Here is a 70,599-nt window from a genome sequence, read left to right on the forward strand (position 1 = left end):
AAAAAAAACAGAAGGAACTAGAGCTTCAGACAGATCTAGTCGCAGATACCACAGCAGCCATACAGCAGATCCGCCAGAGGATAGAGACAGCTCAGAGCCGCCAGAAGAGCTATGCTGATACGCGGCGCAGACCCTTAGAGTTTTCAGTTGGGGATTCAGTGTTCCTCAGAGTGGCTCCCATGAAGGGAGTAATGCGTTTTGGGAAAAAGGGCAAGCTAAGTCCCAGATATGTGGGACCATATCTTATTAGCAGAAGAGTGGGCAAGGTAGCATATGAGCTAGAGCTACCCCAGGAAATGTCAGCTGTCCACAACGTATTTCATGTCCCTATGCTGAAGAAGCATACCCCAGATGCCACCCAGGTGATTGAGCCCCAGTCGGTACAGATCCGTGAGGACCTAAGCTATGATAGTCGGCCTATTCAGATAATAGACCGAGGAGTTAAGAAATTGCGGAATAAGGAAGTACCATTAGTCAAAGTCATTTGGCACAGTCACACAGCAGAAGAGGCAACTTGGGAGACAGAAGTCAGCATGAGACAGAAGTACCCAGAATTGTTCTAAGTTCGAGGACGAACTTTTTATAAGGTATGGGGGATTATAACGCCCGAAAATTCTCAAACTTGCATTAGAATTATTCTATGATTTTTCTGAAATTTTTAGATATTTTTCCGGAATTTTCCGAGTAGCGGAAGTAGCAAAAATAATTAAAAGAATAAAATAGCTTAGGAGGGAATCGAACCCGAGACCTATGGTGTAAGGGATAATGCTAGGAACCGGTGAACCCAGCAAGGCCGTGCTGAAAGGAAAGGGAGACGATTTAATTTATATTGGAGTTGGGCTAGAATTACCACTTAATATAAATAGAAGGTTTAAGTGGGGTTTGGGTTATTTCTTTTATTGGTTCGGCAAAACCCTTCCTCTCCAAAGCCTCACGCCGACACCTTCCTCTCCCTCCTCTCTCGGCGCCCAAGCCCCAAGGGCTCTCGGATCATCTTCCGGCGACGACTCCAACACGAAAGAGGTTCTTCTCCGCGAGAGGAACGCAAAGACGTGAGCGGATCGTCGAGAAGGTCATCTCCACCGGAATTCTAGCGAATAGAATCGTAAGAAATTACGAACAGGAGGTAAGAAACCCCTCACCTGCAGTATAATAGCTACCGTTTGATTTTCTGTGCATTAGTTTAGTTATATGCGTATGTTTCGACATATAGGGTGTATTTAACCTTCCTCGCAGGTTTAGGGATTTAGTGAGTACCTTTAGATGGGCCGGACACGTCTTTTCTCCTTCAGTTGGAGGTTTAGATGCTGTTGGGTGCCTAAAGGTAGTCTCCCAAATAGAGAGGGGAGTTAAAGCACACTAGGTGGTCGATTAAATAACTAGCTTAGGAAAAAAATGCAACCTAGGTATTTTTATTAGCACAGTTGAATGCATTAGAAGCATCTAAATCAATAAATCAGTTATCCTAGCTTATATGGGACTACGGTCCAATGGGTGGGCTCCCACAGTCGCCTCTAGGTTCAGACAACCTAGCTCTAGGTTCAGATAACCTAGAAATAGCTATTTAGAACAGTTTAGCTATACTCAGTATTTTACTTTTCAGTTGGCACTGTACTGGATTAGATATCCATTAGGTTGGGCTCCCATAGTTGGTCCCTAGGTTTAGATAACCTAGTAGCCCTACTAAATTCGGGATTTGCAACCCCGGGTCTAGTTAGATATGCGCGCATAGCAAGTACAGTTGCCAGGCCCAAACAGCAGCATGATTACTATTTTCACTTATTATGATATTAGCTTTCAAACTCTTAATCTAATCCAGTGAATGTAGTTTAAGATCAGTTTTAGCTTAGTTCAGTTTCAGTTTCAGTATCACGCTCCAGCTTAGTTTTTCCGTGTGAATATGCATGATAACTTTATGTGCAGTTGTTATACATGTTTATATGATCAGCTTTAGATATGCCATGATTGTATGCTTATATGCCATGCCATGCTTAGGTTATTCAGTATATCCAGCATAGGTTTTTAAACAGCATGATTTAAAATCATATTTGCATCATTGCATGTTTTTGTGAGGTAGATGGTTTCTTACTAAGCTTTTTAGCTTATAGATACTACTTTTCTTATACTGCAGATAAAGGTAAAGGAAAAGTGGACCAGTAGCGGAGGCTGGAGGTCAATGCAGATCAAGATGTGTGTGGAAGGAACTGGAATAAAAGATCCTCAGGGGTTTTAGCAAGCTTAAATAGTAGAAGTCTTAGTATTTCTTCTTTTATGCAATTTTGAACCTTAGAGTGTTTAAATCATGGGAGATTCATTTAGTTCGTTAGTAATTATGTTAGAATGCTGGTTAATAGTTGTTAGAATGTATTTCCATTGATTTTAGAATTGTTGTGTGAGATTTTGGCACGCCAAAGTGCTGAAATCAGAGTTCCTGGGCGAAATCAGAACTCTGATCGGTCTCCTGACCGATCAGAGCCTGGGCAGTGCCACTGGATCGGTCATGCTACTGTATCCTCCTGGATCGGTCAGCCGACCGATCCAGCGCGATACAGTAGCGATTGCAGGTGTTTCGGGTGCCTGGATCGGTCAGTCGACCGATCCAGACATACCTGGATCGGTCTGACCGACCGATCCAGCCACACCTGGATCAGTCAGCCGACCGATCCAGTTGGGAACAGAAACTTCCCCAGCTTCGATCGATCTGTAGATCGATTAGCAGGCCGGTAGGTAGTTGGGAAGTTAGTTTCTAGTCCCTAGCTCAGATGGGATGTTCAGTTTCCCCTCCTTAGCATATGTACACCACCAAAGAAGGTCTTTAGACCTTTCTTATCAGTTGTATCGGTCATTAGTAGAGTAAAATTTTAATTAGCCCAGCTTTCCGCACAGTATAGTTTAGCATTATTGTGACGATCGGCCTTACAGCCAGTGCCCAGAAGGTAGGTCGTTACAGGCATACACGCCACCTCCTCCGCCGCCTCTGGAGGAGATCGAGATGCACGTCTTCATGCATTGTGAGGGGTGCGCGAGGAAGGTAAAGAGGAGCTTGAAGGGATTTGCAGGTAATGAGTGTTGTAGGTGAATTTTAAACTATTTTTTGATTATTTTTTTTTCATTTCCTTTTGTGTGAGATTTGAATACAAAATGTTTTTTTTAGGGGTGGAGGATGTAAAGACGGACAGTAGGATGCACAAGGTGGTGGTGAAGGGGAAAAAGGCGGTTGAGGATCCGATGAAGGTGGTGGAGCGGGTCCAAAAGAAGACCAGGAGGAAGGTCGAGCTGCTGACACCGTTGCCGCCGATGAAGCCGGAGAAGAAAGAGGAGGAGAAGAAGGAAGATGAGAAGCCCAAGGTGGAGGAGAAAAAGGAAGAGGCCAGCCATTTACTCTTGTAATATTTCTCAATCTATGTTTTTTCTTGGATCAACACTTCGAATCTCGAATAATTTCTCCTCCCTATTTCGTCTTCTTCGTCCACAGCCAAAAATGATCACGGTGGTGCTGATAGTCCACATGCATTGCGAGGCCTACACACAACAGATCAAGAAGTGAATACTAAAGATGAAAGGTTCCTATGTTCCAATTACATATAAGAAATAAAGTTTACTTTTTTGCTAGCTTCTCTTTTGTGGAATTTTGATCGATCCTATGTTCTTCGCCTTGTCAGGTTGAATTATATTATTAGCAATCTATACCGCTATACCGTAGCTATATTAGGACAATAAGACGGAAAGGTTTTGTAGGATCGAAAAGCGCTAGGAGGGGGGGTGAATAACGCTCATGGCTAATTCATTTGTTTTAAAAGAATCGATCAAAGATACGTAGCAGAATAGTAAACATCAAAAGCAAACACCAAGATTTTACTTGGTTCGGAGCATGTGGCAACTCCTACTCCAAGGCTCACACTCGTTGAATGTTTATTTTGGATAATTCACTATCAATCCGAAATATTACAAATGAGTACAATAATTAAAGTGCTATCAAATATTATACCGACAACAATGATGTTTGAAATTGAGAGCTTTTGGTCATTGGAGAGTGTTATGACTTCGCAAGATCGTCTTTTTAGCAGCACACGAAAGAAATATTACGAGTTTTAGATTTGTATTATACATCAATTCATGACCTGCTTATATAGGGTCATTGAAGGAGCCTTCAAGCTCATTGGAAGTTGCCTTCAACGAACTCTTATCCCCCCAATCTTGGTCGTCGATAAGCTCCACTGCGGTTGCTGATTATCCACCCGAAGGCGCCTCCAAGCTCCACGGAAGGTGCCCTCCATCCAACATCTAAGGCGCCTTCAACATCCTTGGAAGGCGCCTTCTGCCCTGCTTCCTGTGCAGCTGCAGCCAAGGCGCTCGAGGCACCTCTAACAGCCCTAGAGGCGCATTGGACACTGTTCATCCAAGCATTTTATTGTGATTCACCTTTCCTGCAAGGTATGTTGGTCTAAACACAACATATACCCTACAAAAAAAAGTTAGCACAATAAAATATAAATAATATAAGTATTTGACAGTCATCAAACTGTCCAATTCTGACTTTGAGTTTCCTACTCCGGAAACCCTAGGTCGAACCAACGCATATTGTTCTCTTTTCGGGGAATGCATCCTCACCTACTCCTCTCAGGAGAAGTTACCTATAGGCAGATTAGTCCTCCAGACCGACTGGACTTTTGCTCAATGCTCGAGGCTTCTGGTCTTCATGCTGGACGTCTGCTCCATGACCCGTCTAGACTTCTACCTGATTCGTGGCCACCAAGATTTCAACCTAGAGTCCCCAACTCTAGGATTTTGCCCGAAGTGCTTGACCCGCCAAGACTTTCCACCTAGGGTTACCACCCCCTAGGGTTTTCCACCTACCTAACCATAGATAGGACTTTTGCCTAAGAAGACTTAGGACTTTCTTGCAATCTCATTCAAACTTGTCAGACAACAAATAACCTTAACTTTGAACCCTTTGACATAATCAAAACATAGGTTCAATCGTCTGATGCTCCTCACACCAACAATCTCCCCCTTTTTGATTATGACAACCTGGTTCAAAGTTAAGTAAAATATAACAATAATTAAAGAATTTTAGCATGAGCATAAATACAATAATTTGTAAAAAACTTCCTTATGCTCCCCCTTTCACAAAAATTATGATTCACTTAACTTTAACCTCTCACTCCCCCATTGACATATATCAAAAAGAAAATAAGTAGAGAGAAGGTTATTTAACATGTAAAGATAGGAAAATGTTTAACTTTAAGCTCCCCCTGAAAGGTAGCAAAAAAACTTGGCTAATTTTTAAGAGTTGAAAATAACTTAGCTTTTGAAAAAAAACTTAGTTAAACTTAGCTTTTAAAAATAATTACTTTGAAAAACACCTAGCTAAATTAGAAATGCTTTGAAAATACTTAGCCTTTACAGGATTTTGATAAACACTTAGGTTTGAAAAAAATTTTGATAAAACATTTAACTTTAAAAAGAATTCCTTTGTAAAAAAAACTTATCTAAGAAGATGAATTCTTTTAAAAAGAAACTTTATTAAATACTTAACTTTATCAAAACTTAGTTAAGTACTTAGCTTTTAAAAAAAAAATTGATAAAAAGCTTAGTTAAGTACTTTAACTAAAAAAAATTTTAATTTTTCAAAGAGCAAAAAGAAAAGTTTAACTTTGAAATTTTGAAAAAGAATACTTTAACTTTAAAAAAAAAATTAACTTAACTTAACTCCCTTCACTCCCCCTTGATTAATGCCTTAAAAATATTTTGAGGATTCTAGAGTCCAAGCATGTATAAGATAAAAGGAATTATCTATTTTTCTAATTATCCAAGGTAATTTTCTATTTTCCTGATTTTCCATCTCATCCTTTCTAAGTTATTAAACATGTAAAATTTATGAGTTTGTGTGAGATGGAGTTAAGTTAAGTTGATTTTATCTTTAACTTTGAATTAATATTTATGATATAGAAGTATATTTTAAAAAATAATTTAAGTTAAATTTGGATTTAAAAACATACTTACTTTGAGATTTTAAAATATAAGTTATGAATTTGAAGATTTCTGGACCTTGTATTTCTATTATAAAATCTGCCAAGGTCTGGGCCTTGATGGTCGTTTGAGGTTGATACTGTATATCATATTTACTGAGTTCTGTGGTTCACTTGATCAACCTTCTAGAAGCTTTAGGGTTAATAAGTATCCGACCCAAAGTACTATTAGTTAATACGATTATCAAATGAGATAAAAAGTATGAACACAATCTTTGGGTAGTTAGAACCAATACATAAGCTAATTTTTCGAGTGTGGTGTAACGGCACTCGACTCCTTTTAATAGATAACTAAAGAAATATATAGGTTGTTGCTCTTTCTCCCCCTGCCTTAATAATACTACACCAACAACTCACTCATTAGCTGACAGATAAACCCACAAGGCCTCCCCTACTATTAGTTTAGCTAATACAGATAGTGATATGCGTAGATTATATATGTTATTTTGTAGGATTTAATGCACATCTTCTTGCATTCATTGTCTATGATCTATGCTTTTGCACCCTGTATCATATTAATTTTAACATAATTACTATCTTGTGTTCAGAGATCTGCTCAAAGTCTATTTTCATTTCAGGAGTAGTCTGGAGTGGAAAAGGATTCTAAAGGCACAAAGAAAGACCATTTGATGAAGACCGGGACTTAGCCTTGTCTACCCATAGAGAGAAAATCCAAGGAATGGAGTGCCCAAGGCAAAGGAGTAAGCAACAACTATTATGGAACCAAATTTGACCTAGTCATGCCTTGAGGCATGGCCCGGAGGGGATGGCCGTGCCATTGGGCATGACTAAGGAATAAGAAAGGAAGGCAGTTGTACCAAATGGCATGGCCAAGGAAGAGATCCAGAGTAGGAATAGCTCTGGCAGTGCCAAAAGGCACGACCAAAGAGCTTGCTCGTGCCACATTCCAAAGCCAGAATGGATTTGGTCGTTCCTTGAAGCATGGCCATGTCTCCAGATTTCCAGTTTTGAAGAATAGGTTGTGCCAAATGGTATGACCATGAAGGCAAAATAGGGCAACTTCTGCCCGACCCATGCCAAAAAGCACGACTAAGTAGCCAAAGGAGAGCTTTGGCCATGCCTCTCGGCACAGCCAAGCTATTTGAGCCAGAGCCAACTTGGCTCTGGTCGTGCCTTTAGGCACGACCAGGTAGCCAAGAGACGGTTTGGTCGTGCCTAGAGGCACGACCACCCCATGCCTCATCCTTATACAAGGGGCACTTCATCTCCTTCCTAAGGGGGCTTGGTGGACGGGAGGAGACCATCTAGGTCAAATTCTTGCATCTAAAGTCATCATTTGGACAATTCGAGACCATTTTGCTGCTCCATCCTCATCGGAATTCCAAGATCTGCATTGAAAGGTGTCACTCGACATCAAGGATAAGTTTCTACTCCCTTTCTTTAGGGATTTGGAAATTTTTATGTATTTGAGTTTTTGGATTGCATTTCTATCTGCTATGGAGTAGATCTTTACTGTTCTATGACGTAGGTAGAAATTGTAATGTGTGAATATTATAAACTTTATTGAATTGCCAATTCCCTAGTTTGATGAAGCTTGTATGTACTTGTTCTATTTGATGAGTTTCTACTCCCTTTCTTTAGGGATTTGAAAATTTTTATGTATTTGAGTATTTGGATTGCATTTCTATCTGTTATGGAGTAGATCTTTATTGTTCTAGGACGTAGGTAGAAATTGTAATGTGTGAATATTATAAACTTTATTGAATTGCCAATTCCCTAGTTTGATGAAGCTTGTATGTACTTGTTCTATTTGATGAAATGCTTGTAAGAAGACTACCTTTTATGGACTTAAATTTGTATATCTAGATCGCATTTCTGTATACTAGATACATTGCTATGTGTCTAAAGTTGAGCATGAACCTGAACTTTCATTCAATAGATGCATAAATTGTTGTCCCGTTTGAGTGTGTGATCCGATATAGCTCGACATGACTTTAGGATGCTTGTTTCAAAGTTGAGTATCTAAAGTAACTATCCTTCTATATGGGTCATAACCTCCTAGGGGAGAATAATTCTATGTATAGATTAGTCTTTTACTTGACCTAATGAGCTTTCCCTAATCATACGCTATGCAAGTGACTTATGTAATCTAGAGACATATACCTGGGAGAGAACTTGTGACAGGAGGTACTCTACTGAAAATTCAAACTCTCTAAGTTACTTCTTCACTTGATAGTATACCTGGTTACTGGCAGGAAGAGTACTCCGATACATCATCACGGGGTGGGTTCCGGTAGTGACTTAGACTGTACTACAAACATATAAGTAGAGAACTAGGGAAGGGTGAATTCATAGCATAACATCCACCATTACAACAAAACCAACAACCTAGAACACTTTCTAAAGTAAAGACTTCCTTGATTTTCTTCCTTTTACTTTAGGTATTAGTTGAAAATCTCCAGATAAACATTTATCGATCTTGTCTAGTCAAACTTGAAGTACATAACCAACTAGCACTTAATCCTCAGTTCTTGTGGAATCGACATTTATAAATGTTATTACTTGACGATAACCGTGGGTTTGCGGTCATGACATCAGGTAGAGAGGACAAATAATTCTTTAGCTTCTCAAATGCTTTATCACAATCAGCATTAAAATTTGGTCACTCGGTGAAGTATCTTAAAGAAGGGTAAACTTCGATCAACCGATCGAGAGATAAAACGAGACAGAGCGATGATTCATCCGGTTAGTCATTGTACCTCCTTCATATTGCAAGGAGGAGCCATATTCTCTAGAGCTTGTACCTTACCATGATTAGCTTCAATTCCACGTTCAGTAACTACATATCCCAAAAAAAATTTCACTTCTGGCCTTGAATAGGCACTTGCAAGGGTTGAGCTTGAGCCCATATTGTCTCAAAGTTCTGCAGGTTTCTTCTATGTCTTCAATCAAATCTACCGCCCGAAGAGATTTAATGAGGATATCGTCCATATAAACCTCCATATTTTGCCCGATTTATTTTTTAAAGACCTTGTTCATGAGCCTTTGATAGGTTGCTCCTGTATTCTTTAAACTGAACGACATAACATTGTAATAATAAGTTCCTTCAGCAGTTGTAAAACTAACTTTTTCTTGATCCTCCTTGACAAGCGATATTTGATGATACCATTGATAGGCATCCAACATACAGATAAATTTGTAGCTAGAGATGGAATCAACAACTTGATCAATGTGGGGTAAAGGATAATAATCGAACAAGCCTTGTTATGATCCCTGAAATTAATACAAATCCGTCATTTATTTCCTAGTTTAGACACCAGAACGGCATTGGCTAGCCAACTAAGGAATTAAACCTCCCGAATGTAGTCTGCCTCCATAACTTATCCACCTCTTCTTTAATAATTTTATTTTACTCATCCCCGAAATCTCACTTTCTTTGTTTGACAGGGCGAGTGTCACGATAGACATGAAGCACATGCTCCATAACTGTAAAAGATACACCCTTCACTTCTTTAGACGTCCGGACAAATACATCGTTGTTGTGGGTCAGACACTCCACCAACTCAGCCTTAAGTTCAGGAGCTAGGTCAGCCGCTATATGAGTAGTGGCTTCTAGCCGACCAACCTGAATTTGTACTTATTCTTTTTCTTCATACACTAGGACGGGCGGCTTTTCTTGAATAGCATTAATCTCCATCCGTTGCATTTTTCGGGCAACATTAGCCTCAGTCTTCACTATCTCCACGTAGCACTTGCGTACTACTAATTGATCGCCCTTGACCTCCCCCACTTGATTATCCATGGAAAATTTTATCTTTTAGCAGAAGATTAAAACGATCGCCCATAATTCATTAAGGGCTAGCCGACCCAAGATGACATTATAGGCTGAGAGTGCGTCCACCACTATGAAAATTAATTGGTGTGTCCTCATCAGGGGCTCCTCCCCTAAGGATATGACCAATTTTATCTGGCCGAGTGACCGGACTTCATTGTCCGTAAACCCATACAAAGGAGTTAACATGGGCTAAAGCTCGCTCGGATCAATTTGCAGCTGGTCAAAAGCTTGTTTGAAGATAATGTTAACGGAGCTACCTGTGTCAATAAAAGTGTGAGAGATATTGTAATTGGCTATAACAACCTTAATTATTAACACATCATCATGGGATATTTCTACTCTCTCTAGATCTCTGGGCCCAAAGCTGATTTCAGACTCATTCACCTGCTTTGCACAGCATCTGACTTCATGAATGGCCAAATGCCGAGCGTATGACTTCCTCACTCAGTTGGAGTCACCGTCAGTTAACCCTTCGACTATCATGCTGATATTACCCGGAGCAGCATTACTGCGATTTTCTTCCTGTCGAGCGGATGGCTCCTAGCTATGGCTCGGTCGCCCGATACTTAATCTTGAGCGAGCTATTTCGTCATGGATACGATCAGCGATTTGGAGCTGGGGAATGTCGACGATATCTGGGATTACTTTCTCGCTGATTTCGCAAAGTGTAACAATGCTCCGTATTGTGAGTGGTTGTCTGATGATACGTGCACCATTTTCGTGGGGCTCCTCAAAGGACCCCCACATGTTGCACGACTTGAGGCCGCGACTCTAGATGATGATACTGAGGACCTGCATGAGGTCCTTTGGGTGGTGGGGTAGGTAACGTTAGGCGCTCAATAGTTGAAGCAGGAGTGGGTGTGATAGCCTCCTTCTTCTGAGCAGCTTGTGCCTCCTCCACATTGATGAACTCAGTGGCGCGATCAAGTAGCAGATCGAAGTCCTTGGGAGGCTTCCTTGCTAGATCGCGGAAGAAATTGTTATCAGTGAATCCTTAGGAAAAATCACTCACCAGAATATCCGAGGTAGCGGTGGGGGCATCCATAGCCACCTAATGGAACCTCTTAATGTAGGCTCGAAGCGTCTCCTTAGGTCCTTGTTTGAGAGAAAAAAAGGCTCCAAGGAGTTTTATGGTAACGTCGATTGTTAGAAAAATGATCAAGAAATATCTTGCACAAGTCTTTGAAATGATGAATAGAATTATCCGACAACCTCTTAAACCATCGCTGGGCCGCTCCACCTAATGTGGTGAGAAACATTCAACATTTTACATCGTCCGTAAATTGCTGAAGAAGGACAGTGTTCTCAAATTTAAGGAGATGCTCCTCCGGATCAGTTATTCCCGAATATTCTCCTATGTTAAGGTTCTGATAACATTTGGGCAATGGATCATTCAACTCCCTTTGAGAGAATGGAGTAACAATTCGCTCAAAAGAGCTATCATTGGCTACAACTTTTCCTTTGAGAGAATGGAGTAGCAATTCTCCAAAAGATTCTTGGGGTATTATTCCTTTGCCCAATTGTTCTAATGGCATACGAAAAAGTGCTCGGGGATGCCAGGTTAGTGAGAGAGGCACAAGGAGCAAGCGAGTAGGGCCCTCCTCTTGAACCCCTCTTTCCCTTTGATGAGCGATTATTGATGCTGTCGGATTTGGTGGTGGCAATATACCACCAGTGTTGGCTTGTTATTGTTGTTGTTGAAGTAATTTTTGCGCTCTAGCATTGATGAGCAACTCCAGATTTTCCTGCGTTAAGATGACGGTGTTGAGTTTTCCAGCCTCCTCCATCTCGTAGCTTCAGATTCAAGCGAAAATTTCCACAAACGGTGTCAAACTTTATCATGTCTGAAGGCTATGAGATAGCGTGCTAGCTCCGATGGATGGTTGGTCGAAGAGTAGTAAACTTCTCGAGATATGAAGAAACTCCTCAACGATCCTACACATAATCAGACGAGCCAACAAAGCGTTAGTAACCTAAGATCGGGGTGGAAATCCCTGGCTAGGCCCTCCGATGCTTAAGTCAATCTCCTCTCTCGAAGGTGAAAGAAGAACAGTAAAGAAAGTGCCGAAAAAGTCAGGCTCAAATGCAAATATTTGCGTACCTCGCCAGTAGAGAAGATCCTCCTTTTTATACCACCTCACATAACCTCCGCAATCGTGAGGTGGCCCCCAGTTTATTAGATTTTATTAGGTGATGGAAGAAAGTACAACCTGGATGTTTCATGATAGTCCGAGAAATCTATTTTCTACCCACATATATACATCTTTTGTCGTTTACACTTCGCATCATTACTGAGATTGTTGAAGGAGAACGCTGTTATAACTGACTCATCAATGGGAAACCAAATAGTTTTCAACGGTGATTTCAAGGGAATATTCCCCGACAATTATGACAGATTGTCAAAATGTTGTCTATTTTTTTCCTTGTAAATGCATCTCAGCCGCTCCACAAGGTCAGTCGCATTATTTGCTATTGTTTTAATATACTTGATCATACATTAAATACCGTAAAAATCTGCTCATAAACTAATATAATACTCATATTATACCATAAGTTCACTTGAGGAGTCATATAATAAAGCACGTATGTTAGAACTATATTTTAGGGGTACTATATCTTCAGGTAATTTAAATCCGTCCGACCTTTACCAGGTCAAGTATATACAGAGAGCTATATGTTCAATCTATCCTCATCCGAACGATAGTGTGTGTATAAAGAGTTTTATGAGACAAAATGTTATTAAGTACGCATGGCCCGTATTCGATCGAGTGTTTACCGAAAACCTTATGCTCTTTCGGCCTTACCCGGCCGAACGTATATCAAGAGATATATAAGATTAAATATCTCTGGGTCCATCCCGGTGTTTACAAAGAACCTTATATCCATTCGACCTTTACCTGACCGCACGTATATTAAGAGCTATATATAGGATTAAGTATCTCAGGGTACACTCGGACTTTGCCTGACCAGGTATTCTCAAAGAACCTTATGCTCGTTTGACCTTTACTCGGCCGAACGTGTATCAAGAGCTATATATAAAATTAAAAATCTCTGGGTCCGTCTGGACTTTGCTTGACCAAGTGTTCACAGAAAATCTTATACTTGTTCGGCCTTTACTCGACCGAACGTATATCAAGAACTATATATTAGATTAAGCACCTTTGGGCCCGTCCAAGCTTTACTCAACCGGGTGTTCTCAAGAAACTTAACATTCATTCAGGTTGACTCTATCTAATATTTTACGTTAGTCATCTGAGTAAGACCTAAAAGTTAGATGATCAACAGAATTAGATGAGAATTATTTTCCTATTTCAACTTTAACCATCACATCATCTTCAGCAGAATGTGCATGTCATCATCGGAACCGTCCGATTCAACCCGTATCAATATTACATTTTTTACTTGGAGTTTAAAATAGCACATGGGTCAGGAAAAATCAAAATCCCCCTATCATTAGATCTTCCAATTAGCACATTCAACAGAACTAACAACTCAACCTCTCACTTCCAACCCAAATGTTGGATCAACGTTCTTTGTTGTTTGTGGTTCATGCGCTGGTGTCCTTGTGCATGTGGTTGCCTACGTGGATGTCTTCGTCGGCGATGAATTTGCCCCAGAACCAGTGCCTTTTCCAGACCAAGATGATCTCTTCGATGGGGACGTTCTTGGTTTCGGGGAGGAAGAAGTAGATGAAGGCGGTCATGATGACCACCCAGCCGGCGAAGAAGTAGAAGAGGCCGAACTTCAAGTGGCACAGAGCGAGGAGGAAGACCTGCGCGATTACGAAGGTGAAGAACATGTTGACCGACACCGTGATGCTCTGCCCGGCCGATCGGATTTCCAGGGGGAAGATCTCGCTCGGCACCAGCCACCCGAGAGGGCCCCATGACCACGCGAAGGCCGCCACGTAAACGCAGATGAACAGCACGATGAAGCTCGCGTAGCCCTTCGACAGCTCCGCGGCCTCGCCGGAGACACCGAACTTGAGCGCGATCAGAGTGCCGACCACAATCTGAGCAATGAGACAGGTCTCGATTCATGGGAATTTTGTGAATTGATTGATTGAATATGATCGATCGATCGATGGATCGTACCTGAGAGATGAACATCTGCGCGCCTCCCTGTAAGAAGAGGGCCCGGCGTCCGAGCCTGTCGACGGTGGCGATGGACACGCAGGTGGCGAACACGTTGACGATGCCGGTGATGACTGCGGAAGCCAGGGAGGCTTCGCCGCCGAAGCCGATGGTCTTGAAGAGCACCGGAGCGTAGAACATGATGACGTTGATGCCAGTGAGCTGCTGGAAGAAGGGGATGAGGATGGCCATGGTGAGCTGGGGTCGGTACTTGCTCTGCAGTATGTTGGCCCAGGGGCTTTTGATGGTCTTCGCCTCTTCGCTGGCGGCGACCAAGTCCTCGTACTCCTCCTGCACGTCGTCAGTGCCGCGGATCTTCTGGAGCATTTGCCTGGCCTCCTCGCCGTAGCCGCGCTCGATGAGCGAGTTGGGCGTGTCCGGCAAGATGAACGCCCCGACGCTCATGATGATGGCCGGGACCGCTGCGAGCCCGAGGCTGACGCGCCACCCCCACCCGCCTTTGATCGACGCGGTCCCGTAGTTGATGAGGTTGGCGCCGAAGATTCCGATGGTGATCATGAACTGGAAGCCGATGTTGAGCGTGCCGCGGAGGTTGGCCGGCGCCATCTCAGAGAGGTAGACCGGAACAGACTGCGCGCAGGCCGGCCGGCCGGGAACGTATCAATCAAACGGTTATGGATGAACGTAACAGAGGGAGAAAAAAAAAACAGAGGCCTCGCCTGATTTGCGAACCCGATTCCGATGCCGAGGAGAACGCGGCCGAGAATAAGCATGAGAACATTCACCGCGGCACCGTTGAGTGCGGAGCCTGCCAGAAACGTTACCCCTCCGATGAGCATGGACCACTTCCTCCCGCTGACCCTCGTCACCGACGACGCCACGAACGACGCGATGAGCGCCGCGACGTAGAGCGACGAGGTGAAGAGAGTCAGCAGCTCGCTGTCGAACTTGCAGTACTGGCTGGTGCTCGAGTCGGCTTGCTGCTTAGCGTAGACGGAGGGGAAGAAGCGCTCGAGGAACGAGTCCATGGAGGTCACACCGCCTGATCGCAATTACACAAAGGTGAGGGAGGAGGCACCATCATCAATTCATCATCATCATCATCATCATTGAATGATTTACCGGAGATTCCAATGTCGTAGCCGAAAATGAGACCGCCGGAGGAAGCCATGATGCATGCCAAGAGGACGAAGCTGGTCATCTTGCCTCCGTATTGCTTGTTGCTCGTGCTGACAATTGCTCCTCCTGCCATTTTGCACTTCCTTCTCTTATTGATTTTTTTTCTATTTTTATTGTAGAAAGAAAGGGAAGCGATAGAGCGAGGAGGGCCTCCGTGCTTGGTTTAGAGGATGAGCAAGAGCTAATTTATAGGCGTTCAGCACAGGAGTGTTTCCTAAACTTAAGGTCCAACGGAGGGCTCCCCTCTCTAGAGGATGAAGGGCAATATATGCTTGGACGCCCTCGCTATTCGGCCATCACTGCTAATATTGTGATCGTTTGTATAGTCTATGTATTTATTTACTCATATATTCTGTCGAATATGGATTCTATAAACAGATATTCTTTTCTTTTTAAATTTAATTTCTTTGACAAATTTGCATGGTCGTTACTTATACGTTGCTTTAGTCATTTTGGATTGTTGCTATACTAACTGCCATGGTCTTCGGGCAGCAACTAAAGGAGGTTCTAGACAAACAGGCAGAGATGGGCATTGCAGTCGCTGAGATACTTCCAGGATAGATATCTATCTGAACTGGAGAACCAAGCTTTGAAGGAGGGGATTGATCCAAGAGCCAGCCAGCAGTATGCTCGACCATTCGCCCAACAAGGCATTGGATCGGACTTGGACTTGCACGAGCCTGATGAAGTTCGACGAGGGTTGGTAGAGGAAGTCGAAGGTCCAGATGAATAATGCAATGTTGATGATGCAGGATTGCTAAAGACATGCTAAAGTAACTGGTGCAGATTCACGATGGATTTCAATCAGACTGTTAAAAGTAATTTGGATTGCTTTTTGGTTTTAGTTTCCCTACTGAGTTTTTTATCACACAATGCTTCTTGTCCTGATCTAACTAACGATAGTCCATGATACGCAAAGCTGATGCAAAATTATGCTATGTGCGCTCCTTCAGTCACCTAATGCAGTCAAGACCAAATCTTGGTCGTGGACGATAAATTAATAGAGTGATACCACTTTTTAGTATCTGCTGAAAGATTAACTTAAGATTGGCACAAGTACGACGGATATTGCAAGAAGCAACCAAGAAGGATTAACTTAAGATCCATCCAATCCACATACAGTTGGAATACGTGATACAGGTGACCTTAAGTTATCAAGTGCACAAAGCTGAATAATACAGTTCATGCGGTAAAATTTGATCAATGGCATAACAACTCAACTAATGAAGATATGTACAGGGACTTCACTTGACCGGTAACAGGAATTTCTCGCTACAAGGAAAACATACTAAGCAAAAAAGCCTTGAGGTTTATAGTATTATCACCATGAAGCAATTGATGCCTCCGTCATTGCCGAAGCATAAGGTACTTTATGCGTGAACTATTGTCATGTTGGAACTGACCAAATCTGTCAGTTCAGAATTTCAGAAACAAATGGTTTGATCATAATGTTCAATTGGAGAAAACATAACTTACATTGCTGAGCTTGTTGTGAAATAGTATGAGCACTTCTTTACGAAGGCTTTCGATTTCGTCAGAATAATCTTTCAGATCCTCTTCTACATTTGAATTGTCAAGACCTTCCCTCATACTTTCCAGTACCTGATCCAAACGGCAAAAATCCCTGAGGTCTGAAGCAATTGTAGAGGTAAGCTGCAGCAGACTTCTAACTGCCAATAACGCCTGCATGATTATTGATAAACATTATAGACTGGAGAAAAGAAAACAAATTAGGAGAGAAGCTGGAGGGGTACTATTGAAGACATATATTAACAATTACAAGTCCTAACAAGAAAGACCAAAAAGAGAGAATAGTCATTCGCCAAAGTCAATTCAATTCTAGACATCACTGGGAATTTGATGGAATAAGCATTAGGCATGAGAGATTTACCACTAGGGGAGGAAAGGAAAGATTCACACAAACTCTGACTACCATTTTTGGTGAGGCAAGTAATCTTCAAAAAACTTCAAAAAGAGTGCAAGGATCATTAAAATACCTTCTCCTGAAGATCAAGGTCTGGGGTTAATAATAGATCCACTACAGCCTTCAAAAAGAAGCGGTCACCTAGGAAATGCAGCATTGAATTATCTGCATATTGTTGTTGATAGTCTGATAAATCTGCAACCAGAAAAGCTGCCTTTTTGCGAAGTCGGATGTCAACGCTAGAGTTACTCATTATGTCCTACAAACACGTAAGATAGATCTTTAGTGTGAATGGAGGAAGATTGCAGATCTTGCACACCATTATCTACCTGCAGCATTATATTGCCTTCCTCTGCATAAAACATCTTCTGACCAATCTCATTATTACGGACCAAAGCTGAAACAGCATACAATGCTTTTATGGCTTCTTCTTTAGAACTGGAGCCAACCATCTTCATTAGTTTTACTAGTCCTCCATATGTAAGGATCTAGACATTAAAAATAAGAATAGTTCTTAACTTGAAAATTCAAAGCAGAGAAAAAAAAAAAAGACATAAATCAGTTCAGACATATAAATCAGTTCAGCCTCCAATTATGGTTATAAAAGTTGTTGATTAAACCAGTTAAAGAAAATTATGTTCAATAATTGCACGTGCACACACAAGCACACACACATATCAAATTTTGGTGAAGATAACCTACATATGAGACAAGTCTCTTCTTGATATGGTTAGACCACACAAGCAAACCATTTTATTGGCTCAATCAATTGATAATCAATCAAAAGAAAAGAAAAAAAAAATGAGCGAGAGAGAGAGAGATGGTGCATCCCTCAAGAGATGGATTTTATATCAAATGATTTCGAAGACAAGGTATGATAATAGCAGATTCCCCCTCAATTTCGAGTTGAAAGATAAAGCATACACAGTTCAAATTTCAGTATGAAAAGAATTCTCTGGTTGGAGCAATTTCAAATAAACGAAACTATAAATAAACAGATGATAAATTATTATTTAATTGAAAGCTAGAGTAATTCGATAATTGCCTGATTTTGAACAAGTGCATTATTTTGACTGGCTTTCCCAAGAATCCATGCAGAGGTGGTTCGGATGTCTGCCTCAGAATTATCAAGTTCTCGAATCACCACCACAAGTCCACCTAGTTTGTCAAGGTCTGAAAAAATGTAACAGAATAACAGTTACCTATAAACCACATGCACAGTTGTTTTGTGGAGGTGTATCACTATCTAAGGAGCATTTATATACCATTTCTGTAAAATTCACAATTATACAAAAGTAGCTTTCTTCAATTTTTCAGCTATAGAGAGGGAGAGAATTGGCCCTTTTTTTTGCTGGAATTTAGGGCCTTCAAGATTATCGGCCTAGTTGATGTGTTAAAAATAGCCAACCTTATTGGTGCTGCTACCTTCTCAAAGAATGATCCTACTTGTATAATTTGCATTAAACCAGACTCATTTAAGACATTCTCATATTTTCTCCACTTATAATTTGTTAATGCAATGGGTTCTAATTAGAACAATATGGCCTAAAACCAAGGATTGAAATATCGTGTCGAGCTGATCGAAACGAACGAAACATTTTGTTCTACCCGTTAACTGACACAACCTAGCACCAGCCTAGCGACAGTCACAGGCGAGAGTCGTGCAACCCCTCGACGTGGCCGCGGACTGCGGGTCACGCGACCCCTTTGGCGCAGCCAGTTGGGTTGCAATGTCACGATGTGTCAAGTTTTTTTAATTAAAATTGAAACTAAAAGTTAATATCTCAATCAACTCCTAGCTATGATAGAGATAATAACTCTAATTAATTATATATTTTATTTATTTAAATTTTAAAAATATATAATATTATTTATTTATTTATTTATCTATCTCTTAGCTATATTATTATTATTTTTAATATATCCCATCAACTCGCAACTTAAATAGATAACCAAACATATTTCTTAAAATCCTAATCGAATTATCATATTAAAATATATAAAAATTTATTTAAAATTTTAATAAAATTTTATATATTCGTAAAATCCTCCGTAAGTCACCACAATTTATTTTTATTTTTTAATTTAATTAATATTTTGTTTTTTAAATATGAATATTTTTTATAAATAAACTATTATTAACAACAATAATAATAAGTCTTATTCACTAAATGGGGTCGGATATATGGATTCTACTACGTTATTGCACTCTATCCTCTACTACATCATTATCAATATTTAAATAAATTTTATCTTATTTTATTGTTACTAACCAAGTCTTTTTTAGTCTTCTTCCTCGTTTAATATGCATGTCTGTCATAGTTTTACATCGCAGGTATTTATTAGTCATCGAAGAACATGTCCATACCATCTTAAACATGCCTTCAAGGTTTTTCCTCAATAGATATTACTCTGACTTTCTCTCTAATGCTTTCATTTCTTATTTTGTCCATCCTTATATGTTCACACATTCATCTTAACATTCTCATCTCTGCAACTTTCATCTTCTATTCATGTGCTCAAATCATAACCCCACATTCAACATCTTATAATATAGCAAGTCTAAAAGTCATTTTGTAAAACTTCCCTTTAAATTTTAAAGGTACTTTACGATCACATAAAACACCCGACACTAACCTCCATTTCAATCATCTTCTGGTATTCTATATAAGACATCTCTCTCAATCCCTCCATCATTTTGCAAAAATGATCATAAATAGTTTAGTGAGTTCGTCCATGATTAGTATAAAAAAATAAGGATGTAGAGCTAATCTCTGATGTAACCCTATCTTTATTAGAAATGCTTTAATTAATCTGCCTAAATTGTTACATTCTCATATATATCCTTAATTAGTTCAATATATGCTACGCCAACACCTCTCTTTTCTAGAATTCTATATAACTTCTATTGTCAATCTTTTAGGCATAAAACCACACGGATATTTTTATCACTGTGATCTCTTTCTGTAATATTTTTTATTACTCTTTCTCAAAGTTTCATAGTATGACTCATTAGTTAAATATGTTTGTATTTTGTACATCTTTCTTGTTCTTATATAAGAGAACTAGAGTATTAATTCTCCATTGATTAGACTTTTTTTTTTGTTTTCAATATTATGCTAAATAATTTTGTAAGTCATTCAATACCTTGTTTCCCTAGACACTTCCAAACCTCTATCGGAATATCATCTGGTCCAACGATTTTTTCAATTTGCATCCCGTTTAAAACTTGCGCTACTTCTAAAGTTTGAATTCTACGATAAAAATTTAAATTTCTATAATTATTTGACCTACTTAAATTACCTAAGTTAAGTTTGTCACCTGTACCTTCATTAAAAAATTGATGAAAATATATCTTCCACTACTCTTTTATTTCTCTATCATCTAGTAGTACCATATTGCATTCATCTTTAATACATCTTATTTGAATAAGATCTCTTATCTTCCTCTCTCTCTCACTTTAATTATTCTATAAATTTCACTTTCCCCTTCTTTTGTATCTAATTTTCGATGTAATCATTCAAAAGTTTTATTTTTTTTACTTCATTCACTGCTTTCTCGGCCTCTTTCTTGGCTATTGTATATTTTTTTAAGTTTTCCTCATTCTTACAAATATATAATTCCTCACGCTGTTCGTTTTTTTTTCACTTTCTCTTGTACTTTTTCATTCCACCACCAAAGTTCCTTACTTGGTGGTGCATGCCTCTTTGCCTCACCGAGTACACTCTTGACTTTTATTTTAAACTTTGATATCAATACCATCTTATCCCATGTATTATTAAAGTCGCCGCATATTTCACCTAATGTTTATACTTCTACCTTTTCCTTGACTAATTTTGCTTCTCACCCTTTAACTTTCACCACTGGAATCTAGAAGTCGTGTATATTTTCCTTCTATTGATATTGTGATTGAGGTTGGATAGTTAAGCTTACTCAAGGAATAACATTGCACTCTTTATAAATCTTTCTATCCCTCTTCCTAACCATAAAAAGCCAATTTGCGATTTATTATTCCCACTTTTGAACGTGAGCAAGTGTTCTTTTTTCTTAAAAACGTATTAGCTAGTATAAGGTCATATAATATCGCAAAATCAAATATAGTTTTCTCTTCTTCATTTCTTGTTCCAAACTCATAACCCCCATATATCCTCTCATATTCCTCATTTTTCACTTCGACATGCTCATTTAGATCGGTTCCTATTAAAATCATTTCATTTGGTGGAGTATCTTGTAAAACTTCATCTAGGTCATCTCAAAACTTTGATTATCTTCATCTAATCCTACTTGAAGTGCATATATGCTAATTATGTTCATAGTTTCATTCGTCACTACTATCTTGAGAGCTATAATTCTATCCCTTTTCTAACTACTCATACAACTTCATCCTTTTTAACAAGCTATCTATAATAATACCTATCCCATTTCTTGTTTTATTCTTTTGTGTGTACCATAACTTAAAAACCTGAGTTCTCTATCATCTTTGTCTTCTCGTCTATCCTTTTTTTTCTCTTGTACACACAAAATACTAATTTTTCTCCTAATCATTATATCTACTATCATTATTGCTTTACCAGTGAAGATTCTTATAATATTTGTTTTTATCCAAACTATGGTATGAAAACTCTTGCTTATTTAATACTACACCCAAGTGCTCATAGAAATGTAGCAGCCCTTGCCAATACATTACAGTCGAGCTCTGCAATGCGAACTCTTGCTAATTTATCACTACACCCGAGTTCTGAAGATATAGCGGTCTTTGCCAAAACGTTAGACCTTGCAATGCATTCCTGCTGAGGAACAACCTAATATTATCACAATAGTTTAATGAATTCATTTATTGAACATTTACCATAGTTTAACAGACTTCTTTATCCAGACTTGGAACTAGCCATGACGGGTTAATTCATCATAAGTGGAGTTTAAACTATTATTAATAATAGTTATAAAATATTAAAAATAATTTTAAAAATTAATAAATACTTTATAAAAGAATTTAAAATTTTTAAATAATTTTAAAATTAAATAAAAATTTAAAATAATATAATTCTTGAACATTTCAAATAATTTTTTAAATTAAAAATTTACAAATACATTAAAAAACACTTTAAAATTTTCAAATAATTTTATAATTATTTAAAGTTTTTTAAATGATTTTATAATTTTAATTTTAGTTTTGAATTTTGAGAATTCCTTATTTTTTAAAATAATTTTTATAAAAATTTAATAGACATTATCTTATGAGATAACATTGAAATATAAATTCAATGTCCCAAAATATGAAAAATATTTAATAATCAAATATTAATAAAATTAATATATATTTATATTTAAAATTTAAATAAATATCAAAATTATATCGGCACAGCACGGTACGACATAATACGATACTAAAACCGTCGATCTAGTCGAGGACAAAAACCAGGTCGAGATTTTAAACATTGTCTAAAACACAGATCTACAAAGCAGAGAATGTTTTTAATTATCCATTCGACAACAGATCATCTATTTCCCACTAATGCCTCTATCTCTTGGTCATGACTATGTATTTCCACCAAAGAAAATGATTCTTAAAAAGAATAGTCTCTGTATCAAACATCATTAAATGATCTTGCATTAGGCAAGACGATATATCAAGAATCATTTAGTTAAACCTGCATCTCATGTTTATCCAAGGCACCACCAATGCATACTTCATTTATGAACTCACATGATTCGGAATAACAAATAGAAAAACTTGAATATCCCTGATTCTGCACAAATGTATAGGGAAAGAAATATGGATCACTATGTTTGAATATATGTGCAATCAGATTCTGTTTTTTTTTAACTTGGATTTAAATCATGTCAAACTTTGTCAGACAACAATGCAAATGAAATAATAACATCAATTAAGGAAACTATAAGCTCAACGAAGCCTAGTAAGAGATCTTAATCTTTAAATTAATATCACAACTGAAAAAAACTTCTGGATGCTAAAGTTACCATTTGCATTATCAATTGGGTCAACAAGAAAAAGGAGTTCATCCAGAGAACGCTGTCGGTCTTCCAATGTGATAGAAGAATTATTCAAGTCAGCAATTGCTATTTTCATCAATTCTGCATCTGACGGCACTTTTAATTTCTCCATCAGATCCTATAACATCATAAGCTAATCAAGAAATTTACAAGTAGAATGATATAGGGCCAACTTCCAAGCATATGTATACAACATTCTGCAGCATCCTAGAAAATGAAGGATATTAAGAATAATGGGCAAACATATGCATACAGAGACATTAATTTTAACCAGAATGATTAACAAGATATAAAATGTAACAACAATTGCTCAGACCTCTGAAAAGGAGGCCTATCAATGTATTCCTAAAGAAGCCACAATTAGTGTAAGTGTTTTGCCAACCAATAAAAATTTGAAATACTAGTGTTAATTACTCCAAGTAGTTATATAGCAAACATAGAGACATTCAGTACCCGTCCAAATTTAAATATCCTGCAAAAACATAATAATTCGTTTAGAAAATTGAGTTTGGGTAAAAAACAATTTGAAAAAAAATATTTATTGTGTTAGGATGTTTTTATTTCTTTGATGTTATTTGACTAATCTTTCTTTTAGTCCCCATTCTGCAAATTATACCCATTAAACTTATATATTAGACTGATTATTAGCTCAGTGCTCAAGTTTGATGTCCCACTCTTGCAAACTGAGGCCGATTCGCTGAAACAAATTTGCAGGCAATATTTCCAATGTTGAAAAACTTCATTATCTTGGTTTGGTAACAAGTAGAAAAAGAGGCCAAGAAATAGCTATACATTAGCCACCTCCATTTGGAAATAGGCTTGTGGGCTTTCACAATGTTTAATATAACATAATTTACTTCAGATATTAGCGAGACTAACTTGCATCACTGTGGAACTGGAGGTAACCATCTTGTTTGCTTTGGCCAGTTTATTAGAATCTAAGATCAAACAATTTAAATTTGTAACTATTGCACTAAATATTAGGTTCCAATGTGTCATCTTACATGGTAAAAGAGTTGGGCATTTGTGCACAATTTCATCTTCCAATCGGTTCGAACATTAAAAAAATCAAGAATTAATATGGATCAAGCAATAAAACCTGTGGCTAACAAAAGAAATTATAAAAAGCAATTCTTACTAGATCATTAGATGACTCCATGATGTAAAGTCAACGTGAAAAGAAATTATGAGTAGAAGATGACATATAAATCAAATTCATTGAGGAAAATTAAAGAAATAGTGGAGTAGTTGAATTAGGTCCATTTTCTTGGATACTCAATGAAAAATAGTGTACATAGAAACTTATTCATACCTTTATTTCTAATTGCCTCTTTTTCAGTTCATCTCCAGATAATCCTTGAACATCCTTGGCTTTTTCTTTCAATTTTTCAGGATCAGAATGACCTGTTCATTGCAGAATGAATTAGAGATGGATCAAAAGTGCATAATTCAAGTAAAATATAGCAAATTCATCAGTATAACATGGAAAGGTTCATGTTCTATCACGCTATTATTAGTGAGGCCCTAGTTTCTAGCATTCTTTCACAATCCAAATCTTATAGAGGATTTTTCCTAATAGTTCAAAATTATGAAGCCTAATATTTAGTGAACATGCCTTTTACAGCTTCTGAGCACTATCTAAACCTATAAGTGTTATTCTTCTCAGTTCCACCAACAGAGACTGTCAACAAGTCAATTAACACTTCCCAAAATCAGAAGTGAATGTGTCAGTTACAAATATGTTCAACCCTAGTAATCTTATAACCTCTTCCAATCCACCATTTAGCCAAACAATTATTTATGATCACCCTTAGAAAACACTCCATGCGAAATGACTATCATATCAAACCATCCACAGGCAACAAAAACCTGTTGGTTCCACCTACTGATGTATTTTAAAAATATAAAATAAACAATACTCCGACTGAACGCTAAACTGTCATGAGTTCTAATTTCGTAATATAACATTTGGCTGCTCATTGTCTTGCCTTCTCATTCTCATTTTTGAATAATTTCAAAGTGGCATGCTTGATCACAGAAATCATTAATTTTTATTCATATTTTTCAACATTTTCATTTCATGTAGTTAACTAGTCAAATTCATAAACATGATAAAGTGCTCAAATCTTGGAATATCTTTGCAAGTGAGAGCTCGTTCAAACAAAAGTAATCGCGAAGATTATTTCCCGAGCAATAGTGACTAATTGAACAAGAAAGGTACATGAATTGAATGAGATAATTAAGTTTCAGAACACCAAAGAAACTACAATAATCAAGATGGTCAAAGATTTACCTATCGCCCACTGCAACATGCCTTCCAAGGAGGAGAAACCTCCGGAAATCTCGTCTTCCACCGGAAAGGATTCCTCCGGAGATTCTACCATGGCAATAAGGTCACCCTCGCCCTTTCCAGTGGCCCAGACGAATCCACCGAGCGACGACGATTTGTTCGGCAGCGCCCCCTCAGCCGCCACCGCCGCAGCTTCCGTCGCCAGAAGCAGCATCGATGAGAGTAGCAGCAGAAGCAGGGATGCGCCCTTCGCCATCGCGCGAGAGATCGGGATCTGCTGCGGAAGCGCGTCTACAGAACCTAAAGAACGGAAGACGAACCAAGAGGGCGAGTTCGAGAACGTTCCACCGCTGCTTTTAAAGCGTCGCAAGAAGCCAGTGATTTGTTGTTTCGGCACTTCCTGTTGGTCGCGATGCCGAATGACACGTTATCGTGCTGTACCGTGTCTCGGCTTCCTTCACACGTCATTGCGGCAAATGCAGTCGGGGACTGACGATAATTTCCAACATGCTCCGACACTTATCAGTTATTTCAAAACAAAAACAAGAAATTAAAATTTTTTAGTTCACATCCCGTAATTCTGAATATAATCAGCCTAACCTTATCGAGTTGACCATGAAAATAAATTAAAAAATAATCACAATCAACAATCCGATCCTCAGATATCTAGAAAATTCAGAACAGATGTCTTCCATTTCACCATCATCCATAGATAAAATATCAAAAGGCATCCCATTTTGATTTTAATTCCCCCACCCCCCACACAAATATATGAATAGAATTAAAATTTTAATAACTACTACAACTATAATTATCTATAATTATAATAGCTACCAAATCAAAGCTCATATAACTATAATAGTCAAGCTACGAAATCATAGTTACTAATTATTATAACAGATATGATTTCATACCTGTTATAACGTGAATATTTTTAAATATCAAGTATATCAAACACGATGTAACAACTACGAAATCATAATTTTTATAACTATGAAATCATAATTTTTATAACATGTGTAACAGTTATGATTTAGTAGCTACTATAATACGTCCAATTAATTTATAATTGTTACAACACATTTGACCAATTCAAAAATTGTAAAACGCGTTTGACCAATTCAGAAATTAAAGGACATTTGAATAAATAACTTTTTACTAAACTGCGTAATTAAGTTTGTAAAATACTCATTTCACGTACATAACTTTTAAAATAACCAAATAACGTAGGGGATATCAATTTTACCCCTTGTCTACGTCGTTGCTCGTTCACATCATCGTCCACCTCAGGTGTTCATCGAAACAAAAAAATATATCCCAACCCACTTTAATTTCACGAACTCCTGCTTCTGCTAAAACCCAATCCTGAACCCTAACTCCTCCCCTCCTGACATCGCTTGCTCTGTGCTTTCACTTATTTTTGAAAACACAATCCCAAACCCCTCCCGAACTTGGTCACCTGCTCATTCCCGTCGTTCAACATTTCACCGACGAAGTCCTGTATCACCGATCCTCCTCATATCTAGCTTCTTCACCTCCATAGGTGTTGTCATTTGCTTCCGTATTCTCCGAAAGTTGTGAAGTCCAAATCATATCATCACCGCCTACTATATTCCCGAAGCTTCACGACCTACGTCAAAGTTTGGCTTCACCACCTTTTTCACCGCATTAGCTTGTTATTGTCCCGAGCTTCACCACCTTCTTCATTGCATCAACTCCTTATTGTCCCATCACACCACATTAGTACATCTATGAGAATGTTGAAGTAAACATCATCATCTCCAAAGGTAAAAATATTAAGAGTAAAAGTATTTTTTTAATTGTTCATTTATTTCTCATTATAGCTTTATTTATGAAAACATATTTTTCATATTTAAGCTTGTTAATACTATCATGATGAATTGGCTAACACATAATTTATCTAAATAAGTTAATACTATCAAGATGAATTGTTAGTTATGTGTATTTCAACTCATACTTTGTATCTTTGAGTCGATTCAGATTTGGATATTTTGTTATTTTATAAATTTTATATTTTGTATCGTTTTTCTAGCTTCTATTTTATTTTCTTCTAGTACATATAAGTTACCTTTAAGAATTGTAAATATTGTTGATGATTTTGACAATCTAGAAAGTTATAAATGGGTTGAAGCTATATATAATTATATGGCTCCTCAACTCCTAAATTTGGGAATACTTTTGCATCAAAGACTCCTAGGCATACCCTCTCACTGCCTTATATGAAGGGATTTGCTGGTTTACTTGATATAAATTTTTATTGGTTAGTTAATATATTTTATAAATATTTTAATAGTATCTAATCGTTGAACTATGACACAGGCTTGATTTCTTGAGCATGTTCCTATTCAAGTGGCAAATAACATTGTAATACCAAAGATAAGTAAGTGGAGGTCTACTTATTCTCATAGAAACAAAATAAAGGCTAAGTTAGCAAAAGTCTTACCTAGCCAAGTAATCATTATGTGTATTTCAACTCATGCTAAATTCATCTTATATAATTAATAGTTTTTAATTAATTATGTATCATTATTGATTTTGTAGATTATTGTTGATATTGTCCCTATCCCGAGAAAGTAAATTTACTTGGCACTACTCTCCTTATTAAATTTGAGTCTACACTACAAAAGGGTGAGACATCGGCTTCACAATTTCACTTAGACTCAGAGGAAGAAATTGGATGTGCTCATTGTATTGAAAAGGAAAAACTAATCCTAAAGCTTATCCTTGATAACGAAATCTTAGTGAAAGTTAATCGAGAATTAGTTGTCACTCTAGAAAGGGAAGGTTTTTCTTATCCAACTAGTCATCTTGCTAAAGATCCTCATCCTGACCTTATTTCAACCAATCTGAAGAGTAGAGGATGTGAAAGAAGTCACTATAACCTTAGGCCAACCCCTAAAGATATACCTAATTGGCTATCATTGGTCCTAGATAGGAAGAGGACCCGGAGAAAAATAAAGGAGGGTGAAGGGGATAACTTGGAGATAAAGTCTAGGGAGATTGATTTTGAAATGAAAGAAGAAGATAAAACTATATTAGTTGGCGACGAAATTGATGATGAAGAAGAGGCTGATAAAATAAAAGCAAAGGAGAAGAAAATGAAGACTATGAGATTGAGTTCTATTAAAATAAGTTGACATTTATGCAGATATATTTAAGTTTGTTTAAAGTAATTGTATTATCTTTAATTTGTATTTTGCTTATGTTAAATACATTGAGTTTAATTTATTTACAATATTTGAAAGGAAAATTCAAATAAACAAAAAAAAAAGAACATGTGACCTACTTGATAGAATTCCTTCAAAATACGAGATGGCCTACTTCTGATTTCTTATAGGAAGAAGGCTACTACTCATTGACTATAAATGACTTCTTTATATATGTCTTAGGCAACATATTTACATATGGAGAAGTAATTGATGCATATATTTCATTACTTTTCAAGGAAGCTTCCTTGTCTGAAACTTCCTCGTCTAATAGGTTATATAATAAATCCATATATTGCTCAACTGGATTCATGCATGGTAAATATTTGACTTCATATTATAATTTTTATTATATTTGTGATATAATTACACTAATTTATGATTATATATTGAATCTTGCAATCATCATATGAACATTTATAAGAAACAATTTTATGTCTAATGATCGAGAAGTTAGGTATATTTTTATAGCTATAAATATTGATCATGCACATTATCATTTAATGGTCATGGAAACCAAGGCAAAAACGTTCTACCATTATAATTTGTTGTCCTCCAACTATAAATATGATCAATATTTTGCAGAGCTGGTTTGTAACGTCACTAGTTTTATATATATATATATATATCCCGAATCTCAATTTAGCTAAGGTACATAAATAACTCTTAAAATATTAACTACTAGCAATCTTGTGTATTGGTCATACAGTTCCAGAATTTATTCTTCAAAGGGAAACATATAGATATGTGGAAACTAAACTAGAAGGTCTTCAGATTGTACTACCATTGTCCTAAGCTTGCTCACCCGTCAATGCTTCCTACCTCATTTGTCTCAATTCCTAAAATAGTTAAAATCTATGAGTCAAGAGACTCGGCACATTCGAACCATATTATGCATTAATTAGTTCATATATCCATGTGTCCTAATGGGAGACGTGCCAAACTAAATCTTCATTCATATTAAAGTAATTTCTTCATATAAGCATACTAAGCATGAATGTAAACATATTACGTGCAAGGGCATACACCTGATCATGAACATAAAAGCATAGACATGACCATGGGCATACTTAGTCATAGATATAAACATATATGAACATAAACGAGAACAGGAGCATAGGAGCATATGCATAAGCATGAACATACATAACATAAACATACATGTGAACATAAGTATGAATATAAGCCTTCACGGTTTGGCGTTCTCCCCGGGCGTGAGTCCCCGAATCATACCACCGCCCCATATATGAAATTAACTAATTTCGCAGGTAAGCTTCCCCGGCTTGCCTGGGATATATCTTACTCGTCCCCCTGCTCCTACCATAATTAGTAGGGATCCGAGCCTTGGAATAACACCCCTATCCATACATACTTGAATTGATATTATGGTGTCCCCAGGGCGTAGCACAGATAGAGAGTGCATGGTTCTGTGGTTGAAAGGTCCAGGGGTCGATCCCCGGGGTGTCACTGCCTGGGGTTAACGTCTCCGCCATGCACTTTCCACCTGTGTACCTGCATTTACCTCCCTCCATATCCGTGGGACCGACTCTAGGGGGCCGCTAATGTGGCGGTTCCACATTTTTTTTTTTTTGAATTGATACTATGGTATAAGCTCCCCGAGCTCGCCTGAAGCATATCTTACCCATTGTGTGAGCTACTCGGGAGGGGATCCCTGGATCAATGCTCGAAACTCCCCGGATAAAAGGTATCCGCACACGAACCTTGGAACGGGAGGGATACACGGTACTCGGATCGCAGCTTGGTAAAATCCCCGAGACATAGGATTTCCTCGAATCAACACTTCTCAGGCTTAGATCCCCGGAACATATCCTCCCCATACATACATAACTAATTCTATGGTAAGTTTTTCCTGTTTAAATCCCAGGAACATATCTTACCCATTCATACATAACTAATTCAACTGATAAGCTTTCCAGGCGTAGGCCCACAAAACTTAAATAGGGAAGTGGCTCGAGCGTGGGTCCCCAGGTCACACTAATTATACTTGAACATATACATATGCATAACCATGATCACCACTCAAGAATGGAACATAAATATAAACATGTGCATAAATGTAAACAAGATCATTACATGAGCATGGACATAACCAAAAACATGCGCCTAACATAAACTTGACCACTTCGTAAGTATGAACATAAACATAAATTCGTACATAAACATAAACAAGATCCCTACATAAACATGTACATAACCATAAACATGATCACTACACAAGAATGGAACATAAATATAAACATGTGCATAAATGTAAGCAGGTTCATTTCTTGAGCATTTACATTTATCACGATGAGGAACAAGAAGCAACATAAGCTTGCCTAATTATAAATCCGAAGTTTAGATATAGCATGTATAGCCATCATGATAAGAGCAAGTAGAACATAAGCACAACAAAACCCAATCCAAAACTTATCTCATCTAGAATCTGAAATCTCCTAGAGCCCATAAGGTTATCATGATAAGGAGTAAGAATAAACATAAGCACACTAAATTGAAATTTCGAAATCCTACATATAGCCTACTAAATTGTCATGATGTGAATCAAGAATAAACACAAACATACTAAACTAAATTTCTGAAATCATACATATAGCCTACTAAATTACCATGATGTGAAGCAAGTGTAAACACAAACATTCTAAACTAAATTCTGAAATCTCCCATCTAACCCATAAAGCTAACATGCTAGGGAATAAAAGGAACATGAGCACAACTAACCCCAATATCCGAAATTAGCCTATAGCCTACAAGGTTTTCAAGACAAGAAGAAGTCACATAGAAAACTAAAACTATTCCGAAATTATCATATGATGATCATGATCAATAATAATAATAATAAAAGAACTTGAGCATAATTACACCAAAAATCTGAAATTTACATATGCCTTAAGGTTACCATAACATGGATAGTTTCTTGGCATAAAAAATCCCTAATCTGAAACCTTCCTTAATCATGAAGTTGTTAAAACATATTTATCTCCTAACATTCTAAGCTTTCAAATATGGAAACCTATATTAATTACTAAGTGTGGGTGCAACGTGGACCGGCAAGAGGGGGGTGAATTGCCTGCAAATAAAAGTTATACCCTCCTCAACCAATTTAAACTCAAATAAATGTAATAGTTATAAATTTAAACAAAACTAAACTATGAACAGAAAAGAAGGACTCAGCTATTTACTTGATTACAACCAAGAAGTTTGTTAATCCAAGGCAGTAATAAAGCGCTATGAACGATCTCCTTCTCTGAAGGCGGAGAAGCCTTCACACACTTGGAAGCACAGAACTATTGCTAGAATGAAAGTACAGAAATTGTAGTTCGATTTCATTTGTTTTCGTTGTCCTGAATAGCTACCCGAGACCTCCTTTATATAGGGGTTCTAGAGCTTATCACATAACCTGAACCTTCGAGGTCAGGTTTGACTCGAGAGGGATCGGTCGACCGATCCCCAGGTTCGGTCGACCGAACCTACTGTACCTGCCTAGTCTTCCGTCCAAGTGCAGTCTCTGAGGATCGAGCTTTAGTTCGGTCGACCGATCCTTATGTTCGGTCGACCGATCGGCCAACGGTCTCCAGCTGAGTTGGCCCGATTAACTTGCTCGACTAAGTCTCTGGATTAACTTCGGTTCGGTCGACCGATCAGGAGATTCGGTCGACCGATCAGCTTTACCAACGGTCAGCTTCTGACGTGGCATTGGCGGTACGTGGCATTGGCGGTTGGCTGCTGATTGAGAGGGGTTCGGTCGACCGATCAGGAGGTTCGGTCGACCGAACCATTGACAAGTCAACTTCCAGTTGACTTGCTCTGGTTTGGCTTCTTTGGGTGATTTCGGTCATCCGGAATAAGGCTCACCTGAACCCAGTTCCAGGCCTTCTCCTCGAGCAGTCTTCCGTCCTGGCTTTACGTCCCTCGAACACCGCGCATGTTCTTCACGCCCACCGGGTGTACTCTTCCGCAGCTCTCTCGTCCTTCGGACGCACCGAGCCCGTCGGCTCCCTTCCCGTGTCGTCCTTTTCGCTAGCTGCGTCTTCCGCTCGACTTCCTGCGCTCCTAAGCTCCTGCACACTTAGACACAGGGATCAAACACAAAGCAGGACCTAACCTAAACTTGGTTGATCACATCAAAACTACCACGAGGTTCAACAATCTCCCCCTTTTTGATGTGCATCAACCCAAGTTCAGGTTAGGGTAAAACAAACAGATAGTAATTTAAAGAAATTACTAAACTAACAATTCAAGCATAAATTTGCAACTTTAAAATAAATTGCAACATGAAAATTTAAATTTTTTTTAACTAACTCCCCCTAACTAAACTTATCTTTATTCTCCCCCTATAATCACAGCAAAAACGGGGTACAAACAAATTTCAAAAATTGAGTTAGGTAAAAAAAAATGAATTTCAAAAATTATCTAAGGTAAAATGAATTTTCAGAATTTTTTTTTAAAAAAATTCTAAGTAAAAATTTCAAGAAACACTTTTTCTAGAGAATTAAAAAAGAATTTCTAAGGAAATGTTTAAAAACTTTTCAAAGCATTATTTAATTCTAATTTTAATACTTTTAATTAAATATTTTTATTTCGATATTTCGGCTTCCAGGTCATGGCGAGGTACTAGGCCTTCTTGGTTATTGGAGCAACAACCACTTCCTTAGACAAAACTTCCATAAAGAACCTCAATGTTTAATTTTCTCACTGTAAGCTTTTAACTAAAAGAGAAATTTAAACTAGTAAAGATTTTGGAACCCAATAAAGATTCCTACCTACAGGGTTGATCAAAAACTTAGGGGGTACATAGTTTCTTGGTATTTTCCTAAGTTGACCCTGATGCTTTCTTATGTACCAATTTAATTTTCCATATAACTTTATTTTTGAATGTGGAAAAATATTTTTAAAACATGCATCAGTTTTTAATTTTTTAATTTCTAATTTTAAAACTTCATTTTCTGATTTCAAATATTCATTTTCATTTTCTACTTTATCTAATTCTTTAGAAAGAGTTTTAATAAAACGAAAGGACTGTATAGGGTTTAGGGCACGTACCTTACTTACCTCGCCTTGCGATGCTCCCCCTTCATCACAGCTTTCTTCTTCTTCTGTTGTTCCTCCCCCTTCATCTATGCTCATTTCTGAGCAAGATGTTTCTTCTAGCTGATGGTTGGCCATCAGTGCTAGTCTCGAAAATTCTTCGACTTCGGATTTGGAGGACGATGAATCATCCCACGTGGCTTTTAGGTTGTGTTTGGGTCGAGCTGGCTTCTTACTCTTTTCTTTACTTTTGCTCTTCAGCTTTGGGCAGTCATCTTTTATATGTCCTTCTTCGTTGCAATTGTAGCAACAAACCACCCTTTTCTTTTGCTGGAATTTTTTCGACTGCGATCTAAATTTATTAGATTTAAAAAATTTATTAAAGCGTCTTACCAGTAATGCCGCTTCGGATTCGTCGATCGAGGCTTCAGAGTCAGAACCGTTTATTCTTGCCTTTAAGGCAATGTTCTGACTGGACTTCTCTACTCCATTTAGCTCTACAACTTGAGATTCGTGAAGTTCAAAAGTAGAAAACAAATGTTCTAGAGTACTTAACTCGAAGTCCTTAGAGATGTAGTACGCATCTACTAAGGAGGCCCACTCGGGAGTTCTCGGGAAGGCATTGAGCGCGTACCGGATCGAGTCCCGGTTCGTTACTTCTTCTCCAAGATTGGTTAGTTGCGTGATTAGCTCTTTGATCCTTGCTTGGAGTTGCGCTACCTTCTCGCCTTGGTTCATCCGGAGGTTCGTAAGTTGAGTCCGGAGGATGTCGCGCCTCGCTAGCTTAGCTTCCGAGGTACCTTCGTGAAGCTCCAGGAATTTTTCCCAGAGGTCTTTCGCGGAGTCGTAGCTTCCGATTCGACTTACCTCTTGTGGTGGTAGCACACTAAGCAGGTGGAATTCTGCCTTTTCGTTGGCAACAAAATCGGCTTGCTCCTTCTTGCTCCACGTGTTTTCTTCTTTATCTTTCGGCGCTGCAAAACCATACTTCATTGTAATAAGAATAGCAAAATCCATTTTAAAGAATACCTCCATTTTTCTCTTCCATGTAGAGAAATCTCTGTCGAACTTTGGGGGATGAATGTTTGCACCGGCCATTGTTCTGATCTTTGTGCTTCAGATGGCGGTTAGTCCTTCTAAGGTTGTTGGGCTCTGATACCACTTGTGGGTGTAGCGTGGACCGACAAGAGGGGGGTGAATTGCCTGCAAATAAAAGTTATACCCTCCTCAACCAATTTAAACTCAAATAAATGCAATAGTTATAAATTTAAACAAAACTAAACTATGAACAGAAAAGAAGGACTCAGCTATTTACTTGGTTACAACCAAGAAGGTTGTTAATCCAAGGCAGTAATAAAGCGCTATGAACGATCTCCTTCTCTGAAGGCGGAGAAGCCTTTTACACACTTGGAAGCACATAACTATTGCTAGAATGAAAGTACAGAAATTGTAGTTCGATTTCGTTTGTTTTCGTTGTCCTGAATAGCTACCCGAGACCTCCTTTATATAGGGGTTCTAGAGCTTATCACATAACCTGAACCTTCGGAATCAGGTTTGACTCGAGAGGGATCGGTCGACCGATCCCCAGGTTCGGTCGACCGAACCTACTGTACCTGCCCAGTCTTCCGTCCAGGTGCAGTCTCTGAGGATCGAGCTTTAGTTCGGTCGACCGATCCTTATTCCTTATGTTCGGTCGACCGATCGGCCAACGGTCTCCAGCTGAGTTGGCCCGATTAACTTGCTCGACTAAGTCTCTAGATTAACTTCGGTTCGGTCGACCGATCAGGAGATTCGGTCGACCGATCAGCTTTACCAACGGTCAGCTTCTGACGTGGCATTGGCGGTACGTGGCATTGGCGGTTAGCTGCTGATTGAGAGGGGTTCGGTCGACCGATCAGGAGGTTCGGTCGACCGAACCATTGATAAGTCAACTTCCAGTTGACTTGCTCTGGTTTGGCTTCTTTGGGTGATTTCGGTCATCCGGAATAGGGCTCACCTGAACCCAGTTCCAGGCCTTCTCCTCGAGCAGTCTTCCGTCCTGGCTTTACGTCCCTCGAACACCGCGCATGTTCTTCACGCCCACCGGGTGTACTCTTGTAACGACCACCCTTCTTACTACTACTACTACTCTCTAAGAGTGACCGTTACTTAACTACTAACTCTACTTAACCGGTATAATTAAAAACCCCGAGAAATCTCTACCGAAAAATTTCGGCAAAATCTCCCCTATACCGATGACTAAATCATCAATACAAACAAACTATACTCAGCCACAGGCGGCTGGAACATATATCTTCACAACCATGCAATATAATATCACAAATAAAAGAAGGAAACTACCCTAATAATAGCAAACAACAATATCACTCCATCAATAGAACCCAACTACAAATGCGGAATAAACTTAATTACAATTTTGACTCATAATAGCATTTAAAGAAAACTAAAGAATTCTAAACAGACAAGTCTTAACAATTCCTTAGCAAACTCTTGATCCCCCCATAGTCCAGCCATCACACACCTTCATCACCACCACCTTGTCGCCTTCCTTACTAAATCTTTTCCTTTCCTTTATCTGCAGTAGGAGGAAGTGCAGTCTATAAGCATAAAGCTTAGTGAGCGCTATCTACTCACAAAAACTCGATATGCATGTATGTAAATAAAAACATGCTAAAACTGAATGCTAACATGTAAAGCTACTCATGCTCATAAATAACAAAGGAATCATACTATCTGAAATACTAAACATGTATAGCTAATCATGCTCATAATCCAATAAAGGAATCATACTAACTGAAATACTAAACATGTATAGCTGATCATGCTCATAAACCAATAAAACTATAACTGCATGCTGAGAGCAAATAAAGCTAAACATGCTGAATAATCTAATAGCAAGAAGCAAATAAAACTACTACTGCATGCTTCAAATAACAAGAAACTAAACTTTCTAATTCTAAACATATTTGAAGCTTGTTTCATTTGTTTCAAAACTTATACTTTAATACTTCAAAATAATAATAAACTTCTTTTGGGCCCGGCATTGTACCGCTTAGCGCGCATTCTTAATAAGAATCGAGGTAGCTAATCCCGAAACTACTAAGATACTTCTAGGCCTTGTGCCTAGGGGCAACTTGGAGCCCATCCCTTGGACCTTGTGTCCGGTACATGCCCTTTAAAAGTAAAATACTTTCTTTTTAACTATAACTTCTTTATACTTGCCCTTACTTGGCATTTTAAGCAAACACCTTGTGTGCGCTTTTGATATTCAATATTCTGGAATTGAAATCAAGTCTAGACCTTAGTCTTTCTTGCTTATAGTTCTTAAAGACAGAAGCTCATGCTCATGTAATAGCAAAGAAACTAATAATTGCATGCTCAAGATATTCTAATAGCAAAAGAGACTAAAAAGTATCACCGTGCACATCTAATGGCAAAGGGAAATAAATCATCTTAAACCTGCTGTGAAAGTAAAGCTAAGCATGCAATTTAAGAAATGCTTAGAAATGCTATAGAAGATCAAACTGTGAAATATCCCAACTAAGCAAGTAGTAATGAGGACTTAAGCATGCTGTGAAAGTAAAACAAATTCATCTATCAGGCATGCAATGGAATCTAGAAAATCTGCTCATGTATATCTAATAATAAAGCACTAAAATTTGCATACTATGAGCATATCATCTGAATAATCTAGGGTATTTCCTGTAATACTAATTTTCAACTAAGCACATGGTTATGATTAAAACCTGGAAACAATTCTGTTCTCTTCTTGACAAGCTAGTAAGGAAATCCAAGCAAACTGAAATGCTAAATATAAGGGTTGTTCATGTTCATTAAAACAACAAGAAGAAATCAAAACTAAGTTGCTGTCCAAGATCTAAACAGTAGGCTTAGGATGAGGGCTATTCATGCACGGCAGTAACTAAAAGGTACTGGAACTGCACACTTTGGCTTGAGGTAATTGGCTATGACTGTTATCAGCCCTATACAAAATTGCTCTTGCTTGCAAATATGATGTTAAAGAAAAAGTTGTTCTAAACTCTAAACATGCTTCAACAGATTAGCAACAGAGCAAGCAAAATCTTAAATCTATTCCAAGATCCCTAACATCATGTTTCTCTACAACCAAAAATCCGAAAACCATGAAAACAAATCGAAGCTCGGAACCACTGAATCTAGGGTTGTTCCTGCTCAGCGAGAAAACAAAGAAGAAAAGCGAAATCGCGGAACAACTCCTACTGCAGGTGAGAAGCAACTCACATCGCTGTTCTTGGACTTACAACCGGAGAAGAGAAGTCTAGGGTTCCGGATAGGTGAAGATTCCCGTGATCCCTTGCGGCAACACCTTCTCCTCGATGAAGGGGACTCGCGATTGTGAAGATCTCACCGGGAAAAACCCTCGCCAGCCGCCGGAGACGAAGCTAAAGCTTCGTATTTCCTTCGCTTGGCAGAAGCGGCGCCGTCGCACGCAAGGAGAAGAGGAAAAGAATTTTGAGAGAAAATTTTAGGTTTTCGAAATAAGATTTAAATCTTATACCTTAGGTTATTTTCATTTCTAACTTTACCTTATATACTTGTCGCTGCATATCTAATCAGCAAAGACCGCTGGCGCAGTTGGTCCGTTGAGTTTTGCTCGAAGCCACAGGTCTGGGCTTCGATTCTCAGCCGCGCCCCTTTTATTTCCAATTTATTTTACTGTTCCTAAATACTAGTTAAATATATATCGCTCCATATATGATTAACAAAAACCATGTAGCTCAGCTGGTTGGGCTGGTTTTGCTTGGGTCAGTCCGACCCGAGATTGTGGGTTCGAATCTCACCTTCAACATTTTTTTTTAAAAACTTCTTTCTTTTTGTAATCCTACTAAACGACCTCCAAAAATTACGTAAAAATTCCTAAAAATCTCTATAATATTTTAAAAGTATTTTCAAATATTTTTATGGACTTTTAGAACTTGAAATAGGGAAAATTGGGTCGTTACAACTCTTCCGCAGCTCTCTCATCCTTCGGACGCACCAAGCCCGTCGGCTCCCTTCCCGTGCCGTCATTCTCGCTAGTTGCGTCTTCCGCTCGACTTCCTACGCTCCTAAGCTCCTGCACACTTAGACACAGGGATCAAACACAAAGCAGGACCTAACCTAAACTTGGTTGATCACATCAAAACTACCACGGGGTTCAACACTAAGTTACCAAGATATATTTTATTTCATACAATCTAAACCAAGAACCGAACTAGCTTTTGGCATCTATTGATCTCAAGATAAGAAAGAAGGAGAAATATAAGAATAACTAACCTAATCCAAACTTAACATAACTACCAAGGAACCTAACATCCATAGTTTATAGGAACCAATAAATTCATAAGATGAGATAACCTTCAACTCCTTGCTACTAGACCTCTTCTTCTTCACTTCTCCTTATCGCTTAGTCCGGCGGTAGTGGAGGCTAGTGCCGGCGGTGGTGAGGGATAGGGCCAGCGGTGGTGACGGCTAGGGGTTTGGTGGAAATTGTAAAACAATCTAGGAGAAAGGCTTTTCTTTCTAAGGGTGCGTATATATATATATATATATATATATATATATATATATATATATATATATATATATATATATATATATATATAATAAATTTTATATAAATTTATGTCCATGAGTTATATAAATTTTTATATAAAAATTTATGCATATGGGTTATATATAATTTTTTATATTCTTACTAAGTCTTATGAATTTTTGTATATACACCTATTTGGATATAAAATAAACTTTATACATATTTATATAACTGTTTTCCTAATGTAATTGATCAATCCAAATTCCATAAATGTGAACTAACTTAATTAATTTAATCTAACTAAATATATCTATTCAAATTATTTAATTAAATCTTAATTAATTAAATAAATCTTAATTAATTAAATAAATCCTCTTAATTAAAATAATTTGGTCTCGGACACTACATGGTTAGTATTAAGATATGAAATTTATATTCTAGCATTATGATATTTGTCATATATTTTTATGAATATTTTTTATTTGTCCAATGTTTACAGGTCTCTAGAATGAAAATATTTGCCAGTGATAAAGTAAAGGAGCTGCATAATGGGTTACAAGAATATCACCCTTTTGAAGAATGAGCTTCTACTAAAGTAGATTATCCTCAATAGATATTGTCGTAAGTAAATTATTACATCATTAGTAAATTTCAATAATACATTGTCATTATAATTTTATTACTAATTTAATTTTGTGATATTGCAAGAATGATTGTACCTTCTTCGCTATGCAACATAGAAGACATCTATTGTACAATATTGATATGAAATTCACTAAAAAAGATATTCATAAATTTAGATTGGAAGTTGTATTATCAATCAGTAAGGACAAATTTTATAAATTCAAAGTAGAATTAATTAACAATCATGTTGTTGATGAGTTATAGTATGTTTGTAAATGACGTGTTGTAGTATGTTTGTAATTGACATGTTGTATACTATGTTTGTAATTTGTATATCAAAGTTCGAAGTATGTTTGTTTGTTGTAAATTTATATTTTAGTCTAAATTCTTGTAATTATTCATTGTTAGTTTTCTAAAATGTTGTGTTGTGTTGTTTTTGTATTGAATTGTTTAAAATTGTTGTGTTGTGTTGTGTTGTTCTAAATTGATCTTATGCTGGATTGTCTGTAAAATCCATTTATTGTTCGTGTATTGGATTGATATTGGATTGTTTAAAAATGTTGTGTTGTGTAAAAGAACTCTAAATTGATCTTGTACTAGATTGTGTTTAAAAATAATGTGTAATTCTTGTTTTAGATTGATATTGAATTATTTAAAATTATTGTGTTGTGTTGTTGTTCTAAATTCATCTTGTATTGGATTGTGTGTAAAATTGTTATGTTGTTCTTATATTGGACTAATATTGAATTGTGTAAAATTATAGTGTTATGTTATTTTAAATTATCTTGTATTGGATTGTGTAAAATTATTGTGTAGTGTTATGTTGTGTTCGGCTAAATTGACTATGTAAAATTGTATGTTGTGTAAAATTTTTATTTTGTGTTGTGTTATTCATTACGATGTATCGGATGTATCGTAATGATGTTAAAGAGCATGAATACATTTAGTAGACTAGCTCGAACACATAAAACAATTATGTCAGTCGAAACTGATGTCGTTTATTGTGCCCGAATCATGTTCAAAAATTTGTAACTCTTAATACATTGTAGCGTAATAAGGTTCGAGGGCATTTACACATTCAGAAGACCAACCCGAACACATAAGATCCGGCCACATATCGATCTGATGTAGTTTGGTCCATTTTTGACCAAAATTGGCTGATGGACTTCGGCTATCGAAAAAATAAAAATTTTAACATCATCACATAGAGGGGAGCTCAAGGATCTCAAATATGATATGGATCAGTAATTATCATTAAATTTTCATTTACATTAATCTTGCGACATTATTTATTATGCCTGAATCATGTTCAAAAATTCGTAACTCTCAATATGTTGTATTGTAATGAGGTTCGAGGGCATTTACACATTTAGGAGACCAACTCAAACACATATGACCCGACCATATATCAATCCGATGTAGTTTGGGCCATCAGTTGATTTTGACCAAAATAGGCTGATGGACTTCGACTATCCAAAAAATAAAAATTTTAACAGCATCACATAGAGGGAAACTCACAAATCTGAAATATAGTGTAGGTCAGTGATTATCATAAATTTTCGTTTAGATTGAGCTTATGACATCATTTATTATGCTCAAATATTGTTCAAAAATTCGTAACTCTCAATATGTTGTAGTGTAATGAGGTTCGAGGGCATTTACACATGCAGGAGACCAACACGAACACATAGGATCTGGCCACATGTCGATCAGATAATGTAGTTTGGGTCTTCAGTCAGTTTTGACCAAAATCGGCTGATGAACTTTAGCTAATCGAAAAATAAAAATTTTAACACCATCACATAGAGGGAAGCTCAAGGATCTCAAATATGGTGTGGGCTATTGATTATCATTTAATTTTCATTTACATTGAGCTTATGACATCATTTATTATGCCTGAATCATGTTTAAAAATTCGTAACTCTCAATATGTTGTATTGTAATGAGGTTCGAGGGTTTTTACACATTTACGAGATCAGCTCAAACACATAGGACCCGGCCACATATCGATCCGATGTAGTTTGGGCCATCGGCCAATTTTAACAAAGATCGGCTGATGGACTTTGGCTATCTGAAAAATAAAAATTTTAATACATCACATAGAAGAAAGCTCACAGATCTCAAATATGGCGTGAGTCAGTGATTATCATATAATTTTTATTTATAATGAGCTTACGACATCATTTATTGTGCCCGAATCGCATTCAAAAATCTGTAACTCACAATACGTTGCATCATAATGAGGTTTGAGGGCATTTATACATTCAAGATACCAGTCCGAACACATAGGATCTGCCACATGTCGATCAGATGTAGTTTGGATCATCAGTTGATTTTGACTAAAATCAGTTGATGGACTTCGCCTATCCAAAAAATAAAAATTTTAACACCATCACATAGAGGGAAGCTCACGATTCTCAAATATAATGTGGGTCAGTGATTATCATATAATTTTTTATTTACATTGAGCTTATGACATCATTTATTTTACCCGAATCATATTCAAAAATTTGTAACTCTTAATACGTTGTATTGTAATGAGGCTCGAGGACATTTACATATTCAGGAAACCAGCTCAAACATATAGGATCCGGTCACATGTTGATTTGATGTAGTTTGGGTCATCAGCTGGTTTTGACCAAAACCAGCTAATGAACTTCGGCTATCCAAAAGATAAAAATTTTAACACCATCACATAGAGAAAAGCTTACGGATCTCAAATATAGTGTGGGTTAGTGATTATCATATAATTTTCATTTACATTGAGCTTATGATATTATTTATTGTACTTGAATTGTGTTCAAAAATTCGTAACTCTAATATGTTGTAGCGTAATGAGGTTCGAGGGCATTTGCACATTCAGGAGACCAGCCCGAACACATAGGATCTGCCCACATGTCAATCTAATGTAGTTTGGGCCATCAGTCGATTTTGTCCAAAATCGGCTGATAGGCTTTGGCTATCCGAAAAATAAAAATTTTAACACCATCACATAGAGGGAAGCTCACTGATCTCAAATATGGTATGGATCAGTGATTATCATATAATTTTCATTTACATTAAGCTTACGACATCATTTATTATGCCCGAATCATGTTCAATAATTCGTAACTCTCAATACGTTGTATCGTAATGAGGTTAAGGTATTTACACATTTAAGAGACCAGCCCGAACACATAGGATCTGACCACATGTCGATTCGATGTGGTTTGGGCCATCAGTCAATTTTGACCAAAATCGACTGATGGACTTCGACTATTCAAAAAATAGAAATTTTAACACCATCACATAGAGGGAAGCTCACGGATCTCAAATATGGTGTGAGTAGTGATTTTCATATAATTTTCATTTACATTGAGCTTATGACATCATTTATTATATCTGAATCGTGTTTAAAAATTTGTAACTCTCAATACGTTGTAGCGTAATGAGGTTCAAGGGTATTTACACATTCAGAAGACCAGCTCGAACACATAGAATCTGGCCACTTATTGATTTGATGTAGTTTGGGTCATTAGCCAATTTTGATCAAAATCGGCTGATGGACTTCGACTATCCGAAAAATAAAATTTTTAACACCATCACATAGAGGGAAGCACAAGGATCTCAAATATGGTGTGGGTCAGTGATTATCATATAATTTTCATTTATATTAAGCTTACGACATCATTTATTGTGCCCGAATCGTGTTTAAAAATTCATAACTCTCAATACATTGTATCATAATGAGGTTCGAGGGCATTTACACATTCAGGAGACCAACACATAGGTGTAGGATCGATGCGTGCTAGAAGGGGGTGAATAACACTCATGCTTTTTCACTTATTTCAGAAAACACAAAATAACACAGTGAAATAAAGAGAGAAAATAAAAGACATGCTAACAAGGTTTCTTTTATTTGGTTCGGAGCCTGTGACAACTCCTACTCCAAGGCTCACGATCATTGATCGCTCTCGGTGGGCAATCACTAATAGTTCGAACAAAGATTACAAACTTAAAGTATAACAACAATATAATAAAGTTACTAACAACAATAGAAATATAAGTCGTTCATCGATTGTCGAAGAAACATAGAAGAGAGCAGCAGTTGTTCGTTCTTGATCTTAGAAAGTGTCTCTTGAAGCAACTAGTCGATCCCTCCTTCTATAGCCAACCTAGACTTGATTCAGATCCACTGATCTCAGGATCAGGTTTGAGTCATCGCTGATCAGTCAACTGATCCCACTATTCGATCGACCGATCCTTTCTGAATTGGCCTAGCTTCCAGTCCAGGTTCTACCGCTCGGATAAGTTTTTGTTCGATTGATCGATCCCGTCGTTTGGTCAACCGATCCACTAATGATCTCCGCCCCGATTAACTCAGCTCAAGTCACTTCTTATCTTGGTTCAGTCGACTGAACCCGATGTTTGGTCGACCAATCCCATGGTCGAACCCGGTCCACTCGCTGGAAATATAATCTTGCTGATTGGAGGTTCGGTCGACCGATAAAGGTCGAATCTAACCATGTAAAAGGTGTTAGTCTCCTGTAAAACATTGTTAGAATAGTAGTAAATAATAAAGTAATATAAAAGCTAACTTTTGACAGTCTCCGGACTGTCTGGTTCTGACTTTCAGATTTCTCTGAAACCCTAGGTCAAATTAACACCTACTGTTCCCTCTTCAAGGAACACATTCTCACCTACTCCTCTGAGGAGAGTTTACCTTTTGTCATATCAGTCCTCCAGACAGACTGGTCTTTTGCTCAGCGCCCAAGACTTCAGGACTTTCCCGCTGGACGTCTGATCCCCGACACATCTAGTCTTTCACCTGGTCCGCGACCACTAGGATTTTCACCTAGAGTCCCCGACTATAGGATTTCACCTAAAGTACACGACCCGCAAAGACTTTCCAGAACCTAGGGTCACCATCCCCTAAGACCTAGGGTTACCTCCCCCTAGGATTTTCCACTACTTAGAATCCACTAGAACTTTTGCCTAAATACACTTAGGACTTTCCTGCACACTTGGTTCAATATTTGTTAGATCACAAGATAACTTAACTTTGAATCCTTTATCATTATCAAAAAACAGGTTTGATCATCTAGTGATTCTTGCACCAATAATCTCCCCCTTTTTGATTATAGCAACACAATTCAAAGTTAAGTAAAACATATAACAATAATTATGGAATAAATGCAACAAGTTAAGGGATTCATTAAAGTTAAGAGATTCATTCATTTAATTTGTTAGCTCCCCCTTAATCACTTAACTTTCTCTTCTCCTTAACTTCAGAATATTTTAGCTTCTCTCCCCCTTTGACATATATCAAAAATAATTTCGAAAGAGTTAACAATAATTTTCAACAGGCCATGTTTTGAAAGCCTTGAAAGACACTTAGCTTTTTAGAAGAAAATGAAGAAAAAATTTGATAAACCTTTTAGTTAAGTACTTAACTTACAAAAAAAAAAAATTGATACATCTTAATTAGCTTTTGGAAAATATTTTGATAAAAACTTGGCTTAAAAAAAATTGATAATGGCTTGGTTAAGTACTTAGCTTTAGAAAGTTTTTTTTTAAAAAAAAAAATTAACTAAATACTTAGCTTTAGAAAAATTTTCTTTTAAAAAATTTAACTAAATATTTAGCTTTAGAAAAATTTTCTTTTAAAAATTTAACTAAATACTTAGCTTTAGAAAAAATATTTACGGTTACTTTTCAAAAATAGTTTAAAAAAATATTTATTTATCTATTTATTATTTTTTTATAAAATAGTTCAACATTAAAAACTTAACTTCCATTTTCAAAAAATACTTTCAAAAATGACTTTGAAAATTTGAAAAAATATATACTTTTACTTAAAGATATATTTAATTTTGATATTTTGAAAAATAGTATAAAAAAATATTTAACTGAACTTAAGTCCTTTCACTCCCCCTTAAATAATGCCCAAATAAATAAATAAATACTTTAATTTTTAGGGTCCTAGAGTCCAAGCATGAGAATTCAAAGTAGAAATCTTAAAAATAGATATCTACTTCCTTAAATAAGTGTCTAACCTTTAGCTACTAGCTGTTTACCATGAGGTAAAGATTTCACTTGGTTAGTCAAGTTAAGCAAGTATTCCAGTTAGATTGACTAAGGTGGATAACTTAACTTGATCAATTTAACTTGGTATTTATTATCCAGACTTATGTCGATGCATAGACATAAGCATTCTGAAGTTCAGGCAGTACCCTATGCATTTTACTCCATTCTAAGTATTTTTCATACACAAGCAAGGTATTCCTAGTATGCTTGTGAGATGCTCTGATTGAAACCTATGGGTATATGCTTTCTAGGGTGTAGATACCTAGGCTAAGTCCAATCTTTTGAAAATACTAGTTAAAATTGGGAATTTTGAATAAAGTAATTTTTCCTAGAATTTTAAAACAAAACTTTTGAAAAAATAATACTATAAAAGAAATAATTTAAAAGTTTTAAAATATATTCTACTAAGCACAGACATAATTGTCTTCTAAGTGCACTGAACTCAAGTTCAGGTAAGGGTTTTATGAAAATATCAGCTAGGTTAGACTTAGACTCAATGTAGTCAAGTACAATGTCACCCTTAGCTATATGATCCCTTACAAAGTGATGCTTGACTTCTATGTATTTAGTCCTTAAGTGGTGGATTGAATTTTTAGTTAAATTAATTGAGCTTAGGTTATCAATTGAAATTTTTATATATTTATATTTTTATATTCTAATTGTTAATCTTTTAAAGTGTGCATCATCCATAGAAATCGAGATACACATTCTCCCATGGCTATGCACTCTGCTTCAGTAATGGATAAGGCAACGCAGTGTTGCTTTCTACTTGACCAGCTTAATAGGCACTGACCTAGAAGTTGGTAGCTTCCACTTGTACTTTTTCTATCTAGTTTGCACCCAGCATAGTCTGAGTCAGAGTTGTTGGTTGGTCCTAGGAAGATCGTACCGGTTACACTGTACAAAAATTTTGTACAAGTGTCGAACCTTTCCTAAACAACCTATTGTGTTCTTTAGAAATTAAATTAGGAATCGCAAACGAAACTTAATATTATTGATTCCAAATTTAACTTATTTGTTCTAAATGATTTAGATTTGGATCGCAAGTAGAACTTAACACTATTGATCCAAATCCACCTATGTTATAAAGTTGATTAAATATTTATTTCTAAAATCGGCTCCCAGGTCAAACATGGCGAGGCACTAGGCCTTCTTGGGTATGGGATCATCCACCACTGCCTCGACAAAGCCTTTAATAGAAATTCAATATTTAATTTCCTAAAATAACATTAGGTTTAACCGAAAAGAACAATCGAATCACAGATCTGAAAAACAAAAGAAAAGAAACATAACTTCGAAACAAATCCAGAACTCTAGAATCATATGCCTCTTGTGTTTGGAATTCATACAAAGAAAAACTAGTATGATGCGGAAAATAATTACTAGTTATACCTTTCTTTGTAAGCAAATAACCTCTTGATCTTCTACCGTATTCCTCTTCTAATCTCAGACGTTGTGTGGGCAACAATCTTCCGAGACGAGAACCACCAAGCTCCTTCTTCTCCAAGCTAGATTCGACCACCACCAATTCTCCAAGAGAAGTAGAGGTCCGGCCACCACCACCAAGCTCCAAGGGATGCAAGAAACAAAACCTCCTTTCTCTCCTTCTTCTCCTAGCTTGAGCCGGTCACCAACAAGAGCTCCAAGAGAGGGATGAAACCGGCCACTAAAGAAGAAGAGAAGAGAAGGAGAAGAATCTCTAGGGTCGGCCACCACCAAGGAAGAGAGGGAGGAAAATAGAATAGAGTTGTCACCCCTGAAGGCACCTTTACCCCCTCTTTTATAATCCTTGGTCTTGGCAAATAAGAAAATTTAAATAAAAACTTCCTTAATTTCTTTGCCATGAAAAGGTAAATTTAATTAATTAAAACCAAATTCCTTTTCTAGAATTATATGGCCGGCCACCTCGAGAGCTTCCAAAATAGGCAAGTTTTAAACAAAATTAAAACTTCCTTATTTGTTTCCGGAAATTTTAAAAAATAAAATTTCTCTAATAATTTATCCCTTCATGGTTGGTTATAAAAGGAAATTTCTTTAAATTAAAATCTCTCTTTTAAAATATGTGGATGATTTTCAAAAAGGAAAGTTATCAATAAAATTAAAATCTCCTTTCAATCTACAAATAAGGAAAGATATCAAATCTTTTTTTAATCTTTTGTAGAAACTTATAAAAGAAAATATTTAATTTTAAAACTCTCTTTTTAAATCATGAACATGGTTACAAAAAAGGAAAGTTTTATCAAAATTAAAATCTTCCTATCAATCTACAAATAAGGAAAGATATCAAATCTTTTCTTAATCTTTTGTAGAAAGCTATAAAAGGAAAGATTTAAATTTTAAACTTTCTTTTAAAATCATGGAATCCACATAAGAAAAAATTTAAAATAAAAATCCTTTTATTTTGCTTAGGGCCGGCCACACCATGCTTGGGCTCCAAGCATTGGTCGGCCCCTCTATTTGGCTCAATCTTTGGGTCTTGGTCGGCCCTAGCTTGGCCGGCCACCAAAGAGTGGGTAAGAAGGTGGGTATAATTCTCTATATACAAGAGGCTACGATAGGGACCGAGAGGAGGAATTAGTTTTGATCTCCCGATGAAATTAAGCTTCCCGTGTTCGCCCCGAACACCCAACTTAATTTCATCAATAATAATTCATACCACTAAAGAATTATTATTGAACTACCGCACCAATCCCAAATTATATTTTGGGATCCTTCTTATTATGAGTGTGTTAGTCTCCCTGTGTTTAAGATGTCGGATGTCCACTAACTAATTGAGTTACTGACAACTCATTTTAATTAATGTCTTAGTTCAAGAATAGTACCACTCAATCTTATCGTCATATCGGACTAAATCCACCTGCAGGGTTTAACATGACAATCCTTATGAGCTCCTCTTGGGGGCATTATCAACCTAGATTACTAGGACATAGTTTCCTTTTATAATCAACAGCACACACTATAAGTAATATCATTTCCCAACTTATCGGGCCTATTGATTTATCGAGCTAAATCTCACCCTTTGATAAGTCAAAGAAATGAATACTAAATATATGTGCTTGTTATTATATTAGGATTAAGAGCACACACTTTCATAATAACTAAGGTGTTGTTCTTTTATCAAGTCAGTACAAAAAGAACTTACCTTAAATGGTTCTGCTCAGTACACTCAAAGTGTACTAGTATAATTTATCAGTCAAGATAAACTAACACCTAATTACACTACGACTATTCCAATGATTTGTTCCTTTCCATCTTAGTCGTGAGCTACTGTTTATAATTTATAAAGAACCGATAACATGATCTTCTGCGTGTGACACCACACACCATGTTATCTACAATATAAATTAATTGAACAACTACACTTAGCATAAATGTAGACATTTTTTGATCAATGTGATTCTTTATTTCAAAATAAATGTTTACAAAAGTTAGGCTTTTAGTATACACTCTAACAAGAGTACCCAACTAAGTCAAACATGCTAGCCCTAGGGTACCAAAGTCTCACACTTAAGGTTCCCTTAATGTATCTAAGTATTCTTTTTACATTAGTTAAGTGTGACTCTTTTGCACAAGATTGGTACCTAACACACATTCCTACTGCAAATAAAATATCAGGTCAACTTGTAGTTAGGTATAGTAGACTTCCTGTTGCACTTCTATAATATTTTAAGTCTACTAATTTTCCTTCTAAATCATAGTCAATTTAAACATTAGTTGGCATTTGGGTATTTATATTTTTAGAATTTTTCATTCTAAATTTTTTAATTAATTCCTTAGCATATTTAGTTTGAAAGATATAAATTCCTTCTTTTGTTTGTTTTATTTGTAAGCCTAAGAAAAAAATTAAGTTCTCCTACTAGGCTCATTTCAAATTTATTTTTCATTAATTTAGTAAAAAAAATTTTAAAAAATTTAGTATTGGTTGAGCCAAAAATTATGTCATCTACATAAATTTGAGCAATAAAAATATCTTTTTCTAAGGTTTTAACAAACAAGGTTTGATCTATTTGACCTTATTTATTAAACCCTTTAAATATTAGGTAGGTTGATAGTCGTTCATACCAAACCCTAGGTGCTTGTTTTAGTCCATATAAGGCTTTCTTTAACCTAAAGGCGAATGTAGATTTTACATCTATTTGGTATAACTTGAATAATTTATATGCTGCATACTAGCAACATCCTGATGGATTCAAGTCTAGCCACAACTACATATGTTTCATCATAATCTAATCCTTCTACTTGGCTAAACCCCTTAGCTACTAGTCTAGTCTTGTTTCTTACTATTTTGCTCTTATCATCTTGTTTATTTCTAAATACCCACTTAGTTTCAATTATGGATTTACTTGTGGGTTTAGGTACAAGTTCCTAGACTTGATTTCTTTCAAATTAAGTTAGTTTCTCTTGCATTGCAATTATCCAGTCTGGGTCAGGTAGGACTTCTTCTATAGTCTTGGGTTCAATTTTGAAAATTAGAGCTATTTGATTTAGATTTCTATATGACGATCGAGTTCGAACCCCTAGGGTTGGATCACCCAAAATTTGATCAATTGGGTGATTGGAACTTATTCTAGAAGGTCTTATGTTAGGGTCAACAATTGGTTCCTATGATTCACTAGGTTTAGTTTTAATTTGAATATCTTCATCATCTTCTATATTTCTTGTATTTTGATTAATATTTTCCTTGATTGAGTCAGGGAAATGATTTTCTTCATCAAAGATTACATTGGTTTTTTCTTCAACTGTTAGGGTATTTTTGTTATAAACTCTATACGCCCTACTAATTGTGGAATACCCTAAAAAGATTCCTGTTATTGATTTTGATGTAAATTTACCTAAATAGTCCTTAATGTTTAGTATGTAGACTTTACATCCAAAAACCTTTAGATAATTTAGATTGGGTATTTTATTGTAATATATTTCATAAGGGATTTTATTGTAAAATTTATTAATTAATATTTTATTTTGAATGTAACATGCTGTGTTTATCGCTTCAGTCCAAAATTAGTTACTTAGGTTATATTCGTTTAACATGGTTCTAGCAGCATCTTGTAATGTTCTATTTTTTCATTCTACTAGTCCATTTTGTTGGGGAGTTCTAGGGCATGAAAACTCATGATTATATCCATTAATTTCACAAAATTCAATAAACTTATGATTTTTGAATTTCCCTCTATGATCACTTCTAATTCTTTTAGTTTTGGTATCTTTTTCATTTTCTATTAATTTATAAAAATTATTAAAGATTTCAAAGGTTTCATCTTTATTTTTTAAAAATTTTACTCAAGTAAATCTTGAGTAGTCATCAATTATAACCAAGCAGTATTAGTTTCTGCTTAGTGATTTGGCTCCATGTGTATCGAAAGGTCTAAGTGTAGGAGCTCAAGTATCGAGTTGGTTCGATTTAAGTTTGTTGGTTTATGGATTGACTTGGTTTGTTTACCTTGTTAGCAAGCATTACAAACCGTATTTTCTAAAAAATTTAATTTGGATAAACCTCTAACTAAGCCATTTTGACTTATTTTTTAAATTAGTCTGATATGCGTGTAACCCAGTCTTTTGTGCCACAACTTGGTTTCCTTTTCTTGTGTTAGAAAATACTTTAGTGAGGAGCTTGGTAGGTGAATTGTATAAATATTATTTTTTCTAATTCTCTTAAGTGTGATTTCAGGGTATTCAACATTTCTAATTACACACTCAAAGTTAGAAAAGGTAACTAAATAACCAGAGTCACACAGTTGACTTATGCTAAGTAAGTTAAAATTAAATTTATCAACTAATAGGACTTTTCAAATAATAAAATTGGAACTTAATTAGTTCGATATTACTTCTTCCGATTATTTTAAGTTTTTCATCGTTATCGAACACAATTGACCCTAGATTTTTTAGTTTTAGCTTGGTGAACTTCAATGGATCTCCAGTCATGTGTCTGGAGCATCCACTATCTAATATCCATTGGTCTAAATCTTTATGTTTCTACACATAAAGCATTTGATTTGGATCCAATTTAAAATGGATAAGATAGATTGATTGAGTTCAACCCCTTATTTTCCATCTCACCAATCATGTTATACCTATGGGTGATTGTGAGATGGTTGATTGAGTTTAAATTGGTTAGATTTGAGTTAAGCTTATTTTTAAGTTAATTATTTAGATTTAAGTTAAGTTTATTTTTAAGTTAATTGGTTAGATTTGAGTTAAGTTTATTTTTAAGTAAGTAGGTTAATTGATTAAGTAATTAGGTTAAGTGATTAAGTTTTAGTTTAACTAATTTTTACCTAAATCCATCTCACTCTTTTCTAGATTATCAATTAGGGAGCCTTATCAGTTTTTATGAGATGGTTAATTTTATCTTCAGTTTAAATTGGAGTCTAAGGATTGATTCACATTAGAGTTAGGCTAAGGTTTAACAGTTAGTCAATTAAATATTCATTTCAATAATTGACTTCTAGGCTATGGCGAGACACTAGGCATTCTTGGGTATTGGATCATTAACTACTTCTAGACAAATTCTTTTAAAGAAATAAAATATTTAATTTTCTTTCTAAAATTCCTAGGTCTAACTAGTCAAGTGTGAATCAGGCCTAACTCTTTATCTATCATAATCTAAGCATGAATAATAAAAAGCAGTAACGCAAACATCACACAAATTTATCTAATGAATTTGGTCTTTCTATTGGCTCCCCTTGGATCATAGCCTCGATAAGGTCTATAAAGGTAATGGATTTGACCTTTAGGGATCCAATATTGACCAAGTCCAACTTAATTAATTAAGTTAGACTTGGGGACCCATGCTTGGACTATTTTTCTATTTATTTAGTTAACAAGTGATAAATAAGATCTAACTTATGGTTAGCCTTATATCCAAGTTCGGATTGATTGTATACGGCTCTTTGTTTTTCAAGATTCAAATCAAGATTCTTAGAACCCACGATAAACCGTTCCAATGTATCCTTCAATTCCTCGCCTTGGCTTTTCAGACTGAAATTTTCTTCCTCAAGCTTGTGGACTTGAGTTGAGGTTCTAATTTGACCCGATTCAGTTAAGGAGCTTGGGTTAGTTACTTCCTTGAGGGCTTTGACCTCCTCTTGGAGTGACTTGACCTAGAGATTGAACTTAGATAACTTTCTCGACAAGTACGAAATCAAGTTATGCTATCTAATTAAAGAGATACTTACATTGGTTTGGGAACCTTTTAAACCGGATATGGATCCGTGGCTTCGCTCGCACTCAACTTTTGATTCAATTCCGGACTCGGATTCGACGACTTGTTCTCGAGATGGAAGTACAAGGAAGTTTGTTTGTTTGAGATCTTCGTCGAAGTCTTTCGATGATGATTCGTCCCAAGTTGCTTATAGTGCCTTCTTTTTCGTTGCTTCCTTCTGATTTGGGCAGTTTGCCTTGATGTGTCCCTTTTTGTTGTCATCTCAAATTCAGACTCAGATTCAGCTATATCTTCCTTGGCCATCAATGCTATGAAATTAGTCTGATTTGATTCTTCTGAGTCTGGTTCGAAGGTTGACTCTGGGGATTCGAACTCAAGTTCGACTTGGTCTTCTAGTTCTGATGGAATCTCATGAAGCTCGATCAATTTTTCCCAAAGATCCTTAGCGTTGTTGAACTTTCCAACTCGATCAAGCTCTTTATTTGTAGTCTATATAGGAGAGTACATGTTGCTTTTGCATCGGCTTCGATTTTTCTCCTTCTTTGTGCATCCCACTTGTCACAGGCGATGGGCACAGCTTCTTCGGTGGGGAGTATGAATTTGGTCTGGATCATGGTCCATATCCCCACCTGGCTCTTTAGTTGGTACTCCATTTGGTCTTTCCAATATCCGAAATTCTTGTTGGACAAGAGTGGTGGGTGTGCGGTGTTGTTTCCATCTTGGTATGTCATTTATTGAACAAATCTAGCACACAACAAAAATAAGTAGACTTGTTCCAAGATTTGGTCTTAGATTAGCGATGGTGGAGAAAAATAAAATAGTATTTCACTAATTTTGAGAAAAAAATAATAAAATAATAAAAAATAGTAACAAAAAATATTATTATAAATTTTGTTAAATGCAATATTTTGTCAACACTAACCAATGGTGAAAAAATAAAAATGAATTTAAAAAAAAAATAGAGGGAAAAAATGAAAGACGTAAAAATATTTTTTAAACAAGAACGATATATATTTTACTTTCAAAAAGAGCCCCCTGCTCGATTGGTGGTTTCACCAATTCAGAGCGACCTTGCTCTGATACCAATTGTAGGATCGATGCGTGCTAGAGGGGGTGAATAACACTCGTGATTTTTTCACTCGTTACGAAAAACACAGAATAACGCAACGGAATAAAGAGAGAAAACAAAAGCAATACTAATAAGGTTTCTTTTACTTGGTTTAGAGCCTGTGACTACTCCTACTCTAAGACTCATGATCGTTGATCACTTTTGGTGGGTAATCACTAATAGTTCTAACAAAGATTACAAACTTGAAGTACAACATCAATATAATAAAGTTACTGACAACAATAGAAATATAAGTCGTTCGTCGATTGTCGGAGCAACATAGAAGAGAATAGCAATTATTCATTCTTGATCTTAGACAGTGTCTCTTGAAGCAGCTAGTCGATCTCTCCTTTTATAGACAACCCAGACCTAATCCAGATCCACTGATCTCGGGATTAGGTTTGACTCGTCACTGATTGGTCGATCGATCCCACTATTCGTTCGACTGATCCTGTCTAAATTGACCCAGCTTCCGGTCCAGGTTCTATCGCTCGAATAAGTCCTCGTTCGGTAGATCGATCCCACCATTTGGTCAACCAAACCGCTGATAATCTCCGCCCTAATTGACCTGGCTCGATCAAGTCACTTCTTATCTTGGTTCGATCGACTGAACCCAATGTTTGGTCGACCAATCCCCTGGTCAAACCCGATCCACTTGCTGGAAATCTGATCTTGTTGATTGGAGGTTCGGTCGACCAATCTGGACGTTCAACCTACTGAAAAAGGTTGAATCTAACCCTATAAAAGGTGTTAGTCTTCTGCAAAATATTGTTAGAATAATAGTAAATAATAAAGTAATATAAAAGCTAACTTTTGACAGTCTCCAAACTGTCCGGTTCTGACTTTCGGATTTCTCTAAAATCCTATGTCAAAGTAACGTCTACTATTCCCTCTTCAGGGAATGTGTCCTCACCTACTCCTCTCAGGAGAGTTTATCTTTTGTCATATCAATCCTCCAGACAGACTGGTCTTTTGCTTAGCGTCTGAGACTTCAGGACTTTCCCGTTGGATGTCTAATCCCTGACCCATCCAGTCTTTTACCTGGTCTGCGACCACTGGGATTTTCACCTAGAGCCCCTGACTATAGGATTTCTCCCAAAGTACACGACCCGCCAAGACATTCCAAAACCTAGGGTTACCACCCCCTATGACCTAGGGTTACCTCCCCCTAGGGTTTTCCACTGCCTATAATCCACTAGGACTTTTGCCTAAGTACACTTAGGACTTTCCTGCACACTTGGTTCAACACTTATTAGACTACAAGACAACTTAACTTTGAACCCTTTGCCATTATCAAAACACAAGTTCAATCGTCTGGTGCTTCCTGCAACAACAATAGGATCCAACCACATGTCGATCCGATATAGTTTGGGTCATCAGTCGATTTTGACCAAAATCAGCTGATGAACTTTGGCTATCCAAAAAATAAAAATTTTAACACCATCACATAGAGGGAAGCTCATGGATTTGAAATATGATGTGGGTCAATGATTATCACATAATTGTCATTTACATTGAGCTTACACATCATTTATTATGTTTGAATCTTGTTTAAAAATTCATAACTCTCAATATATGTTGTATCGTAATGAGGTTTGAGGGCATTTACACATTTAAAAGACCAGCTCGAACACATAGGATCCAACCACATGTCGATCTGATATAGTTTGGGTCATCAGCAGGTTTTGACCAAAACTAGCTAATGGACTTTGACTATTCGAAAAATAAAAATTTTAACACCATCATATAGAGGGAAGCTGAAGGATCTCAAATATGGTGTGTCAATGATTAACATATAATTTTCATTTACTTTAAACTTACGATATCATTTATTGTGCCTGAATCATGTTTAAAAATGAATCAGTCGATCGATATATAGTCTCAGTCGAATGGATTAGTCTCTGTGAACTTTAGAAAATGAATCAATTGACTGATACATGGTGTCAGTCAAATCAATTAGTCTTTGTTTACTTTAGAAAATGAATCAATTGATTGATATATACTGTCAGTCAAATCGATTAGTCTCTGTGTACCAAAGAAACTAAAATAGCCGAATCAATCCCTTTAATCAGTCGAATCGATTTGTCTTTGTGCGCCTCATAAATTGAATCAGTCAAATTGATTCCTGATATCAGTCAAATCAATTCATCTCTGTGTACATCATATACTCAATAAGTCAAATCTATCCTTGAAATTAGTCGAATCGAATTATCTCTGTGCACCATATAAACTGAATCAGTCGAATCAGTCCCTGAATCAGTCGAATCGATTATTTTCTATTAAAATTAGGATCTAAAATAGTCGACTGACTAAAATGTTAATTGAATCAATTCATGTCACACACATTTTTAAAGCTAACTTGTGTGTATTTAAACATCCATTTGACCAATTGCACTAACTCCCAATTTTTTCTCCCTCCAAACCCTAAGCGCTTCCGGCCTTCTCCGACAATTGGTCCATCTTCCCATCGATGCCTAGTGCTCTGGTGACCTAAGGTAGGACTATCTACTAGTTTTTCTCCTTACTAGCCCCAAACCCTAACCCTACTATTCCTTATTGCTCTCTCTCTCTCTCTCTCTCTCTCTCTCTCTCTCTCACATCCCTTAGGGTTTCAACATCTTCTCAGAAGCTCCTCCAGTCAGCTGTGATGTCTCCTAATCAGACCGTGCCTAGTTCATCATCTTAATCCATCAACATATATGGGCCCAAAGTAATTATCTTGGCCGTGGTTAAATTATGTTACCTTATGATTCATATCATTGTGACTAATCCTATTATTGATGCATTCATGCATACATGTAGACCCAAACTTAGGCATATTGAGGCTGGTGAAGGTCCATCTAGGAATTCTTCTAAGGGAAAGAGTTCTAGTACCCGATCTCATTCAAAATTATTTCTGCTCGATATCTACATATAGAGTTCTTTCATGCCAAGAGTTCTGAAATCTTAGAAATTATCAACCATTATCAATTAGAAATTTTTTTTTTTTTGACACTCCTATCCATCTAGACCTAGTGGCTGAATTCTATGATAACATACATCTTGTTAGGGATGGTCTGGTGTGCCGAACTCACGTAGACAAACGTGATCTTGACTTTACACCGGACATTTAGAGGTCATTCTTAGGTTGTTGTCCGACCGAGAATAAATTTGTGTTCTATCCTACCTATAGAGAGCCTCTTCCAGAGCCTTTTGCCCACTTGACCATAAATGTCATGTTTGAACATTTTTACCATCGGTCTAGACCTTTAAACAAGAGAATTTTCTCTACTCAAGGTCTATTAGCTCTCGACAATATCCTCTATAAAGTCATTGTCAGGTGCATATTGCCGATAGTCACTCGTGCTCTAGCCTCTGTTAGATTGAGTCTTCTATTTATGTTGTATGCATTTCGTCATAGGTAGATGTAGATGTGGGTCTGAACATATTTTATTATATTGTGCATTACACAAAACCCATCCAGAAAAAGACTCACATGCCTTTCCCACACCTCATTTAATGCATGGCTTGCATCCATAGGCATTGATGTTACTAGGGACAAGACCAATATCAAACCTTTGACTGAGTGTGATGGGATTAGCCTACGCAACTTTCCCTTAGCTGGGATGAAGGAGGCCCACGACGGGACTATGATGTGGGAATCTGACCATGACTATCACGTCGATCAACTTGGTGGTGTGGCTGAGGAGCACGTAACTCCGGTGGCCATAGATGATCATGACTCGTCAGAGGATCTAGACGATAGCTTGCAGGCCGCTTTTGAGTCCCTCGATACACAATTTGAGGAATTACAGATGGATCATGAACATGATATGACTGCGGTGCGTAAGAAGCTTGGGGATATTAGACGCAGATAAATTGATATGCAGATGAGCATAACTTCATTGCATGACCTAGTGCGCTCATGGATGGTGGGTCATCCTCCTCCATCACTTCCTCCTAGTAGTGATGCAATCGATGCTTCCGAGCATCGACCTATGGACTTATAATAGGTGTTTCATGTTATGATTGATGTATTGATATGGGTTCTCCTACTACTTTGTATGTTGACTTGTTCTTATTATGCCTTGTGAGACACGTTTTGTACAACTATTATACTTGATGTTGATTTTTTGGGAGTGTATGTGCCGCATGTTTTATTTGAGATCCTTCATCCATGCATTTTCTTAATATTTAAAATTTTTTATTTTTAGGGTCTCTAAAGTCCATCAACCAGTTTTGACCAAAATCGACTGATGGACCAAACGACGTCGGATCGACATGGGACCAGTTTCTATGTGCTCGGGTTGATGTCCTAAACATGAAAATGCCCATTATTATCATTACGATTCATCGTATTGAGTGTAATAATTTTTTAAACATGATTCGTATACAAAAAATAAGGTTTTTTGACTCAATATAAATGAAATATAGATGATAATCACTAAAACACACCATATTTGAGATCTTTCATCCATGCGCTTTCTTAATATTTTAAATTTTTTATTTTTAAGATCTCTAAAGTCCATTAACTGATTTTGAGCAAAATCGGTTGATGAACCAAATGACATCAGATCGACATGGAACCAGTTCCTATATGCTGGGGCTGGTGTCCTGAATGTGAAAATGCCCATTAATATCATTATGATACATCGTATTGAGCATAGCGATTTTTTAAACATGATTCGGGCATGAAAAATGAGGTTTTTTGACTTAATATAAATGAAATGTAGATGTTAATCACCGAAACACGCCATATTTGAGATCCTTCATCCATGCGCTTTCTTAATATTAAATTTTTTTAATTTTTAGGGTCTCTAACGTCCATCAACCAGTTTTGACTAAAATCGACGGATGGACTAAACAACGTCGAATTAACATGGGACCAATTCCTATGTGCTTGGGCTGGTGTCCTGAATGTGAAAATGCCCATTAATATCATTATAATATATCGTATTGAGTGTAGATATTTTTTAAACACCATTCGAGCATGAAAAATTAGATTTTTTGACTCAATATAAATGAAATGTAGATGATGTTAGGACCCTTAGCGGCCGCCGACTAGAGAGGGGTGAATAGCCCTGCAAAGAAAAATGGCCTTCCTCAAACTTTATATAATAATAATTATCAATACTTGCATAAAATAATCAAAAGATTAAAAAGATGAGGTACAAAAAAATTACTTCGTTACAACCGGAGAGGTTGTTAATCCAAGGAAGATGAAAACTCACTAACGCCTCCTTCAGGCGGAGAAGCCTCTTACAGCAGTTAAAACACTCAAAATGCACAACTAGATAAAAGAAATCATTTACAAGTGTTCTTTAGTGTTGTTCTAAACCATTCGGACCAGGGTTGTATTTATAGCCCTAGTCATGGCACCTGAAAGGGTTTCAGGCGCCTCTAAGGGGATAAAACTTTATCTCCATTGCAATGGATCGCGATTATCCCGATTCAGATAAAATTCATGGTCGGGCGCCCAGACCAAGTTAACCTTGTGTTAACTTGTTTGGTCCGAGTTCTTACTCCGGCTCGGCTCGCTTGGGTCTGGGTCTTCCACTCCTGCTCCGGTTCCACTTGCTTGGATGATTTCGGCCATCCGGATAGGGCTCACCCGAACCCAACTTCCGGCCTTCGAGCATTCTTCCGCTTCGGCTTCTCGTCCCTTGGAAACGCCACGTGCTTCCTTCTCATCCGCCCGCGTACTCTTTCGCAGCACCTCGTCCCTCAAACGCACCAAACTTGTCGGCTTTCTCCCGTGACATCCTTCTCACTAGCTACGTCTTTTGCTCGACTTCCTGTGCTCCTAATTAAGTTCCTGCACACTTAGACACATGGTTAAAAAACAACAAGACCTAACCTAACCTGGTTGATCAAATCAAAACTATATTGGGGGTACTAATAATCTCCCCTTTTTTGATGTAATCAAACCCAAATTAAGTTAGGGTAAACCATAAATAAATAGTTATAATATTTGCAAAAAAAATTTGTAAGTACAGAAATTAAGTACAAAAATAAAAAAAAAAAAAAATTTGTACTACTTCCCCCTACACTTAATCTTTACTACTCCCCCTTTTGATCACATTAAAAGTAGAGTATATTAAATATATTACTTGGAAGGTCTAAAATGTCTAAGGGGAAAAGATGTGAAAATTAAGTTTCAAAAACTTTGATTTAAAAAAAAACTCCTTTAATAATAAAAGCTTTAGCAAGGGTTGAATAGAAAAAATTTCACAGAAAATTAAATTTTTGGCAAAATTTAAAAAAAATTGCATTTTGATCACTAGCTCATAAAAATTTCCAATAAAAAAATTCAAAAGATTATTTAGATTAACTTAAATAAATTTTAATGATTAGACCTTTTTAAATAAATTTTTCTAGCAAAAATTCAAAGTATTAGTTGAATGCTTCACAGTAAGTCAATTAAACATTTAATTCAATAATTGACTTTCAGACTATGGCGAGACACTAGACTTTCTTGGTTATTGGAATATTAACCACTTTTAGACAAAAACTCTTAAAGAATTTAAACATTTAACTTTCTTTCTAAAAGCCTTAAGAAAGTAATTAATCTAAATATAATTTTGGAACCCAAAATAGGTTCTTTCCTACAAGATTAATCAGAAATTTCTTAGGAATGTATTTTTATAATATTTTCCTAATTTGGTCCTTATAGTATTTAAAATACCAGTTTAAATTATTATATCTCCTAATATTTTGATTATTTGAGCATGCATGATTTTTTCAAATATTCTATTTCTGTTTCCAATTTGTCATTTTCTATTTTTAAATTATCAAATAAATCTAAGGGGCATGCTTTGGCTAATTATCTTTTCAAGTCTGTATTTTCTTTTCTAATTTACTAAATTCTTGGAAAGAATCTTAATAAATTTAAACGACTTTTCAAGAGATAAGGCACGTACTTGACTTACCTCATATTCTGATGCTCCCCCTTCATCGTAGTTTTCCTCTGTTGATCCTCCCCCTTCATTGATGCACATCTCTGAGCTACTTTGTCCTCCTTTTCATGGTCTTCCATTAGGGCTAGTCCGACATAGGCTTCAATTTTGGATTCGAATGATGTGTCATCCCACATCGCCTTTAGATTATGCTTAGGCCGGGCTAGCTTCTTGTTCTTCTCCTTGTCCTTGTTCTTCAATTTTGGGCAGTCATTCTTGATGTGCCCTTCTTCGTTGTAATTGTAACATCAGACCTTCCTTTTGTTCCGATAATGCTTTCTCGTCTATAAGTTAATTTTATTAGATTTAATAAATTTATTAAATTTTTTTACTAGTAGTGCCACTGCATCTTCGTCGATTGACGCTTCTGAGTCTGGATTGTCCGTTCTTGCCTTCAAGGCAATGTTCTGACTAGGCTCCCTTCTCATCTCTGCACATCTAGATTCGTGAAGTTCAAAGGTGGAAAAAAGATTTTCTAATGAAGTAACTTCTAAGTATTTAGATATATAAAATGAGTCGACTATAGAGGTCCACTCAGGTGTCCTAGGGAATATTTAAAGCGTACCTTAATGAATCTCGATTCGTTACCCTTCCTCCAAGATTTGTGAGTTTGGTGATGTGTTCTTTGATCCTCAAGTATAGATGTGCGACTGTTTCGCTTTCTTCCTTCTGGAGGTTCGTTAGTTGGTTACGGAGCAGATCCCGTCTCACGAGCTTTGCTTCGGAAGTTCCTTCATGTAGTTCTAGGAACTTCTCCCAAAGTTCCTTTTCTAATTCATAATTTCTGATCCGATTTACTTCCTAGGGTAGAAGTACGCTGAGTAAGTGGAACTTGACTCGTCCGTTAGCTACAAAGTCTGTTTGCTCCTTTGGTATTCTTCCTTTTCATTTCCTTGTTGGTCTTTGGGAGCTACAAAACCATATTTAATTATCAAAAGAATTTCAAAATCAGTTTTAAAAAATATCTCCATGTATATTTTCCATAACGCAAATTCTCCCTCAAACTTCGACAGGCAGATGCTTGATCCGGCCATCATCTTGGTGCTTTAGTAAGTAATTAGTCCTTCTGAGGCATTCTAGCTCTGATACCACTTGTTAGGACCCTTGGCGGCCGGCTAGAGAGGAGTTGAAGCCCTGCAAAGAAAAATGACCTTCCTCAAACTTTATAACTTAATAATTATCAATACTTGCATAAAATAATCAAAAGATTAAAAAGATGAGGCACAAAAAAATAACTTGGTTACAACTAGGGAGGTTGTTAATCCAAGGAAGATGAAAGCTCACTAACATCTCCTTCAGGCAGAGAAGCCTCTTACAGCAGTTAAAACACTCAAAATGCACAGATAGACAAAAGAAATCATTTATAAATGTCGGGTTATATTTATAGCCCTAGTCAGGGCGTCTGGAAGGGTTCCAGGTGGCTCTAAGATAATAAAACTTTATCCCCATCACAATGGATCACGATTATCATGATCCGGATAAAATTCATGGTTCAGGCAGCTGAACTGAGTCCAGACTCCTGGACTAAGTCCAAGCACCCGGACCAAGTTAACCTTGTGCTAACTTGTTTGGTCCGAGTTCTTGCTTCGGCTCTGCTCGTTTGGGTCCTAGTCTTCCACTCTAGCTCCGATTCCGCTTGTTTGGGTAATTTCGGCCATCCGAAATAGGGTTCACTCGAACCCAACTTCCAGCCTTTAAGCATTCTTCCGCTCTAGCTTCTCGTCCCTCGAAAACTCCGTGTGCCTCCTTCTCATCCACCTGTGTACTCTTCCGCAGCACCTCATCCCTTGGACACACCAAGCCCGTCGGCTCTCTCCCGTGTCGTCCTTCTCGCTAGATGCATCTTTTAAGCTCCTGCACACTTAGACACAAGGTTAAAAACCAACAGAACCTAACCTGACTTGGTTGATCATATCAAAATTATCTTGGGGTACTAACAGATGATAATCACTGAAACACACTATATTTGAGATCCTTTGTCCCTGCGCTTTCTTAATATTTAATATTTTTTATTTTTAGGGTTTCTAAAGTCCATCAACTGATTTTGATGAAAACTAGCTGATAGACCAAACGACATTGGATCGACATGGACCAGTTCCTATATGCTTGGGCTGGTGTCCTGAACGTGAAAATACCTATTAATGTCATTATGATATATCATATTGAGCGCAGTAATTTTTTAAACATGATTCGGGCATGAAAAATGAGATTTTTGACTCAATATAAATGAAATACAGATGATAATCACTGAAACACATCATATTTGAGATCCTTCATCCATGCATTTTCTTAATATATATGTAAAATTTTTAATTTAAAGGTCTCTAAAGTCCATCAGCCGATTTTGATCAAAATTGCTTGATTGACCAAACGACATCGGATCGACATGGGATCAGTTCCTATTTTTAATTTTTAGGATCTCTAAAGTTGATCAGTTGGTTTTGACCAAAATTGACTAATGAATCAAATGATATCGTATCAACATGAGACTGGTTCCTATGTGCTTAGGCTAGTGTCCTGAACGTGATATTGTCCATTAATATCATTATGATATATAGCGCAATGATTTTTTAAGCACAATTCAGGCAAAAAAAAAGAGGTTTTTTACTCAATATAAATGAAATATAGATGATAATCACTGAAACACACCATATATGAGATCTTTCATCTCTCCTCTTTCTTAATATATGAAATTTATAATTTAATATATGTCGATTCTACTCATATGTAAAATCGATCGACTGGTTGAGGTTCAAATCCATCAACTTTTTTACAACAATACATTGAGATATTTTTGCCACAATAAATTACACAACAACACAATAATTTACAACACAACTGTTTTACACAATCCAATACAAAAATAATTTAGAACACAACACAATAATTTATATCTCTACATAAACAAACATATGAATATAGAAATATAACATAGACAACATTACATTGAGATATTTAAATGTATTTAGAAAAACACACATTTGAATATATTTAGCAAAATACACTTATAGGTTCATTCATCACAATGATAGGCTTGTGTGTCATATACATACAAAAGTTGAGCACTATCATAAAAGAACACCAATACAAGCATACTATTACATGTATTAACTTGCTGGAGGCATTCTACACGATCTTTTATTGTGACCCAATTTTTTGCACTTGCTACACTTGTTTTTAACCTTTCCTGTGTGCTTGGATGGGATCCTCGCCTTCTTCCTTTTTCCATGTTGCACAAGGCTACTAGGTGGTAAAATAATACATTCTTGTCCACCTATTGGCCAATATTATTTACTTCTACATGGATAAATATGATCCATATAAGTACTTATCCAAGTTTTAAATAATAAATAATGTTGGATCGAAAGCGCTAGAGGGGGGAGGGTGAATAGCGCTCGTGGCTTTCACTTTCGTTTCGGAAAACTCAAAGTAAAATGCAGCAAAAATAATAAACAAACAAACACATGAACTTCAAGATTTACTTGGTTCAGAGCCTAGGGAGACTCCTACTCCAAGGCCCACGCTCGTTGAGCGTTTACTTTGAGCAATCACTATAAGCGCGGGAATGTTATAGTTTGAAATACAATTAAAGTAGTAATAAAGTTTATACCGACAATAGAAAATAATAAGTTTGAAGCTCCTGGTTATCAGGGTCTTGCTATAGCTTTTCTGGATCGTCTTTTGAGCAACACGGAGAAGACAGATTGCAATTTCGTTGTTCTTCCTTACTGCTGCTTGAGGCTGCCTTTTATATCCTGTGGAGGGTGCCTCCAGCACCATGGAGGGCGCCCTCAACCCCGCCAAAAACACAGCGTCGATAAGCTTTGACTTCTTCACGACTTATCTTCCTGAGGGTGCCTCCAACTACATGGAGGGTGCCCTCCACCTGCGTCCAGGGCACCCTCAAGATCCATGAGGGCACCCTCTGCTCAGCGTCCAGGGCGCCCTCAAGCTCCATGAGGGCACCCTCTGCCCTACTGCACGGAGGTCTTCAACCAGTGACCTGAGGTGCCTCCAAGCTCAATGGAGGGCGCCTCAGGACTGTTCATCTGAGTCTTTTGCTTCTTTTCCATCTCCTACAAGATGGGTTATTCCAAAATATGAAACACATCCTGCAAGACAGAGTTTAGCACAACAAAATAAATTAAACATAAGAATTTGACAGTCACCAAACTGTCCGGTTCTGACTTCGAATTTCTGATCGGAAATCCTAGATCGAACCGACATTTACTGTTCCCTCACCGGGGAACGTGTCCTCACCTACTCCACTCAGGAGAATATACCTATTTCCAAATCGATCCTCCAGACTGACTAGACTTTTGCTCAGCACCCGAGGCTCCAGAACTTTCCGCTGGACGTCCGCTCCACGACCTGCCCAGTCTTTTACCTAGTTTGCGACACCAGGACTTTCCACCTAGAGTCCTCAACTCTAGGACTTTTGCCCGAAGCTCTTGACCAGCCAAGACTTTCCACCTAGGGTTACCACCCCCTAGGACTTAGGGGTACCACCCCCTAGGATTTTCCACCTACCTAACCGCAGCTAGGACTTTTACCTAAGTACACTTAGGACTTTTCTGTAAACTCATTTAAACATATTAGATAACAAAACAACTTAACTTTGGACCCTTTGACATAATCAAAATACAGGTTCGATCGTCGGATGCTTCCTGCACCAACAAATAATACTCACAATACTTATATGGGTCTATGTTCCTGTATAAACACACTGTTATAGTGTGTGGGCAAGGAAGTCCTGAAATTTGAAACTCGCCGCAATCACATTTACAACACTCCATGTCAACTATATAAGATGATGATGAAGTTTGTACCTCCATTTCTGTTCTAGTATGTGGATGAATACTATAGTATCTATTTTTTTGTCTCCTTGTCTCAATCTCCTTCATAGCAAATGGAGTCAATACTCCTACAGAATTATCCACTTGCTCTCTATGGTTATAAAATCATTGAGCAACATTCCTCCTTGTGTTGTTTATTAGTGTTGTAATTGGGAGTTCTTGAGTATTCTTGAACAATGCATTAATGCTTTTAGAATAATTCGTTGTCAACATTGAGTACCTTCTACTAGGAAAATGTGCATTTGCCTATTTTGTAGATTATATATTTTTGAAGCCATTTATAAGCATCTACATGTGTCTCTGACATAATCTGCATGATTTGATCAAATTATGGAATTGTATTTGCTCTAGCTGCAGTCCAAAATAATCCCAATGCAACTCTATCATCAGTATCAGTAACAATATTACATGACAATTGATGATAACATAATCTATGATAAGTAGTAGGATAAACTTTACTAATTGCATATAAAATTCCACGATGTCTATCAGATATAATTGTCATATTTGATGGATCAACTGCAAGAAATATCTTTAAATGATTTAAAAATCACTCCCATGCAAATCCACACTCAACCTCAGCAATTTCAAAGCCAACTGGAAGAAGATTTCCATTACCATCTACCGTTGTGGTCATCAATAATACACCTAGGTACTTACTCCTCAAGTGTGTTGCATCAATTCCAATTAATTTTTTAAAATAAGTTCGAAAAACTCTTCCACATACACCAAAAGCCCAAAAATAATGATGGAATTTATCATCATTTTTTTTTCAATGCAACGTATGTATCTGGGTCTCTATATTTTAGCTCACGAAATAATCTAGGGACATCACCATAATCCATATCGAAATCACCTACCTCCTTATTTATAGCTTTCATACGTGCATAGTATGCCTTTCGATATGATATATTCACTCTAAATCATGATTTCATCTCATTCTGAATGTTTATGGGTCTATAATCTTCTAGTGCCATAAAATGACTTTCAATATGAGAAGCTATAAATAAAGATGTGCATGCAAGATGATTAGTTGTTGACATACAAAGACCATATTGATGGCGCTCCAAATATTTTGTAACCATGAACTCAATATCTCCCCTTGTAATTATTGTCCATGTGTAATTTTCTTCATCACAAATTGCTTTAACCTTATTCTTCCTTATGTCCTTTAATTTATTTTGTATGTGAAGCGTTTGTTCATAGCATATTTAGCAAGTGCATCTTTAAAAAAAATTTACGTTGTGTATACCTACAATAATAATTTATATATATTTATGTAAGTACTACTGAAATTTAGTTGAGTTAACATAATAAAAGTTTAAAAAAAATGTTGGTGCAGAAAGCACCAGATGATCGAACCTAAGTTTTGATTATAGCAAAGAGTTCAAAGTTAAACTTTTTTGTCTCTAACAAGTTGAACTAAGTGTGCAGAAAAGTTCTAAGTGATCTTAGGCAAAGGAAAGTCCTAGTTGAGGCCAGGCAGGTGGAAAGTCTTAGATGCAGTTAGGCAAGGAAGTCCTGATCTAGGGGATTGGGCAATGTCTTGGCGGGTCGAGGACGTTGGGCAAAATCCTAGAGTAGAGGAAGCTAGGTGAAAGTCTTGGGGATCGCGGATACTAGGAGGAACATTGGACGAGTAGGGGATCGGACGTCTAACATGAAGTCCTGATGTGTCGGATGCTGAGCAAAATTTCAAACGGTCTGGAGGACCGGTTTGGCAAAAGATAATCTCTCCTGAGAGTAGTAGGTGAGGACGTGTTCCCTAAAGAGGGAACAGTAGGTGTCGGTCCGACCTTGAGTTTCAGCGAAACTCAAAGTTATGACCAAATAGTCCTGAGGCTATCAAAACTTATTATTCTTTATATATTTGTTGCCTAAACTAACTCTATTTTATAGAAAGAATGTTCTGGAAGAAGTTGGTCCAGGCGCCCGAAGTTGTTCTCGGCGCCCAGGCAAGTTTTCGCAGAGGGAGCATCGGGGGTGCCTGACCAGGAACCCTAGTGGTTTAGGGGCCCAGAGTTGCTCTAGGTGCCCGGACAGGCACAATATCATCCAGAAGCTAAGTTGGAGTGCGACGACTGGTCGACCCACGTCAGCAGTCCAGGTGCCCGGAGGGGATCCATGCGCCCAGACATGGATAAACTTCAAGGATGAAGTTTTGACGAGAGCTCGCCACGCCAGCACAATTCAGGCACCCGGGAGGGGATCCAGACGCCCGGACGGGGCTATAAAAGGAGGCTTCAACCAGCAGCTTTAATTCATCAATTGAAACATCTTCCACTTCTGTGTGATGCTCCGAAAAAGTCTCTATGATGCCCGAAAGCTGTTCCGACAATAACTACGTTAAAGATTTCTTTCTCCAAAGTCATCGGTATTTTTTATTATTCAAATTACTTGTAATCATCTAAAATTGTACTTTTATTTTTTGATTGATTAGTGATTGCCCAACGAAAGAACTCTCACATGTGGTCCTTAGAATAGGAGCCGTCACAGGCTCAGAACCAAGTAAATCTTGGCTTGTTAGCATTACTTTATTTTCCATCTCCTTATATTCTGCTATGTTTTACTAGATCGTGTTTTCCATAAAAGTGAAAAAGCCATGAGTATTATTCACCCCCCCCCCCCCTCCTCTACTACTTTTGATCTCACAATTGGTATCAGAGTAGGATTGCGCTGAATCGATACAACTACCGTTCGAGCATTCTTTTTCATTACTTTTTCGTCCTTTTTTTATTTTCAAATTTTTGTCATAAGTCAGAATTGGTCTAATTATTGATTTGTCAAATTTTTTCTTGAAATTAGTGTAACACCACTCAAGCTAGTTTTTTGCCTTATTTTCTACCACACTACTAATTCAAAACTAAATCTTAGAACAAGTTTCATTATTTTTGTCTGTGCAAGATTCTTTAATGGACCATCAAGAAAGTTACAATACCACATACCCGCCCCTCTTCTTCAGCGAGGATTTCGGGTACTGGAAAGACCAGATATAGTACCAACTGAAGACCCAGGTGGAGATTTAGATCATGATCCAAACTGGATTCGTACTCCCAGCCGAAGATGGTGTGCCCATCGCTTGTGACAAGTGGGATGCACAAACAAGGAGAAAAATCAAGGCAGATACAAAAGCGACATATACTCTCCTATACGGACTAACAAATGAAGAACTTGATCGAGTTGGAGAGTTCAACAATGCTAATAAGCTTTGGGAAAAATTGATCTAGCTTCATGGGATTCTGTCAGAGTTAGAAGATCAACTCGAACCTGAGTTCGAATATGAGTTTGAATCCCCAGAGTTAACCTCCGAACCAAACTCAGAAGAATCGAATTGAACCAATTTCATAGCACTAATGGCCAAGGAAGAGATAGTTGAATCTGAATCCAAATTCGAGATGACAGCAGTCAAGGGGGGGATCCTATCATGGATCTAAAAGGTAAAATGGTAAATTCAAATTTTAAATTTTACATAATTTGTTTTAAGTGTAGGGAGAGAGGACACCTCAAAAACTAGTGTCCTACTCGTAAGATTCAAACGACAACTAAAGAAGGAGTAATCGTTTCCAGAAGTCCAGAAAGGGAAGAAGCACATTGAATGCTTCAAGTGTAAATAGATGAGTCACTACAAAAGTCAATGCACAAAAAGAAGACCTAAGAATCGAGGGAAGAAATCAAGATTAGTAAATTTACATTACATGCAAATTTAATTTTTACAATACATTTTGGTATCCTAACTAATCATTATTGCTCTAGTTTAGATTTCTCTCAAAAATTAGATATGCATGATAATAATGCAATCAATAAAGTTGATTCAAATTTGAATAAGAATAACTCGAAATTATTTAATAAAAATAAGAAATTAATTTTTATAAAATTAGAAAAATAAAATAATATTTTAAAATATAAAATTGATAAATTAGAAAAGACTATTAATAACTTAACCAAATCATAAAATCTAGACTTGGCTTAATCTAGAATAGTTAGATAAAGACTTAGGCTTGATCAACACTTGACTAGTTAGACCTAGGATTTTCATAAATAAAATTAAATATCCAATTTCCTTAAAAGGCTTTGTCTAGAAATGATTGTTGCTCCATTACCCAAAAAGGCCTCATGTCTCGCCACAACCTAGAAGTTGATTATCGAAATAAATATTTAATTGACTAACTATTAAACTTAGTTTAACTTAAATGTAAATCAATTCTTAAATTTTAATCTAAATTGAAGATAAAATTAACCATCTCACAAAATAGATAAGGTTTTCTGATTAACAATTTAAAAAAAGGGTGAGATAGACTTAGGTTTAAAATTAGTTAACTTAAACCTAATCAAACTTAATCTTTAAATCAAAGAAAATATAATTCAAATTAATTAAAATCTATTCAAAATTAAGTATTTTTTTCTTAAAACTTAAACTTAAATATTTTTCTCAAAATTCAAACATAAATATTTTCTTAAATTTAAACTTAAATATTCAGAAAACTCAAACTTAAGTATTTTTCAAAATTTAAACTTAAATATTTTCTAAAATTTAAACTTAAACATTTTCTAAAAATTTAAACTTAAATATTCAGAAAACTTAAACTTAAATATTTTCTAAAATTTAAAGATAGTAGTCTCAAACTTAAAATCAACTTTAAAATTAAAATTAACTCTAACTCACATAAACGCATAAGTCTAACATGTTTGAC

At 36.8% G+C, this 70,599-nt stretch overlaps 3 protein-coding genes across 4 annotated transcripts in view; 1 reads left to right on the forward strand and 2 right to left on the reverse strand.

The window, feature by feature from the left end:
* LOC121990735 (heavy metal-associated isoprenylated plant protein 7-like) overlaps positions 1 to 3,547 on the forward strand; it is an 11,585-nt gene extending 8,038 nt beyond the window's left edge. Inside the window, exons 2-4 of the mRNA XM_042544813.1 lie at positions 2,923 to 3,059; positions 3,155 to 3,369; positions 3,476 to 3,547. Of these exons, the coding sequence (XP_042400747.1) occupies positions 2,923 to 3,059; positions 3,155 to 3,369; positions 3,476 to 3,547 (424 nt within the window). The remainder of the gene's footprint in view (positions 1 to 2,922; positions 3,060 to 3,154; positions 3,370 to 3,475) is intronic.
* A 9,646-nt stretch (positions 3,548 to 13,193) lies between these two features.
* Positions 13,194 to 15,814, reverse strand: LOC121991886 (sugar transport protein MST6-like). The gene is made up of 4 exons (XM_042545955.1): positions 15,045 to 15,814; positions 14,642 to 14,964; positions 13,923 to 14,552; positions 13,194 to 13,840 (listed from the first exon to the last, which is right to left on the reverse strand). The coding sequence occupies exons 1-4, from the start codon at positions 15,172 to 15,174 to the stop codon at positions 13,376 to 13,378; spliced, it is 1,548 nt and encodes a 515-aa protein (XP_042401889.1). The 5' UTR covers positions 15,175 to 15,814; the 3' UTR covers positions 13,194 to 13,375.
* Positions 15,815 to 16,169: 355 nt separating this feature from the next.
* On the reverse strand, positions 16,170 to 25,681 carry LOC121991887 (hsp70 nucleotide exchange factor FES1-like). Of its 2 annotated transcripts, none has more exons than XM_042545956.1 (8): positions 25,334 to 25,681; positions 24,353 to 24,444; positions 23,008 to 23,158; positions 18,071 to 18,198; positions 17,355 to 17,513; positions 17,099 to 17,284; positions 16,578 to 16,784; positions 16,170 to 16,499 (listed from the first exon to the last, which is right to left on the reverse strand). In XM_042545956.1, the coding sequence occupies exons 1-8, from the start codon at positions 25,584 to 25,586 to the stop codon at positions 16,449 to 16,451; spliced, it is 1,227 nt and encodes a 408-aa protein (XP_042401890.1). In that variant the 5' UTR covers positions 25,587 to 25,681; the 3' UTR covers positions 16,170 to 16,448. The 2 variants fall into 2 exon arrangements, with proteins under 2 accessions (XP_042401890.1, XP_042401891.1); XM_042545957.1 differs by having other exon boundaries at positions 16,170 to 16,509; positions 25,334 to 25,680.
* Between the last annotated feature and the right edge of the window lie 44,918 nt (positions 25,682 to 70,599).

The sequence above is a fragment of the Zingiber officinale genome, chromosome 6B (assembly GCF_018446385.1).
Source record: "Zingiber officinale cultivar Zhangliang chromosome 6B, Zo_v1.1, whole genome shotgun sequence".
NCBI classification, from domain to species: domain Eukaryota; kingdom Viridiplantae; phylum Streptophyta; class Magnoliopsida; order Zingiberales; family Zingiberaceae; genus Zingiber; species Zingiber officinale.

Excerpts from the sequence above, each read along its gene's own strand:
- LOC121991887 (XM_042545956.1), bottom strand. The coding sequence starts at position 25,586 with ATGGCGAAGGGCGCATCCCTGCTTCTGCTGCTACTCTCATCGATGCTG. Across the intron at positions 18,199-23,007 it reads CCCAATTGATAATGCAAATG|ACCTTGACAAACTAGGTGGA; the intron begins GTAACTTTAGCA and ends ACATTTTTTCAG. Across the intron at positions 17,514-18,070 it reads ATGCACTTGTTCAAAATCAG|ATCCTTACATATGGAGGACT; the intron begins GCAATTATCGAA and ends TTTAATGTCTAG.
- LOC121991886 (XM_042545955.1), bottom strand. The coding sequence starts at position 15,174 with ATGGCAGGAGGAGCAATTGTCAGCACGAGCAACAAGCAATACGGAGGC. Across the intron at positions 14,965-15,044 it reads CTACGACATTGGAATCTCCG|GCGGTGTGACCTCCATGGAC; the intron begins GTAAATCATTCA and ends AATTGCGATCAG. Across the intron at positions 14,553-14,641 it reads GAATCGGGTTCGCAAATCAG|TCTGTTCCGGTCTACCTCTC; the intron begins GCGAGGCCTCTG and ends GCCTGCGCGCAG.